Source organism: Brachionichthys hirsutus, chromosome 4 (assembly GCF_040956055.1).
Source record: "Brachionichthys hirsutus isolate HB-005 chromosome 4, CSIRO-AGI_Bhir_v1, whole genome shotgun sequence".
NCBI classification, from domain to species: Eukaryota; Metazoa; Chordata; class Actinopteri; order Lophiiformes; family Brachionichthyidae; genus Brachionichthys; species Brachionichthys hirsutus.
The window spans coordinates 16,164,759-16,227,696 of NC_090900.1; the positions used below are offsets into that span (position 1 = coordinate 16,164,759).

Here is a 62,938-nt window from a genome sequence, read left to right on the forward strand (position 1 = left end):
TGACGCCGGGGCGGCAGCAGTGATGTAACCGGCAGGCTCGGGTGGCGGCGCGGACCGGCGCTGAGCCTCAGGATCAGGTTGCTGCGGTTTGTCCACCGTCCGGACATCGTTTTGGAGCCGCGGGCCGGCTGGTTACCTGCCGACGGTCTGGACATGAGGGAACTGGTCTTTAATGCTGGCACCATCTCTGTGTGGGAGAAGGTAAGGCCAAGCTTGATAGGAGATGCTCTCACAGTGGGACAAGCAGCCAGCCACAGAAACGCGTCGGTGAGTTATGATGAGTGCACCGCTGCATGCAGCTTAGGAAGGGGTTAATCATGTGACTCCCGGTCCAGGAACACCCGGATCTTATCTCTGTCATTATTAGTCCGATAGTTATTCTGCAACAACTAGATTTCTCTGCTGGTGGTTTTCTTCAGGTCCCAGATTAGGAACTTTAGGAGATTAATTTGGCTCCTGAATGAATCCGTTTGAGCTCAGATCTGACCTCAGGTCAGTCCCAGTCTGATCATGATTATCTGATCTCCTGGATCTGGTGGTGATGTCACGGGGTCAGGTGTCATCCAGTAAGTTAGAGAATAAAACCTGAATCCAGATGATGATCCGGATCACCAACGAAACCTGACAGATGGTTCCTCTGGTCATAATTAACTTCCACAGAAGAGTTCAATCGATGCTATCGATGGAAGTAATCATCAAAGATAAGATGCTGGAAAAAGCCGTTTTTGGATCATGTTTGGCTCTAAAAGATGGAATCTAGAGTTCTAATCTGAATTTACTTCAAAAGTATTTGTACTCCTCACGCCCCGTGAGATGCGCTCAGCGCCGTCTTCATTTCAGTAACATGACCGTGATGGAAAGAGGCTCATTGTTGTCCAGGCATTAGCCCCGGCCCCGGTTGCATAACACCGGGATAGAACGCACACTCGCCAGCTGGGGGCCATTTAGCTGCTGGTGGCTCTTAAGCCTATTAAAGAGCAGCATGTTGGTGTTTCTGCTGCTTTGCCTTTGCTCACTGAGACTTAAGGAACGCCTCTCCCTCCTTCCTCTCTCTGCACCGACGATGACTCACTCCAACACACCCTGCAGAAAACTCCTCGTGCACCCGAGAGAGAGGAAGAGGAGACGCTTCTAACGCGCACAATTCCCGATCGGCCTGCTCTGTTCACATACCTGCACTCATCGGTATTACCCATGGTGCCCTGCAGGAGGAGATGCAGCCGCGACGCCATTGAGCGTATCATACATTTATTCTCTGTCCTCCACCGAGGGGCTGCATTTAAATTCATCGTCTGCATGCAGTAGGGAGGACGACGCCCACGCTGGAGGTCATCACTTTAGCAGCGGGAGTTGAGTGTCGGATCACGGCATTAACAAAGATGTAGGAAAGGCGCCGTTTATAGACTGACCTGCAGAGAACGTTTGCAGCGATGCTGAAGTCCGGCCTGCGCGTGCTGCAGCGCCGTAGGGCCGCCGCCCATGAGGCGCCGCTTCTCTGCAATGAGGAAAAGAGCATGGTTAACGGTCACGTATATGTGTAGCCCAAAACGCAACGGGCCCGTCTGCCGCCGTCTCTGAAGCCTGCAGGCTCAGAACGACAGAACAGATCTGTGAAGCTGCTCGGGCCGATTCTTCACCGCTTTCGTTTGCTGGTTGCGTGTTGTTGCGGCCACGTGGCCGTGCGTGACGCATGTCGGGTCAGCTGCCCTACGATGGATCGCTCTCCTCTTATTTACCTCCAGTCCAGACCCGGGGGGGCTCTCTGGAAGGAACGTTAAGTCTCTCTTTCCTTGTGTCGCTCCGGATTTGACTGGCACGCCGCTTTTTCCTGCTAAGAATGTGCTATTTTTAGCGCGGTGTCAAACATGGCCGTCTCATCCTGTGTATGTATGTGCTGCTGAAACCATTCCCCTTCCCCACGAGGCTACAGCGGTCTCTTCAGATGCATGCGGCCCATTACGCAGCCCACCGGGCCAGGATGGCGTCCAATCACTGTCCCTCTTGTCTACCCCCTTTCTCCGTTCTCGTCAGGAGGGAGGACGGGACACGCGGGTCCTCTCGTCAGGAGGGAGGACGGGGACAAGCGGGTCCTCTGTTAGGAGGGAGGACGGGGACACGCGGGTCCTCTGGCAGGAGGGAGGACGGGACATACCCCAAATGATGCAGATTCCCGTCCCTCCTGGCTAGGCTTAGTTAGCTGGCTAGCACGGATGGTTTAAAGGTGCAGATGAAAACAGCTGGATTCTCTGTCTGAGGTCATTTTATTCACCTGAATCTTCTGAGCTAGCGTTAGCAGAAGCTCATCGCTCGCTTTGGAGACGCGGATGTGTTCAGTGATGCAGGAGGACTTGCTCCTAGAGGAGGAATGCTGAGCTAACGTTAGCATCTGCTCGGCTCACGCCAGAAACCTGCCATGCTGGACTCGATAGAAGTGAGCTCTGGCACCAGCAGTGTTGTAAAGCCTCACATCCATCAGGCCGATCTGTACTGCACTGCACAGTGCGCCAGGTGTGCGTGACACAAAGGGGCGCGGTGCTCGTGGCTAACGCTAACCAGTCCTATGAGTGTCGAGGCGCCTCATAATTATCCATATTAGTCTACCGTGACATTTCATAGGTCACTGATTTTGCATCACCGGCGACGTGGGGATAACGCTGGATCAGAACAAATAGGACAGCGTGTAATATTTTGTGTCATAATCAGCTTATCTGGCCGGGGCCAAAGTGTGCAGACAAACATGCAGCCTTGTTTGATGTGAATTAATTTGGTCGCGGCGGGTTTCCGAGATTCTCGTCTCTGGTGGCGCCGAGAGGGGGAGGGGCTCAGACGTGTTGGCTGTAGACACGGAGAGAGCGAGGGTTTCTTCTCATGGATTCTACAGTCCAAACAGAACCATGTTTGCTGTAGAACCTTAAAAGTGGATCAATATTATAGTCGCACATTTTAAATCTAAGCATGGTCTATTATTGAGAAGGAGAGGGAGATGAATGGAAGCTCTGAGCTCCATGTTCAATCATCAGCCAATCATCAATCAGTCAGAGCGGAACGTGTTCTTAGCAGCATGCTAACCTCAGATAGCTGCATGTTCCGGTGTCCCGGGCAAACAAGCAGCGACAGAATGGTTCCAAACGAATTAGCGAGGCTAGCTAAGTAGTTAACGGTACATACGAAGGCGACGCAGCAGAATTGATCGCTGATATCAGCTGATCAGCCTTTTACAGAACCGCCCGACGTACAGCTGGTCCTCACTTAACGACGACGGTCCAGTGGAACCGCGGTTCTCCAACAGAATGCGTTCCCTAACACTGTTTGAAAACGAGAACTCGATGAATCCGTTCCTACGCAGAGATAAACATGAATAAATATAACGCTTTCCATTAATCTACCCGGTAACAGGACAGAAACCCTTGACCTGCTGTGACCTTTACACTGAACTGGTGGAGCAGCATCATAGGGAGGTTTTGCGTGTTATTAAAGCAGCTGAATCAACGTTTGGGCGGAGCTTAATCGGCCAAATGGTGCCAAAACGTGAAAATAAGAGCCGTTTATTCTCACGCAGCATCGGCTCCAGCTCTGTGGGAGGACATGGAGCGGTACCAGAACGCCGCCCAGCCGGTCCGGTGCCGCTGCATGACTCAGTTTATTCCCTGAACTTTTCGTTCTACTCCTCTTCCCTCACAGAGGCTGGATCCTTTCTTGCCTCTGTGACGGCGTTCCTTTGCTCCTTTCTCTCTCCGTTGCCGTCGGTGGTAGACGCTGGCGACGGTGGCCGATTGGTTCCTTATTTAGCTGCACGCCGCTGGTCCCGGCGGGATGATGTTGAAGACGCCTCGCCGATGCCCGGGACAAAACGCTGCAGCGCTGTGGAGTTTAGACGGTAAATCCTGCTGCCATCCCGTTTTTCGTTTGCATTCACGGCTAAGCCTCGCCGTGTTCCGCGCCGCCGCCACCACCACGGCGCCGGCACGCTTTCCTCTTCTCACCCTTTCATTTAGTCTCCGTCATGCATTCTGGTCTCGGTGGGATGAAGGTACGTGTTGACCTCGGGGAGTTGCACGTGTGTTTCTGTCTGCTCGTGATTCAGCGGTCTGCATGCAGAGCAGAGCAGCGTTAGAGTGCACGGCTCCGTGCACACACTTCAGCTGCAGGACTTATGTAACTTACTCTGCCGTCTCAAATGATTTGAACTCGCAACACTCGCTGCGCTGGACTAGATTCCGGCGTCCTCCTGCCACGTTGTGCTAAACGGAACCGCTTCTTTATCAACAGAGCAGGAATTCTCTCCGACATCCCGACGGCGCTCCGCTTGTGCAGGCTTCCCTCCAGACGCCTTAAAGGAGCGGCTCAAATCCACATTCTTTAAAAGAGAATGCACAAAAGCACGGCAATGAGAACCCTTCTCTCTGCCACCTTTTTATTTAGGAAGAACGGCATCACGCCACGAACGGCATCACGCCACGAACGGCATCACGCCACGAACGGCATCACGCCACGAACGGCATCACGCCACGAACGGCATCACGCCACGAACGGCATCACGCCACGAACGGCATCACGTCACGAACGGCATCACGCCACGAACGGCATCACGCCACGAACGGCATCACGCCACGAACGGCATCACGTCACGAACGACATCACGCCACAAACGGCATCACGCCACGAACGACATCACGCCACGAACGACATCACGCCACGAACGACATCACGCCACGAACGACATCACGCCACGAACGACATCACGCCACGAACGACATCACGCCACGAACGACATCACGCCACGAACGACATCACGCCACGAACGGCATCACGCCACGAACGGCATCACGCCACGAACGACATCACGTCACGAACGGCATCACGCCACGAACGACATCACGTCACGAACGACATCACGCCACGAACGACATCACGCCACGAACGACATCACGTCACGAACGACATCACGTCACGAACGACATCACGCCACGAACGACATCACGTCACGAACGACATCACGTCACGAACGACATCACGTCACGAACGACATCACGCCACGAACGGCATCACGCCACGAACGGCATCACGCCACGAACGGCATCACGCCACGAACGGCATCACGTCACGAACGGCATCACGCCACGAACGGCATCACGCCACGAACGGCATCACGTCACGAACGACATCACGCCACGAACGACATCACGCCACGAACGACATCACGCCACGAACGACATCACGCCACGAACGACATCACGCCACGAACGACATCACGCCACGAACGGCATCACGCCACGAACGACATCACGCCACGAACGACATCACGCCACAAACGACATCACGCCACGAACGACATCACGTCACGAACGACATCACGCCACGAACGACATCACGCCACGAACGACATCACGCCACGAACGGCATCACGCCACGAACGGCATCACGCCACGAACGACATCACGCCACGAACGGCATCACGCCACGAACGGCATCACGTCACGAACGACATCACGCCACGAACGACATCACGTCACGAACGACATCACGCCACGAACGACATCACGTCACGAACGACATCACGCCACGAACGACATCACGTCACGAACGACATCACGCCACGAACGACATCACGCCACGAACGACATCACGCCACGAACGGCATCACGCCACGAACGGCATCACGCCACGAACGACATCACGCCACGAACGGCATCACGTCACGAACGACATCACGCCACGAACGGCATCACGCCACGAACGACATCACGCCACCCCGTTGTGGCGGCGTGCCGCTTTAAATGCTGCACTTCCTATAGAATACATTTACATGTAAACGGTGACGGTCCCGGTTCCGTGGCGGTCGGTGTCGTTATCTCCTCGGAGCGCCGGAAGCCCCCAGAACGCCACCGTGCAGCAGCTCAGCTTCTTAAATCTCTTGGCGTGTCGTATCGCCCCGCCCCTGTCCCATCCTGCCGCGTCGCCACACAGGATGTCGATGTGGGACGAGCCCCGACCCTGGTACCAAAGGTCCGGGGACGTTTCTGAAGCTTCACTGACAGACGGCACCGCAGCTTGTCCAGAGGTTCTGAACGCCTCAAATCAATAAAGGATCAATAAAGTATCAATTCATAAAGACTTGAAACTCTTCCGTTTTCAAGTTTGAATCTTCATCAGCTGATGCATCTGGAGAGACCATCTTTGGGATCTTCGGGCTTCCGCTGATGGGAACGAGCCCTCCTGTGGGTCAGGTGATGCTGGGCGTCCAGGTAAAGGCCGCTCCGGCGCAGAACGCCGTTTCACCGCCATGCTGCTGAACTCGCTCGGCGGCATCAAGAGCAGCTGAAGTGAACCGTGCTTGACCCCGCTGCCGTCCCCGGAGAGCTCGCCATGGATGCTGAACCACGCTCAAGGATCCCAGCTGGGGCGCCGCTTTGTTCCCAAACCGTTTAGAACTTGTACATCAAATGGGAGTCGTGTGTTTTATGAAGTTAAATCTGTGTGAGGAAGAGGAGGAGGAATCCTGCACACATCTGTATTCCCAGTGGGAGTTTCTCCAGAGTGTGGGGTGGGTGGTTTTCCCGTGGCAGAAGTTTGAGTTCTGGGTTTAATTACATTTCTGTTAATTGGCTCATTGATTAATCTCCCTTTCTGTTTTTTTCAGAAAACATAAAAAGTCTAATCTAATGAGAATATTTCTATAAATGATGATTGGCCGTAAAACTGTGACGTTCCTGCTGCATCCGACGCTGCATCCAGCCGTGCAGCGTCGGATGCAGCGGATGCATTTACCTTGGAGCCACCGATGCAGCCGGAGGGACGGCAGCAAACGCCTCTCCACTCGTCGCTCGCTCCGGCAGCCATTCGGATCTTTCATCGGAGGGATTTTTAATTGAACATTGGCGACTGCGCTCCAAACAAATGGGCCTCGGGAATCCTGGGGGCTGGATGAGTCAAATGTGTGCGTGTGTGTGTGTGTGTGTGTGTGCGTGTGTGTGTGTGCGTGTTGCAGCCGTCTGGGTCTGATGGCGTAACTGTTAGAAACCAGCCCACAGAGGGCGCCATGGCAGGCCGTCAGCAGAGGAGAAACCAGCCCACAGAGGGCGCCATGGCAGGCCGTCAGCAGAGGAATACATTCACCATGTCGGCAAATAGAGGCGTGGCAAAAACATTTTAAGGATAGGAACGCTAACGCTAACTCACCCGTCCCGTGGAGCAGGATCGCTGGCGGGCCGGCGACGACAGTGAGGGGGCCGCGGCTTGTTCTTCCTCTCTCCCCTCGTCCTCCTCGCTGACCTGCTGATTTTGTAGCTGCACAACTTGAGAAGTTTAGTCACAAATACAAGGAGACAAAGGTGTTGATCCGTTTCATCAAATACCTGCCTGTTTCCAAGGAGGCTGAAAAACGTCCCTAAATTCTGCTGAATAATGAAGCTCCCTCTCCCTCTCTCTCTCTCTCTCTCTCTCCCTCCCCAGGAGACGGAGATCAGCACCAGAAGGAAGGAGTGTGAAGCACTCGGGGCGGAGGTGAAGAAGAAGAATCAAACATGTCAGACCTTGGTGAGCGCTCCAGTAACACACCCTGGCCTCGGAGCGATGGGCGGAGCCTCAAATTGATTTGTTCCCGAGAGCCTCGTCTGCTGCCATCACACACAAATGTCCCCCGAGAGAACGAGTGGGGGCCCCGGCGCGGTGATGGGAGCTGCTCACGTCGACCTGCGGCGTGAAAGGAGAGGAAATCCGTTCCACCCGCACGGATGTGCCCGTGTGTCTGGCACACACGCTAGCGGTAGCATGTTCAGAGTGGTTGCCTGTGTCAAAGGTCAGATTTGTATTTGTTGTCTGGCGCCGTTTGAAGGACGTTTCCTCGCCGCGCCCCAGAAATGTCTTTCTGGCTGATGGAGCAGCGTCGACCCGGGAAGAATCCAAGAACATGTATGCGGCGTAGATGCCCCCTCAGAGGGCAGCTGTGCGTGTGTGTGTGTGTGTGTGTGTGTGTACGTGTGTGTGTGTGTGCGTGTGTGTGTGTGTGTGTGTGTAAACAGTCGGTGTGCGAATGACAGCAAACACTAGCGTAGCCATCTGTCTCCTGCACCTTCCTCGCTATGGCGTGTATAACCTCCCCGAGAACTTAAAGCTTGTTACCATGGCGATGAGGAGCATCCGCTCCTGCGACAGCCTTACCTGAGTGTGCGTTGGTGCTAATCAGGATGGAGCAACAAGCCCAAGGAGGCGGCGGGGTCAGCTTAGCAACTGGAGCCGGGAATCGAACCGCCAACCTCTCACTCATAGGATGACCCTAGGTCCCTAGGTCCTAGCGGCACGGCCCGCTGCCGAGCTGACCCGGTTCTAAAGACGGCTTTCTTTCTGTCCAGGAGAATGAGCTTCAAGATCTCCTCCAGGAGAACAAACACGTGAACCTCCACCTGTTCAGCAGCCAGAAGACGTCTGAGTATGAGAAGGTAAGCGATGGAGGCCTGGGCTCATTCGCTCATTCATTCATTCATTCATTCATTCGCTCATTCATTCATTCATTCGTTCGTTCATTCATTCATTCATTCATTCATTCATTCATTCGGTCATTCATTCATTCATTCATTCATTCGCTCATTCATTCATTCATTCATTCGTTCGTTCATTCATTCATTCATTCATTCATTCATTCATTCATTCATCCATTCGTTCATCCATTCGCTCATTCATTCATTCATTCGGTCATTCATTTGGTCATTCATTCATTCATTCATGAAGCTCCCGTTTGTTCCCAGCGGCGTTCTGGTAGCAGGTAGACAGACACAAAGGAGCGGCGTGAAGATAAATGATCTTAAGATGATCTCATGTTGTTGTGTTTGAGGACCCGCTTTAGCATGAAGCTCAGAATGAGGAGTCCGTGACCTTATCCCGTGAGCGTGTTAGCACGCTCCCAGTAACCAGGCTGCATCCATGTCTGAAGGCTTTCTGGGTCACACTATAAACTGCCCTGGGGGGGGCGGGGGCAGATGAAACTCCCTCCCCTTCCTTTGAGCACTAACACAAAGTCAAAGCAGCAGCAGGTAAGATTCTCCCCCCCCTTCCCCCCCCACCGCCCCCTAAGTAGCGGTGCAGCGTGTCTGTGGGGGAACTAGAACCCGTCACGTAGCGGAGGCGAGGCGAGGCGTGGGGAGGCGAGGCGTGGCAAGGCGTGGCGAGGCGTGGGGAGGCGAGGCGTGGCAAGGCGTGGCAAGGCGTGGCGAGGCGTGGCGAGGCGTGGCGAGGCGAGGCGTGGGGAGGCGTGGGGAGGCGTGGGGAGGCGTGGCGAGGCGAGGCGAGGCGAGGAGAGTAGTGGCGAGGCGTGGCGTGGGGAGGCGTGGCGAGGCGAGGCGAGGCGAGGCGTGGCGAGGCGTGGCGAGGCGAGGCGAGGCGAGGCGTGGGGAGGCGAGGCGTGGCGAGGCGTGGCGTGGGGAGGCGTGGCGAGGCGAGGCGAGGCGAGGCGAGGCGTGGCGAGGCGTGGCGAGGCGAGGCGAGGCGTGGGGAGGCGTGGGGAGGCGTGGCGAGGCGAGGCGAGGCGAGGCGAGGCGAGGCGAGGCGTGGCGAGGCGTGGCGTGGCGAGGCGAGGCGAGGCGAGGCGAGGCGAGGCGAGGCGAGGCGAGGCGAGGCGAGGCGTGGGGAGGCGTGGGGAGGCGTGGGGAGGCGAGGCGTGGCGTGGCGTGGGGAGGCGAGGCGAGGCGTGGCGAGGCGAGGCGAGGCGTGGGGAGGCGAGGCGTGGCAAGGCGTGGCAAGGCGTGGCGAGGCGAGGCGTGGGGAGGCGAGGCGTTCTTCACGCCGCAGAGAAGCAGAAAGGTCGTAAACGGCTGGATGGACGATGCCGTTAACCGTCTGGCAGTGCCTTCCAGCTTTTAGCTGCATCTGCATCTTTCCTGGACCCCCCCCCCCCCGCCCCCCCGCGTGTTTGTTTATGAGATGCCTGTTTATTTACAAGGTAGCTCCACGGGCTAGTCCAGCCAGAAACCGGGTCAGGACTTCACTGGGATCCGGTCCAGCCCGTCGTCCTCATCACTCTGTAAATGCGAGCGTCTTCTCTGGGGAGCTTCGGCTCCTCCCTAAAGGATCACCAGACCGACGCCCAGACGGGCTCCTCCTCTCTGCTCCTTCTGCCGGCCCAGGTGAAGCCCGAGTATGCCCAGCTCAAAGAGACGCTCGGCGCTGTGACGCAGGAGAGAGATTTAGCCCGGTGGGAGAGGAACCAGCTCCAAGACAAGCTGGAGAACCTAGAGCAGGTGCTCAAGGTAAGCAGTGACCCGTATTTGTATGTGGGCGTTTAGGACCTGGACCCTCCGGCGCCGGGTTGCGTTCAGGCGCTCCCCTAATGTCCCCGACGTGTCTGTTGCCTTCCAGCGTCGTGTTGGGAGTTCTGACCAGGAGCTGTGAACGAGTAAACGCTTAGAGCCCCTTTGCTATTCACCTGTCCCACTCTCCTTGCTAGATTATATCACTGCTATGTCTGCTCAGGTAGACGTGAATGCTCACCTGGCTGTACGGCCTCGTCACTGCGGAATGTTTCTCTGCATGAGGCGGGGCCAAGAGTTTGGCTTGGACACGATGACGTCACCGACACTGGCATGTGTTCACACAGACCCCGTTTACACCTGGAACTAAAGGAATACCGTATTGGCCCGAATATAACACGACCCCGGGTATAATACGACCCCCTCTTTTTGAAGACTCAAGTTTGAGAAAATACTTTTTGAACACCAATTTCAATTTTTATACAGAAAATAATTACAGTACATCTGAAACAAATGATTATAACAATAAATTCGAGAGAAAAATCATGTTATTTTGCCACATTCAAATCATGCAAAAACTGTCTCACATCTTAATATCTGAACATTTAAATATGTGAACTAAAGTGCAATCACATTTGTAAATGAATGGCTGAAGCGCAGCAACACAAGATGGATGCCGGCCAGACGTGCTGAATCACTGAAGCTGCTTTATTTTACTTGCACTGTTAAACAAAACTCAGTTTCCTCCTATTGCTCGCATATCTCTGTCTCCTAGTTGCACTCTCTCTCTTTCTCTCTCACAACATATAAATAAGGAAAAACATTGCAATAAAATAATGATAGGCGTTTGCTTTAGCCTGGGGAGTTCAGTTCACCATTCGTTGTAACGATATCTGGCGCCATCTAGCGTTCAGAATGGGTATAATGTCTAGACCCCGAATATAACACGACCCGACTTTTTCAGCCTAATTTCAATGCAAAAAACATCGTGTTATATTCGGGCCAATACGGTATTTCACACAACAATGGCCCGGCTCTTCCTCAGTTACCGCTGGAACGTCAGTAGTCTCTTATTCCATGACGTTTCTCCAGAGTTCTTGTTTTCCAGAACAGATTTACTCCTAGATTAGATTATTTAAACGCGATACAAGCAAACATGAAGATTACTCTCAGAACGAACTCTGTTTGCATCTTTAATTTCAACTTAAACTTTAAGATCTATCAATGTCTGATTGGTTCACTTTTTTCAACAGACCTGCATGAAGATTAAAGGACATTTACGGAGGAGCGACGCTGCTCCGTTTACGTCTCGGCTGCACTGAAACGCTTTCCCCTGAACAACATCACGTGATCTTTATAGATTCCTCTGGTCGAGGTTCTGCTCTAGAACAAAGATTCGATCTGAGGTTCGGTGTGAGGCGGGCTCATTCCTCACATTTAACGTCGCAGCAGGTGTAAACGGGCGAGAACGACGACGACACGCCGGCTTCCAGTCCCTTGTGTCGCATCACTTCCTGTTCACCACAGACCAATGAGCACGCTGAGTTTGCTCACCCATTTCATGTAACGTAACGTTGATCGGGACCAGGACCGGTATCGTGTTACTGAAGGGGGGCAGCTAACCCGACGTGGCCTAATCCCAATCCCTCTTGTGAGCCCTGATCTTTATCTAGGAAGTGTGACGCTAGTCGTCACGCCATCAGTAGGTCAGTTATCCCTTCTCTCCATTTGGAGTCTGGAGGGCGAGTTGACCACTCCCCCCCCCCATCTAGAGAAATGGGACGCTACCTATCAGGTAGAGCCGTGGGGCGGGGCGGGGCGGGGTTGGGATTGGGCTTTCTTCCCTTCCCTCATCCACGAGCACCTTTGTGTAGAAGTTATGTCCTCAGGTGGCGTTTGCTGTGGCTGTGAGAGCAGCCCTCTCTGCACTTCCCCTCTCTCAAACCCCTCCCCCTGACTCTCTGCCCCGCCCCCTGTGGACAGCATATGCGCGAGGCTGCGGAGCGGAGGCAGCAGCTAGAGTTGGAGCATGAGCAGGCCTTGGCTGTACTCAATGCAAAGCAGCAGGAGATCAACCTCCTTCAGAAGGTAAGGGAACACGACGCTCGGAGCTCGGGTCAAAGGTCAGGCGGGACCTGGCGTCCTCCTGAGGGAACCGGAGCTGACTCTAATGTGAAGGCGAGCCCAGCGCCGGCTGAGCTCTCTGAGGGTGTGACAGGAAAGGTGATGACCTCCGCAGGAAGGCGGAGCCGGCGTTCCTCTGTCATTAGCAGAAGCCCGTTAGCGCTTATCTTCCTTCAAACGCCGGAAGCTCTCTGCATTCTCCTAAATTAAGTCCCTGCAAAGTAGGTTCGTGAAATCGTTAAGTCCGCGGATGTTCCCATAGTGACGTGGGACATTTGTAGTTCCCATAAGAGGAATGTCCAACGCTGTGTTGCCACGACAACCAGACCCTTCCTCTCGAATGCAGCCGCCTCCAGATGTTCACATTCTGCTTCTCCGGTATCTTAAACTGATTTAGCCTCCAGCGGTGCGGGTGGGGCGCGCTAGCAGCACGCTAGCAGACGAGCCGTTCTGCATCATCCGTGTGTGTTTCACATCGTGTGTGGCGAGGTTCTAAAAGTCCTGCAGGCTGAGACTTCACGCATTAACGTACCATAAACCACGACATGACCGGCGCTGAAGCGTAACGTTAAAAATGGAAGTACTTTCACTCCTTATTCTAAAGTTTCATTTGGTTTGTGCTGCAATCGTTTATCGGTTCAAAGTATTCGTTGTTTCTGAAAAAGCAAAAGCTGCATGTCTGGTCTGGAGCCTGTTTGAATAGATTTCTGCCGGTAAGTTTCACGCTTCAGCGATGTTTTAAAGCCGCATTAAATGAAGGTGAGCTGGAACTGAAACGCTTCCCTGTGTGTCCCAGGCTCAGGTTGAGGCTAAAAAGGAGCACGAAGGCGCCGTCCATCTGTTAGAGGTGAGCGCCTGCTCTTCTTCTCTTCTTAAGTTTCCTGTTTCACAGCAGAAATCCCGGCTTGAATTTATTAGATGTTGAACTGTTGAAGTGAATTTCAAAGTGTGAACAGAGCCGTGTTCAGAAAAGGTGACTGAATATAAAGCAGATTTCCAGACTTGTGATCCCGTGAGTGACTGTGCTTTATCTCTTTGTCCTGAATGGCTGCGTGTTCATGCTTACACAGAACCACTTGGACAGCATGCAGGTATTTCAGAGCTGTTTTTACTTCCACCTTTCTCAGTGTAGTCGAAAGGAATGCATCCGTTTCAGAGCGCTCTGTGACTTGATCAGAAAGAAATATTCAGCAGCGTTCACTTAACAATTGATGAAAAGATTCCAGCAGCGAAGTCAAGTTTCAAATCAAGCCGACCGCCCGGGGCCTCGCCGATCGACCCCCACATCCAGTCCCTCTAAAGATCTTTAAATGTGCATCGAGTTAGCATCAAACGTTCAAAACGGAAAGGCTTCCTATGCTAGGACCTCCCATTGCAGGCGGACTGTATGGATCGCCGTGCATTAATGGACATCAGGTCATGACTCGCCGTTCCATGTTCAGGGATGAACATGGAACGGCGGTCGGAATACCCGACTGGCCCAGAGGAGAAAGACGCCACGGACAATAGTTGTCATTGTGATTAACTCGGGGTTGGTTTTGGTCTTTTCAAGGCGTTGCCAGACAGTGAGAAGAAAAGTAAAAAGCTGAGAGGCTCAGCCGTTCAGACACCGACTCTGTTGCATGTGATTTATGTTCTTCCCAGGATTTATCCACACATGGCCAGTAAATATAGTCCGTGTCTTATCTGCGTAGAAGGCGAAACAGAAACACTGACCCCGGAGTACGCGCGCTCTCTTTGTCCTACATCTTCTGGTGTCCTCATTTCTCCCTTTTCCTTTCTTCCCCCATCATCTCCCTCCCTGTCTGGCCGTCTCCTGACGACTCGCCTTCCTCGCTATCAGGCCAAAGTTCGTGAGCTGGAGGAGAAATGTCGGTCTCAGAGTGAGCAGTTCAATCTCCTGTCAAAGGAGCTGGAGAAGTTCCGGCTCCAGGCCGGGACGTTCGACATCCTCAGCACAGAACCCATAACTTTATGCGAATCGCCCGGGTCTCCCAACAAATCCCTGTCGCAGCTCCTCAATGGACTGGCTGCCCCCATGGGAAAAGGTAGGACCATGTGTCACCCTCACTGCGGCTGAAGCTCCGGCGGTCTCACCAAAGTCGTGTGTTCGACAGGCAATGAGGCGCCGAAGAGCAGGTCTTTGATATCCGAGTTCATCCGACCGCTCCAGGTCAGCGGAGAAAAACCGGAGCTCCTCTCCGTCAAGCCGACGTTCCTCGCTCGCAGCGGAGCCCGAAGCCCAGGCCGCGCGTTCCTGTCGGAGGTATCTGATCGCGTCCGTCCTTTGCTGCGCGCCTCTCCGTGGCGTCTGTCACACAACCTGAACCTAATTAGTCTCACGCCGACCCAGGCGAGACTCGCCATCCTAAAAGACAACCGGCCCGCGGCAGACGGGATTACTTCCAGTTTATGCGAATGAAATCCGGTCGTCGCGTACATGTTAAAGGTTCTGTACCGACTTGCACGTGTGCAGCGTTTGTCACCAGAAAGGTTTCAGGCTGTTGCTTCACAAGTCTGCGGTCTGATTTGAAACACGTCAGGCACACAACATGCAAGCAAAGTGAAATAGTTACCGACTCGGTAGCGAAACGTCTGTAGAAATGTAGAAAATCCGTCGCAGCAGGCGTTTCCTTTGGCTCTGCCGTTCTCGTCTTGTTCCATGAATCCGGCACGATCAATCTGTTGTTTGCGTTTTAACGGCAGACTCACGCCGAGTCTCTCGCAGCCAACTTCATAGCATCGAGCTCCAGGAGAAACGGAGAGCGAGAACACAGACACAAAGAGACGAGTCAGCCACACAAAGGCGCCACAAACTAGACAACACGGCCAGTTCAATAAATAGTTTGGTTTCGCTGCACTCGGGCCGAGCTAACCACAGCTAGCCACAGCTAACCACAGCTAATCACAAATCAACATGTTCGCTGCACCGCCCCGAAAAAAACAACTGTTTAGCTTTTACATGTGAATCTCATGACCAACATACAAGATTTAGCCCTAAATATTATGCAAGTATATTCATTATATGCACATTTTCTATCTTATATTTAATGCAGCATCATGGTTGTCTCGTGACCCCACTTTGAAAACATCGTCGTCCCACATCAGCTGTTACAGCTTTCAAATGTTTTTTTGCACTTTGTTGGTTTTGTGGGAAAGTGCATCTTAATTTTAGTCTAATAAGTAAACTAAAATAAGACTTGTTTTTGCCGAACAGGCACCCGGATTGAAAGTAATTTGCTTTTACTAAACGTTTGCATCAGCTTCCCTTTCTGCGCATGAAAGGCTGAATCACGGACACTGAGGTGGAAGACTAAACTCTGGTCATGTCCTGCTTCCAGATGGACAAGGAGCTGAGCTCGACTCCCAGGTCTAAGCTGAGGTTTACAGGGAAGGTCCGTCTGTGTGTCGCTCGCTACAGGTACGTCCACAATGAATCAACGAACCATTGCTGTTCCCCTTCATAAATAGTTTTAGTGCATGTTGTGCCCACAATAAAGAAGCACGTAACCCAAAGAGGTGAACGCCTCAGGGCGATTACGAACAGAGGTGGCCTGAAATCCTTTCCACGCCTCTTCACAGGAGCTCAGGGACAAAATGTTGAGCTGAGATTATTTGCTTTCTCTCACGGAGCTTTAGGCTGCGGCCCGAAAGATGATTCAGTGTTTCTACCTCAAAAGAAAATTACTTGTCAGCACAAAAAACAATTGGAATCCTCAGAGCACGTATGTGGAAAGCACTGAAGCCTCCAGAGCAACCCCCCCCCCCCCAAGTTAAAAGAAATAAGAAATACAAGCAGAACACAAACTGCTCCGGCCTTGATGGAAAGTAAATGTAAAAACACAATCATGTAAATATATTCATTTGTGTTTTTCACTCTAGTTACAATCCTTATGACGGACCGAATGAGCATCCTGAGGCAGAGCTCCCTCTGGTGGCGGGGAAGTACCTCTACGTTTACGGTACCATGGACGAGGACGGCTTCTACGAAGGTCCGACTTGTTCCTTTGATGTTTGTAGGTTGTGGATCAGGATTTTTATTTCCTTCATGTAGAAGGATGTTAAAAAGAAATTCCCAATTAAGCACATAAAACGTTATCTAGTAACTTTTCGTTATTTCGAGGAAACTTTAATTTATCAGACCACGACTCTTTTGATATAATTTTTCAGTCACGCAGGACTATGCAGAGATGTTTGTTCTACACTCACCACAAAGCCAACCGTCTGCTTCCTGTTCCCCAGGAGAGCTGCTCGATGGACAGCGGGGACTCGTCCCATCCAATTTTGTGGATTTTGTCCAAGATGAGGAGACATCCTCTGTCCAACACGGGGACACAGTAGCTAAAGAACCTGGCTACCTCAACCACAGTGGCCTGGGGCCTCAGAGATCGGGCGTAAGCGGCCTGTTGTCTGACACCAGCAGCTTGGGGATGGACCTCCTGGGCTCCTCCAGCAACGGGACAGGAACCTTGGATGTCAGCATTGATGAGGTCGGTGAAGACATTGTGCCTTATCCCCGCCGCATCAACCTGATTAAACAACTTGCCAAGAGTGTGATTGTTGGCTGGGACCCTCCTGTGGTCCCACTGGGCTGGGGCTCCATCCGTGGCTACCACGTCTTGGTGGATAAGGAGTTACGCATGAGTGTCCCCTACGGGGGCAGGACGAAAACGCTCATTGAAAAGCTCAATCTGGCCACCAACACCTACCGGATCTCGGTGCAGAGCGTCACCGACTGCGGCCCGTCCGACGAGCTCCGGTGCACCATCCTGGTGGGAAAGGGCGTGGTGGTGGCGCCGTACTACCTGCGGGTGGACAGCATCACGCAGGTCTCCGCTGAGCTCTCCTGGATGGCCAGCAACAGCAACTACAGCCACAGCATCTTCCTCAACGGCACCGAGTACGACGTGGTGAAGGCCGGCGGCTACAAGTACACGCTGTTCAACCTGAAGGCCATGACGGCGTACAAGGTGAAGGTGGTGGCGCAGCCGCATCAGGTGCCGTGGCAGCTTCAGATGGACCAACGGGAGAAGAGGGAGATCTCCGTGGAGTTCTGCACTCAGCCTGCAGGTCAGCCACTGGGATGTTGTTAGCCGTGCTAGCATGCTAGCACTGCTTCCTGACAGCCCTCGTTCCCCGAGCACGCAAACTCTCGACCTATCAGATAGAGCCCTGGTTACGGGGGGGTGGGGGGGGATGAAGCATCAGTTCAAGATGCTTCATCATCTCGAACTGATGAAGACGTCCATGTGTTTCATTTACTGCGACTCGGGAGTCGTTAGGGTCACCTGTGTGCCGTTGACCCTCCTGACCCTGTTGTGGATCGTTGGTGTCGTTAACCTATCTGACCTCCGTGTGACATTTAACGTCCCTCCCCAGGAAGCTTTACCGATATCCATACTTGAATCACAAGTCGGGAAGGAAGGAAACGACCGTCTGCTGAAGCCGCGTTGGTGGAAATGGCGGCCTGTTGGCGCCGGCGGCGCTGACTCGGCTCCGTCTCGCTAATGAGAGTGAATTCGTCCACCGCGGTTCACTTTGGAGGCGGAGACGAGTCAGACGTCATCAGAGGTTGAGATTATTTTCACTTTGTTCAACATGAGAAGGAAACACCAGAATAAACCGCAAGCGTTCCCTTAATGATGGACGACGTGAAGCGAGGACGGAGAGGAAGAAACGGGGCGCCGAGGCTTCAGCTGATTTTCTTCTGGCAGCTAACGTGCGTTCATTCAATGATCTTCCTATTGGAGGTCATTAAAGCGTCATCCATGAAGGGGTGGCGCCGCTCTCTGCTCTGTTCGTTCGTACCGACTGAGCGCTGGACTGAGGCACACACAGGTGTATCAGCAATGATGCCAAAAACACACTTTGATCCTGGAACTCAGATTCGTGTTCTTGGAGTAGTTTTCAACCGAAATATTATGTTCCAGCTACGGGTCCAGACTGATGCATAAATCCACTGGATCTGCGTTATCTCAGCTACCTGTAGGGGGCAGTGGCACGCCTCTACCCCTCTCTGGACAGTACATACTGACCCCCACCCCCCCAGATCTGGATCCAAAGATTCATAGAAGTGGAACATAATAATTGGTTCTATTTATTTTCATTGGTTTATTATTATTTTTAGAATATTTGTAAAGTGTTTTCAATTAAAAGCACAACGTCTTATCATTCTTTAACAAACGATTGACTCGGGTGAGCGTACCTGTGCAAGGTAAAACTAGCTGCTTCTGTTTATTCTAATCTCAAGATTCAGGATTAACACGATAAATATCTGCAGCTAATTCAGGGGAGACGTCTGGAAACCAGTGCATTCCTCTCACGGGGGAGAAAGAGGTATTTATATTTAGCAAACAAGCAAATCTCTGCTCCACTTGAGAGTCTTCACCTGACTTAGATTTGAGAGTCTTCACCTGATTTAGATTTGAGAGTCTTCACCTGATTTAGATTTGAGAGTCTTCACCTGATTTAGATTTGAGAGTCTTCACCTGATTTAGATTTGAGAGTCTTCACCTGATTTAGATTTGAGAGTCTTCACCTGATTTAGATTTGAGATTCTTCATCTGATTTACATTTGAGAGTCTTCACCTGATTTAGATTTGAGATTCTTCACCTCACTTAGATTTGAGATTCTTCACCTGATTTAGATTTGAGATTCTTCACCTGACTTAGATTTGAGATTCTTTACCTGATTTAGATTTGAGATTCTTCACCTGATTTAGATTTGAGATTCTTTACCTGATTTAGATTTGAGATTCTTCACCTGATTTAGATTTGAGATTCTTCACCTCACTTAGATTTGAGATTCTTCACCTGATTTAGATTTGAGATTCTTCACCTGACTTAGATTTGAGATTCTTTACCTGATTTAGATTTGAGATTCTTCACCTGATTTAGATTTGAGATTCTTCACCTGACTTAGATTTGAGAGTTTGCAGTATATTTTTAGAAGCTCTAATCCCCTCGCTGGATTTCTGCTGTTTGGGCTCAGGACGAATGAAAACGTCTCCAATCATATATGAATTTGAATTCGCTCTTGTTTATGACAGGTTAAAACGAGCAGTGTGTGTGTGTGTGTGTGTGTGTGTGTGTGTGTGTGTGTGTGTCGGCACACAGTAGAAATCTGATTGTGTTAATGTCGACTCTGACGGCGTCTGGTCGTTCTCAGTTCTCAGCCCTGGTTGGATGTCCCATACCACCCCCCCCCCCCCCCCCCGCCCCCCCAAGGTTAGGGTACATCCAGCACTTCAGACGTGACACATCCAAATATCCTTGTTTCGTTCTGAACATAAGAACCCGCTGAGCTCAGCCAGAAATCGTTCAGCCGCCTCTCACCTCCTCCTCACCTGGTGTCTGTGTTGTCCCCCCCCCCCCCCCAGGACCTCCTCTGCCTCCCCAGGAGGTGCAGGTCCAGTGCTGTCAGACGCCCGGGGTCCTGCAGGTCAGATGGAAGCCCCCGTCGCTCACGTCTTCAGGAACCTCCAACGGGGCCAGTGTGATCGGCTACGCCGTGTGCACGAAGGGACAGAAGGTACCCAGCCCTCGGGAACGGCTGAAAGAATCTTCTTCTGTGGTTGTGCTCTGCTGCCCTCTGCTGGACAAATCATACAACGCTGCCATTCGCCCTCCAGGGTGACTCGTGGTTTAAATACACAGCTTGATTTGGCCGGGAAGCAGCTCCAGTCCCGCTTCCTGGGGACACGTCTGCACAGATTAAGGTGCTAGAATTACAGAAACGGGAAACGGGGGAGGGGGGCTACGTGAAACGCACCCAGCCTGATTCTGTTCAGTCTGAACCCGTTTGTATTGATGGGGTCTGTGTGCCGGAGGGTGACGGGGTCTGCTTCTGGTTCCTCTGGTGCAGATCGCGGAGGTGTTGTTCCCCACAGCCGACTACGTGACCGTGGAGTTGAACCGGATTCAGTGTCTGGAGGCCAGAGAGGTCATCGTGAGGACGTTATCGACGCAAGGAGAGTCCCAGGACTCGCCCGTGGCCGTCATCCCGCACAATCTCCTGGGCTCTCCGCACCTCTCTCGCCGGACCGCCGCGCCCCCGCAGCCCGCCCCCCATACTCCCTACCCGTCAACGTACCCCCCGAATCACCCGCAGCCTCAAGTGCAGCCTCTGCCTCGAGCCCAGCCCCACACGCTGCCCCATGCTCAGCCGCACCCGCCTCCCCATCCCGCGCCGCAGCCTCAGATCCAGCGCCAGCCCGTACCCAAATCCAAACCGTTAGTAAGTGCCAGAGAGGCCAAAACCAAAGAGCACGAGGCGGGCCTGCGATCGGCCCAGCCCTGGGAGCGCTCCCCCTCTCCGCTGCCACCGATGCGTGGGCCCAACCTGGAGCCCCCGCCCTTCCAGCCGCGGCGATCGCCATCTCCTCAGAGGATCCTCCCGCAGCCTCAGGGAGTCCCCATCCCCAACACCATCGCCAAGGCCATGGCCCGGGAAGCGGCCCAGAGGGTGTTCGCCGAGGGCAACCGGGTGGGTGTTCCCGATCCGAATAATAAATCATTCAGCTTTCACCCTAAAAAACTCACCTCTGCCTCCTCAGGCTGAGAAGAGGAACATCTTCAGCGAGCGAGGGAACGCCTCGCACCACCTCAACTCTGACGAGGAGGAGGATGGATACGACTCCCCTCACGCGAGGAGGAGAGGAGCGTCGGTGGACGAATTCCTCCGAGGCTCGGAGCTGGGCAGACAGGTAGCACACGTCCCAGTAGGCAATGCTACAAGCTAGCACACGTCCCTATAGGCAAAGCTACAAGCTAGCACACGTCCCAGTAGGCAAAGCTACAAGCTAGCACACGTCCCTGTAGGCAAAGCTACAAGCTAGCACACGTCCCAGTAGGCAAAGCTACAAGCTAGCACACGTCCCAATAGGCAAAGCTACAAGCTAGCACACGTCCCAATAGGCAAAGCTACAAGCTAGCACACGTCCCAGTAGGCAAAGCTACAAGCTAGCACACGTCCCTGTAGGCAAAGCTACAAGCTAGCACACGTCCCAGTAGGCAACGCTACAAGCTAGCTCTTATCCCAGTAGGCAGCGCTACAAGCTAGCTCGTATCCCAATAGGCAACGCTACAAGCTAGCTCGTATCCCAATAGGCAACGCTACACGCTACCTCTATCCCAATAGGCAACGCTGCAGGCTAGCTCGTATCCCAATAGGCAAAGCTACACGCTAGCTGGTCGCTACCTGACGTGCTTGTTTTGTTCTCCGTTTCCAGCAGCATCACTACAGCCACAGCGAGGAGTATTACACCGAGAGCAGCCGGGGGTCGGACCTGTCCGACATCATGGAGGAGGACGAGGAGGAGGACCTTTACTCTGAGATGCAGCTGGAGGAAGGCCGCAGGCGCAGCATCAACTCTCACAACACTCTCAAGGTACGTAGCGCTAGTGACGACCTGGGAGGGGGGCGTCTCCCTTCACAGGCTCCACCCCCAGGCTGAGCTGCCCTCCCCCGCTTCATGCATCCAAGGCTGTGTGTTCATCACTAGACCGCTGTTAGGAATGTTTCCTCACGTCTCGCTTTGCATCGTGAAGCTCTGAGTGCTTCACCGAAGGCGTGTACCAGAGGGTCATGACCTATGACCTGCAGATGGGAATCTCATTTAAGTGACTACTTAAATGGAAATATTCACTTTCCTTTACGTCTGCCATGTCCCGATGTTTCGTTCTTGGATTGTGGCAGTCGAACGCCGTCGGTAAGCGAGGATGAGGATGCGTGGATGGAGAGGAAGACGTGATGCTGCGGCGGATTCAGAATCAGCGCTTCCTTGTTATTGGTCTGGTTTCCTGTCCAGTCTGTGAATGAGGGGAGTCCATCCCCGCTTGTCCTTCCCGTCATCGCCATCGATGTTAGAATGTAGTTCTCCCATTTAGGACTCTATGAGAGGCGACAGTCCAAGCGTAGCCATTATCGTAGAACGTCCTGCTGGGATTAATAAAGTCTTCTGATTACCTCCTCACCCGACTCTGACACGGTAAAATCTTCACATTGAAATGGTGTCGTAGCGTTCTCTAAATCCGTAAAGATTGTATTTACAGCTAAAGCCTCTGAAGCTAGCCGCTAGCTGCATTAGCACGCAGCTAATTCAGGGGCGGTGTCCTCCAAAGGCTACATACGGTGGCGCCGCCGGCTGTCCCAATCAGGATGTCCTGCAGAATTAGCCCGGGAATGCATCCACCGAGTGAAGGATGGGCATGTTGCCCGGCAACAGCCCAGCGTCTCGTAACGTAAGGACGAGCGGCTGACGGCTCATTAACGGGACTTCACTGAGAGCCTTGGATTATGCAGATTAGGTTTCATTATCGGGATTGAGGAGATCATTTACTCACAATTTAAACGGCTCCAACCAGCAGATAATCCGGGCTGACCATCGGCCCGGCCGTCTGATTTAGAAGGAAGTCGTTGTTTACGTTCTGGATTGTTTCTTTATTTTCGTCCATCTTGAGCTGATCTTTTCTGCTGACTCAGCTTTAACTCACGGCTACTTTAAGCTCTATTATTAACGTCTTCCTTCCTTCATCACCGGGAGCATTAAGGGATCAGTCGTTGGCCTTCCTCCTCCTCCTCCTCCTCCTCCTCCTCCTCCCCCTCCTCCGCTCCGTCCCCCCCCCGTTCCGGCGCCGTCACTGATTCCTGCTGCTGCATGTCGTTTTCTTGCATGTTTTTAGACATTACATAAATAACTAACTCTCTTTATTTTGTCTTCCCTCCCCATTTGTTCTATTCACATTCTGTGTTGTTTCCTGCCTGTTCTAAAACCTTTGAACCCCCCCCCCCCCCTCGCAATAATCTAATCGAACCTTTTGAACTGGCCTGTGGCGCTGCGGGGCTTTGCCTCCTGCTGGCCACTGAAGGCGTATTACAAGCGTCAGGACTTGGGGGAGGAGACGGACTCCTGGGACCTCCAGAGGGAGGTGGTGAAGCAGAAGTCGCTTCGCAGCAAGCGCCTCCACAGCATCCCCGAGGTGGCGGAGGAAGAGCTGGACGGCGTGGACGGGATGGGGCGGGGGATGCGCTTCGAAGACGGCGGGCGGCCGGGAGCGCCGCACACCCAGCGGAGGATGTTCCCTCAGGACCCGCACGACCACGCCGTCCCCAGTAAGACGTCCCGCCACCTCCGGCGCCAGCGCTCCTCCCCTCGCTTCACCGACAGCCGTTACTGCTACGCTCTGGAACGGACCAACCGCCAGAACACCAAGAGTCCGGATAGCGGCCTGGACTGCGGCAGTGAGGAAGAAGGCTCGCTAGGCCACGCCCATCGGGCATACTACGCCCATGGGGGCGTCGCGCGGGGGCCCGTGCACATCATCCACTGCGAAGGCCCGGTGGAAAGGCGGGCACTGGCTATGGGCCGTAAGAGAACGCTGACCCGGCAGTGCAGCGTGGAGGAGGACTTCTCCGACGCCCCGGTCACCGTGGCAACGCTGGTTCACACGGGCGACTTTAGGAACAGGGACCACTTTGGGCCTGGTCGGGACGCCAGGACGCCAAACTGCTGCAGGGACGGGGCCTTGAGCGAGGGCAGGCTGAGCCCCCGCGGGGAGGCCCGGGCCCGGGCCCAGTCTCTGTCCAGACTGAGCCGGGACCCGCCGCTGGTGTGTGATTCAGACTTTCTGCTGCCGCCATTAACGTCTTTCTTTTTCTTTTTCTTTGTGGTTGCTCCTCCCCTCCCGCTTCTGTTGCCTTGGTTACCGTCTTGTGACTCGTTCATGGTCGGTCTGACTTGATGTTTTATTTATAACGTCGGGTGGATTTCCACAAAATCTTTTCAACCACCTAAAGGCCATTTAACCACGTTTTGACTTCTCATGTCTGCGAGAGGAAAGGGCAGCTTTGGGGGTCCACTGCCCCGTCCTCATCTGTTGCCCCCCATGTGGCCCCCCCCCCCCCCCCCCAGGGCTACATCTCCTTCACCTCTTGTTTTCTCTTCTTCTGTTTGTTTCTCTCATTTTCTCATCTTCAGTTCTCATGGTGACGATGGAAACGCTCCAGGCTGAAGCTGCGATGGCTTCGCTCATCGAAGCACGTATTCATCCATCTGATCGGATCCCAGAGGGGGGGCGCGGCCCCCTCCTCTGGGATGCAGCCGCTGACATGCACAGAACAAAACAAATGGTCTTTAGCTCCACCCGTCCACCCCGGTCCATGTTGTCGTGTTGGGGCTGGTGCTGCGTGTCTTTATTTCATTTGTCCCGTCCGCATTGTCTCCTAAAGGACAAACGGACGTCCCGTCATGGCTCTCGTCTTTTGTTTTTAGCTGTGTTGACAGGATGGGGGGGGGGGTTCCGTCGCGGTTCTGACCTCTCACCTCTTGTTTTCTGACTCTAAAGATCATCGGGAACTCGCCATCGCACGGGAGCGCCGATCACCTGGACCACTCAGGGAGGAGGCTGGTCCGCATCGGCACGCCCCCTCAGCAACGGCCAATCCCATCCATTGGTTAGTAAGGTCGCCACACGAGGGGACGCCCGCCCCCACTTGCAGGGCCACTGGTGTTTGTGCTGTTTATACCGTGTGCTAGCCCAGCTAACCCTGGACCCACACTGGGCAGGGGGGGGGACCTGTTGCCCTTCATCCTACTGTCTCAGCATGAGTGAATGGGCATGGGGTGGGGGGGGGGCTGTCTGACCGTAACGCTGTGTCTTCTGTAGAGATCACCGTGGACAGTAACAGTGAGGGGAACCTGTCCCCCGTCTATGGCAGTGTAGCTCGGCGCAGGACGTGGCGGTCTTTGTCCTCAGAGGATCGTTATGGTATGTGGTGCGGCTTCTCTCCCAGATCACCTTGACACGGTCACAAAAGGCAAAGAATGGCTCCTGAACACATGATGTCGTACAGGTCTGTGCTGGGCGGCCTTTAGCCTAGCGTAGCCTAGCGTAGCTTAGCTGAAAGCTGACGGGGCCTTGAGATAACCTGTTGTCATGATCTGGCGCTATCCCTGTATGTCCTCCCACCCCCCCAGTCCCGATAGCCCCCCCTCATCAGCCACTCCTCAGAGATCCACGCATGAGGAGTTGATATCAGGTCCACCCCTCCCTCTGTCCCTGATATCAGCGTTTCCCGGGCCTGCTGGGACATTTGGTGTTTTGTCCTCCTTTGTCCTTTTTGGCTGCTCTTTGTTTCTGGCTAGCCTTCATGCATGTTTGTGAGCCTCTGAGGGAAGGCAGTGAAACAGCAATGGCCGCTAACGCAGCGCTGACTTGTGGCAACGTCCATTTGCACCCCAACAACCGCCAGCGAGCAGCGATGTGTGAACGAAGGACCCGCTAGCAACCCTGCTAACCCGTTAGCAGCTCTGTCAACCCGCTAGCAGCTCTGCTAACCCGCTAGCAGCCCTGCCAACCCGCTAGTAGCTCTGTCAACCCGCTAGCAGCCCTGCTAACCCGTTAGCAGCTCTGTCAACCCGCTAGCAGCCCTGCTAACCCGCTAGCAGCCCTGCCAACCCGCTAGCAGCTCTGTCAACCCGCTAGCAGCCCTGCTAACCTGCTAGCAGCCCTGCTAACCTGCTAGCAGCCCTGCCAACCCGCTAGCAGCCCTGCCAACCCGCTATCAGCTCTGTCAACCCGCTAGCAGCCCTGCTAACCCGCTAGCAGCTCTGTATACGAGGACCTGACCTCTTCCGGGTCATGTCCTCCTGGTTGACCTTCAGCCTGCAGCTCTTTGTTGTTGTTGAGCGGACAGCGAATCCTCGCCGCGTCCCGGCCCGGTTCCGCGGCTGTTCTTTCACACACGCATCATGGCCTCTCCCCGCCCCCGTCAGCCGGAACCGAGGGCGCGGCTGTCCGATGCCGCCAGTAGCAGCGGAGGCCTCTTCTGTGTTTCAGACGGCTGCGGCGGGCGAAGACCCCGACGCGGCCGGGGGCGGGGGCGGCGAGCCCCGGATGTCTACGGCGAGTCCGAGCCGGAGGAGCTGACCCGCGTGTTTGTGGCGTTGTTCGACTACGACCCCATGTCCATGTCGCCCAACCCCGACGCCGCGGATGAGGAGCTGCCGTTCAAGGAGGGCCAGATCATCAAGGTGGGGGGGGGCGGGGGCGGGGCGGGTACGGACTGGCGTCCGTCCTTCGCCTCTCTCTGCAGGACGCCTCGTAATATTTTCTCGCTTTAGGTGTTGGGGAATAAAGACACGGACGGCTTCTACCGGGCGGAGGTCCGGGACCGGGGGGGGCTGATCCCGTGCAACATGGTGTCCGAGATCCAAGCGGAGGACGAGGAGATGATGGCCCAGCTCCTGGAGCAGGGCTTCCTGCCACTCAACACCCCGGTGGAGAAGTTAGGTGAGTTAGCCTCGCTCTGGTTGTGAGGCGCTCGGATTTCCCGGGAACCCCCGAATGCACCATCGGCTTCCCGCTTCTCGCCACACTTTACTCTGTTTCTCTTCTTTCCTGTAAAGTGAACTGCGATCGTTTCAAAGATGGACGCTTGATAAACCGCAGGTCCAGAAAGTCGAAGAGAGGTCTGTTGTCCGGCAAGATGCTCTCCTGCCTCGCTTCTCACCACCATCATCATCGCCTTCATCCGTCTACTGCTTTTAGCTCATTTCCAAGCTAACTATGAGCCTCCTCATCGTCACATCCTTCAGCTTTCCACAGCCCCCGTGCCGACTGGACCTTCATTCATCTCTCCTGACCTTCTCCCCGCAGAGAGGAACAGGCGGAGCGGCCGCCAACAGCCGATGTCGACGCGACGAATGGTGGCGCTGTACGACTACGACCCTCGAGAGAGCTCCCCCAACGTTGACGTGGAGGTACTGTCCTCCTCTGACCTCCATCCTGTTGATGATGTGAGATGAAGATGATCCGTTTTAGTTCAGCCTGTTCACAATTTAAAGGAATAGTTTGAAATATTCTCATTTAAAGGCAAAGCTTGATGCCAGGGGACTGTTAGCTTAGCACAAAGACTAGAAGCAGGTGTAAACGGGTCGGGCTTCACAGGGAACTAGCCTGTAGATGCTAACAGCTAGCTCGGCTGCGTGTGAAGCTAACAGTCTCCTCGCGTTGCGTGGCGTCAACTTCAGGATGTTGAACTGCTAGCGTCGCCTGGAGGGTAAAATTAGAACTTGAAACCATTGAATTATTTTCCCGTGACGTTTTTCTTTTGCCCCCCCCCTCCTATTGGCACTGCCACCGACAGTATGAGGGCCACAGACAGAATGAGGAGGTGAGTGAGGGTGACGTCTCCCCCCGTGTGTGTTTCCTCCCACCATTTGTTGGCGTGCTAACGAGGAGGCGGGCTTCCGATGATAGGCCCCTCCCTCCTCGGTCTGGTCTCTGGTGTTGCCGTGCCATGTTTGGTTTGCGTGTTTCAGCCCGTCTGCAGAGACCGGGCTGCGTTTCAGATGCATCCAAGCCCAGTAGAGTCTCTGACAGGAAGTGGGCGGCAGGAAGGCGTGTCTCACGCCTCTCTCTTCTCCCATAGGCTGAGCTGACTTTCTGCGCCGGAGACGTCATCATGGTTTTTGGCGAAATAGATGAAGATGGCTTTTACTACGTGAGTACTGAGCGACTTCTTTGAGTTAGCAGCTAACTGCTACTTTGAGTTAGCAGCTAACTGCTAGCTGCTAGCTGCTACTGTCATCGCATCCACAGGTTTCCTCAGCTCTTCTTGGGGCTTCAGTTTCAAACATCCCGCCTCTGAACGTGGGCCGGATCTAATCTCTCATCTAATCCCCGCCCCCTCCTCCGCAGGGCGAGCTCAACGGAGACAAGGGACTCGTTCCCTCCAACTTTCTAGAAGAAGTGCCTGACGACGTGGAGGTTTTTCTCACCGACTCGCCATCCCGCTACGCCCAGGACACCCCAGCACGGATAAAGACCAAAAGGGTACATGCTCCTTCGCAGTACTAGCCCCCCCGTCATCCCTCTAGCTCCTCCCTCCTCCTGTTTCGTCTGTGTGTGCGTCTCCAACTGAAGTGTGACAATGACCCTGTAAATAAACCCATCGGTGTGTAAAAGAACTCAACAGAGGTACTTTTATTTTCCTTGTTTACTGCTGTGGAGGTGGAGGCGGAGTCTGGACTGTAAACCACCTGGATATTCATAAAGCTTTCTCAATGGGGGGGGAGGTCCTGTGACTCTCAGCTCGAGAACAGCGGTTTAAACTATCCCTCCAGATGCTTGATGAACATCTGTCTGATTAGTTTCTAACAGTTTTGCTGTGCTAAACGATGAACTCTGTAGTCTGTCGCATGTTCTCGTCCCCGATGCATGAAGGCAACATTTTATATCGATTTAATCTCGTCCAGTCCAACTTTTGTACCTGCTCCTGAACGCCTCGTCCTGTAAAGTAGCACGCGGAGGAATCCTTTCGGAACTAATTATTTACTAAATGTAGATCTGTGATGCTATTTTCGTGTTGAACTATTATTGGTGTCATCAGACGTCTCTTCTGTTTTTGCCATTGTCATAGTGCAAACTATTGAAATGCCATCACCATATATCTTTTTTATTTCCTTTTCTCACCTGCTTGGCTAAACAGAAGAAGAGTGTTCATTTCACACCTTAAAGGCTCTGTTTCCGGCACGTAAGTGAGCAACCGACGATACCGAGATTACGCTGCCGTCGTCTAACGCATCTGGCGGGGGGACCGCTAGTCTCTGTTAGCGTAGCGCTGCTCTGCCTTCAGGTCGCCAGAGAACCCAAACAGTGCTGTCTATTATGGGATAGAACCCCTCGCCAATGCATTAGACCAGAAGTATGGTATCTTCAGTTGTTTCTCTGAGTGTTGTTCATGACAATGTCCGTCTCCTGCAATAATTCTCCTGCTGTAACTCATGGGAAGCTAAAAGGCCTCGACTGCCCTCAATTCAGATGAAACGTCACAAATCTTTATTTACACAAATCAAAACGTATTTATTTTGGACTGATTTTTAACTGCAGACTAAATTTTCATCCATTTAAAGTGAGACTGTGCGACTTTTGCTTTAGCGCTAAACCACTAGAATAGGGTTCAGTAGCAAAGCTAAAGCTAACGATGACAGCTAAGCTGCTATGCTACTTTTTAGCGCTCAGCTAACTTTTATGTTATAGTAGTGGTAATGAACATTGTGACGCTAAGCTAATGTACAGTAAAACAACCATTTGCTAATAGTTTGCTAGCATTAGCCATAATAAGATATTGGATTAGCCTGGAAGGCTTCAGAAGTCTCATTTTAAACACTGAATAATTGATATACATTTCATTTCACTCGAGGGATTTAAAAACACGCCGCTGCGTCATCTGCTGCTTTTAAGTATTTGTGTCATTTGATAATTTAATTTAATCAGCTCCAAAAATGAATATTTAACTTCCTAAACGTCTCAGGTGACACATTTTACACCTTAAAGGTGGGACTGGGACAAAGACAAGCGGCGCGTCTCTAAACCCCCGAGTGAAGGCGGAGTCCGTCCACCGCAGCCTTTTAGCTCATGATTACAGAACCAGACGAGTCGTCTCTGTGACCCGCGTGTTTCAGTACATGTATGTAGAACCGGCCGCGTGGATGTGACCCGTGACCCAAAACATTCCTGTCCAGGCCTTGTCTTTGATATTGTTGAGAATCCTTACATTGATGTGGAAGTCAGTCCCGCTATGTGTGTGTGTGTGTGTGTGTGGGGGGGGGTCTATACCTGAGAGGCGGGACAGCATCCAGGGAGGTAGACGTCAGTTGTGGTGGCCCACGGCTTTTTAACAACCCTCAACTGTCCCTTACGGGTCTCCCATTAGGTTCCGCTGGAAAACTCAGCTCCGCCCAGAAGCGCAGCCCCTCCCACAGTGCGTCCACACGTCCTTGGCTCCGGCCTGGCCTCCGTGGGGCCCGGCAGCCCCATCGGGGCCCCACCTGACATGAACTGCTCTGAAAAGAAAAAGGGACTGCTCTCCAAAGGGAAGACTATATTGCAAAGACTCGGCGCTGTAAAATAAGAGGCGCCGCCCACTCTGAAAACGAGCCCGCGGAGGGGCGGAGCTTCATTCTTGTACATCTGTTGTATAATAGATTATTTTGTTAGACACATTTCAGAGCATGTGTGATGTCATGGTCTCCATGTGGACCTGGAGCATGCAGTAGATGGGCGTGGCTGACCTGAGGAGCAGCATCCGGACGAATCATCAGCATTAACTCCTCCTCTTCTGTCCAATGACGACTGTGATTGAGCCAGGCCCCGCCCCACGAGCAAGCACATGCTGCAGACCAGCAGCCTGAACGGAAACGCCTCCTCGTCCAACCTCCATGTATTTGCCTTACAATTGCACAAGTTTGCATTTTACCCAGTAGAGGGCGCACTTCCATGCCTACGCTTCATCTTACTAACCCCGCCCTGTGAATCCCATTGGTCCAGAGCTCCATAGTTCACCCACCAACGACCGTTTTAGTCCAAACACTTTTCTGGAGCTTTTCGCCTGGAGATGGAGGCCCCGCCCCCACAATACATGCAACATTCGGTTTAACGTACGCGCTGGAAAACTAACCTTTTGGGGGCCACACCCAACAGCAAACTGTCGTCATGGCGATGCAAAGAAAGACAAATTGTCCCGCCTGGCCTGACATCTGTCTGAAACTGGTCTCCATGTTTTCAGTCGTTGAGAAGATCCAGAAAAGTTCTGCGGAGTAAACGACGACTCCGATCGACACCGTTTAGGGCTTCGGACGTAAATAATGAACATACATTTAAACAGATTGGAGCCTTTGATCTGTGACTGAGCCGATTCGGGTCGGGACCGTTTATCCCCAGTATTGATCAGTGACACACAAGGCTACCTCGGCGCCGCTGCTCCACCCCACATCTATCAGACCCGGCGTTTATTCCAGCCAATCAGTCATCAATGACTCAGCTTCCCGGGTTGGGTCGGTGCAGAAACACGTACTGTATATCTATAAATATCTCTATCGCCACCTTCATGCAGGGAAGTGAATGTACCGCCAGCTGAACGCCGACGTCTTCTCAAAGCTCGTTTGTGAAATGAAACGGTTCACTTCTTCTCACCTCTCTGTTCTCATCTCATCCTCATGCATAATAAATAATAAAATAAAGCCTATTTTTTCTAAACTGAACTGAAACTGCCAAAAGAAAAGAATGTATGCGGAAACATTCTGAGCGAGAAGCTCGACGGACGAGCGAGCATCCGTCCCCGTCCCCGTCTCTTCATCTCCACCGACTGTTGCTCTTTTTGTACTTCGTCCATTTGTAGAAATTGTTTCTAAATGTTTATACTTGATTTTCGAACTGCCTTTTTTGTACATTTAACTTTATAATCAGAGTTCAAGCTTTTCTCCGTGGTGTCTTGAAGACCATATTGTTTTACAAGTCTGCAGTCGTGTGCTCGATTTATGACGAGTTATCAGCCTATATTGATTAAATCCTATCCTGTGGGTGTGCATGTGCAATCTTTTCTAAAAGCATCTAAATAAATTTAATATTTTCTAACAGTTGTAGTTTCTTCTGAGAGGAGTTTGGTGCCAACATTTCCCACACAATAAATATTAGCGAGCCTTTGATGCATGAGGAACTCAGTTTATTTGTGTCTGAGATCAAACGCAGCATCAGCAGGTAGGAACCCGACGCTCACCTGCCTAACAGAAACAAACACCTTCCATCGCAGCTGCTTTAGCTCGGGTTGAATCAAGCTAATTCTAATTGAACAGCTCTCAGGACAAACCAGGCCTGAAGCCTGTAAATCTGAAACAGCCATGAAAACAGGATTGGAACTCAGAACGAAGCCGGACGAGCAAACAGAGGAAACATCGGTCGAGATCAGAAACAGAAACAGAAACAGAAACAGAACCAGAACCAACGCGGACCAACTTAGTCTCGCCGTGCTCAGAGGTAGAACAGGAGGTCGTCCAGCCTGATGTTGGGCTCCTTGTGGAGGCTCTGGCCCACCAGGAACGCCAGCTTGTGGGCGTACTGGCAGGGCGCCGGCACCCGGATGATTCCCTAGAGCACCAGAGGGGGAGCACTTCAGAAACCTCGGCTTGGGGGGGGTCAGGTTAGGACCCACGTTTGATTTGGTCGGCTGGACTTACCTGCCAGTTGTAGTACATGTGACACAGCTTGTAGGTGAGGCGCTGCATGTAGTCCGGCTTCAGCCCGTTGGAGTCGTACACCACGTTGTAGTGGGTCGGGGAGACGCTCCCGCTGCGGACCGCCTGGCTCACGATGTAGAAGTCGTACCTGTGAACGCGGGGGCAGCGGGGGCAGCGAGCGCTTAGCGGTTAGCCGCCAGCAGCTAGCCGACGGTTCTAGTCCGGTTCTACCCGTCAGTATTTCTACACCGACGGAATTAAATCCAGATTGTATGACCCTTTACCTGAGCCCGCCCCCTCCTGCCCACCCCCCTTAGGTTGATGATGACGCTAAACGCACCACTCTGGACGGGTGACCGCCGTGTCCACGACGGTGCCTGGGGGGGGGTTGGACACCTTTCCACGCGCGTGGTCAAAGAACCTGGTGCTGATGCGCTTCTTCACCACCACCACACTCAGCTTGGGCCTGAAAAGAGGCGGAGCTCCGTCAGGTGAGCGACCGTAGCACCTGGGGGGTCGGCAACCTTTTTCATGACGCGTTCCACGTTACAATGAACTCGAGCTCATTTAATGAAACGGTACCGGTCCACGAGGCGTTTGTTACCGGGCCGCACAGAAAGAAGAACTCGTTTATATAACTTCTGTTGCATCAATTATTAGAGTCTAAAAGGCGTTTTATTTTGAAAAACGAGCGGCTTGCGCAAACTAGCCGAAGACAAGAACTTGGAATTTATGAAAGAAAGAAAAATGAAGGACGGAAGCACGGTGTCCCGATGTGACACGCCCGTCTTAGGTTGCCGACCCCCGAGGTCGATGGGGATAAGGACAGGTGGTCGCCATGGAAACAGACACTCACATGTAGCTCTGCCCCATGAACTTGAGGGAGTCCTGGATCTGGGCCACCTCATAGTTGACCACGCTGCTCAGCTGGCCGTCCCCGACGCCGTCCCGGTACACGATGATGCGTGACGGCAGAGAGCCGTTGTACCTCAGGTAGTCCTCCAGCGCACCTGGAGCAGACAGTCAGTAATGCTGATAGGCTCCTCCCACTCGTTTCAGAGTGAATATTAACACAGGTCCCAACAGTTCACCTGTTAACGCTATCTTCAGCCCATCCATGATCTCTTGGCCTTTGTGCTGCAGCACACACTTGGAGTACCACCTGGAGGAGAACGTAGAACCTAGCTTAGCATAGCTAGCACGCTAACGCATCACAGGCCAGCCGTTGCACATTTTAAACCGTTTCTTTGTCCTGATTTTTCGTTTGCAGACAGAGATCCGCTCTGACCCCCCCTCGACCCCCCCAGACCGGCGCTAACCTGCTCATGTTTGGGTTCAGGCTCGCCACCAGAGCGCCGATCGACCTCTTCCCAGCCATTTTGTCATGGTAGCAGTCGATGCCGACGATCATCAGGTCTTTGAGCTGTGCAGGCGAATTGAAACATCAGAACCCGGACCTTGACCCGCCTCAAGAGGAACTGGCCCCGCCCTCATTCAGTATAACGCTTACGGGGATCTCCACGCTCCACAGCTCTCCCCCGATCTTGCAGGCCATCTGCAGCATGATCTTGGTGGCGATGGTCATCAGATTCGCGGGGCGGCTCAGAGTCCGGGACAGGACGCACTGGCTGGGGACGGGCGAGTCCACGCACAGGTACTTCTTGACGGCGTCGTACTTGTCCTTCCTGTTGTTTGGGAGGACAATCACCACCTGAAAAACACAAGCGGCCGGTTTCATACACGTAACCGAGGCAACAGGCTGACGAAGCAGCGAGGAGCACGGACCATCTGAGTCTGGGGTCTGACGTGATGCTGCAGGCATCTGAGGAGCGCCTCCTGGTGGTCCTCGTACTCGACCCTGGATCAGGAGGGGAGTCAGAGCAACATCTGGAATCAGCCTCTTCCATTGGTCCAGCTGTTCAGGATCTACTGGATCACTCATCACACATCACGACTCACAGGACGGGCCTGTTGAGGCGGATCCCCATCGGGCCCGCCACCTTGGGGAGCGTCTGCAGCAGGGCGGTGGCTTCGTTGCTGTTGCGCCGGGTGTGAAACATGAGCCAGTCGTCCAGCGGGGGGGGGTTGAGCAGGGCCAGCCCCCTCATCTCTCTGGACCAATCGGCTGCCCTCGGATCGTAGTTGTACTGCGGAAACAAAGGGCGACTTGAACCTCCTACCACCCCCGAATTCATTTGATCACACGAGCAGAAGGATCTCGAACCGATCTGGGTCCCTGGACGATCTTCTCTGGTGGGAGGACCCGCCCCCTCAGACTGAGGAGCTCCTTGTCAAAGCTCAGCCCCCACTTGTCCAACTCCGCGTTGGCGTCGGCGTCCCTGCGAACACACCCAGGATGTAAAGCCCAGCCGGGGACGAGCCGCCGGGGACGAGCCGCCGGGGACGAGCAGCGTCTCATACCGATGGATGTTGGTGACGAATCTGTTGAGGCGCCCCTCCCGCTGGTCCGGGGTCAGCCTGGTGTGGACGGCCAGGTCCTTCATCACGTTGAAGTCGCTCCTCATCTTGTCCGTCAGGCCTGTCACAAACAAGCGGGGCTCACTTAGAGCCGGACCCAGATGAAGAGGACCCGACTCAGAGGACCACCAGTCACCTGTCAAGTAGCACAGCTCTGGGACCAGCATGGCCGGCCCGGGAGGCGGGGCTCCAGCGGGACCGAGCTTCTTCAGCTGGCTGACCAGCAGCACCTGGTTGGTTTCAGCGATGTCCAGGCCGTAGCGCTGGGGGGGGGGGGGGGGAGCGGACGAGATCGTCAGTGAGTTCCAGTGTGGGAACGTCGGGTTCCGTTTGACCCTCAGAACGCGTGACCCCTACGCTCTTGTAGTAGTCCTTGAAGGTCACGTCCTTGTCTCCCTTCTTGAACGTGTTGTTGGGGGTGTGGTCCCAGGCGATGTCATCGATTCTGTACGTTTTGTTGTTGTACCTGAATAATTGAGGAGTGTGAATATCCGACAGGCCGTGCGGTCCACGCGCCGGGGCCCGTGGGCCGCCAGGCGGGGCGTTGTGGGCGGGTCTTACTTGGTGAGGACGCTCAGGCCGACCAGCTCCTTGGTGCAGATGTCGGGGAAGCGCTGGCTTCCACACTGCTGCCTCAGGTTGCTCATGAAGTCCAGGACCGTCTCGTTACGCAGGATCCTGTGGCTGATGTCGGTGGACATCATGATGGCGGACTCGTACTGCAGGATGGTGGTGCTGTAGCCCGGCCAAATGGTCAGCCTGGAACGGACGGACCAGCAGAACGGCGCCGCTGCAGCTTTTCATAGAACTACAGGCGATAAACAGCTCAAAAAGGCAGAGACCGCATCAAGACACGCCATCGCCAGGCTTCCGTGAGGGAACCTTCAGGTTCACGCCGCTTCACTCCATCCCAGCTGACGGGAACACGGGGGCGGGGCAAATGAACCTACTTGTGCTGCGGGATGACCAGCGGGTCCGTGGGGTTGTAGTAGTTGCGTCCGACCGGCTGCATGTTGAGAATCCTCAGGATCCTGCAGAGGCGAACAAACAGAAACTCATAATAGCTTCGGTCGGTTTCCGTCCATCAGGCTGACTCCGCCCACTTCATCATGTGACCCAGGACCAGAAAACGCACCTTTTTAAGACGATATTGTAAAACTGGATGCACATCGGCGAGGACGGGGGGAGTTCGGCCACCAGGGTGATGGTTATCTGGACCGCTTCTCCTTGCCTCGTCTGGGTGTGGAGAACCGTCTCCTGAAGCCCAGGAAGGAGAACATCAAAGCCGCTTCAGGGATCCAGAACGGTTCACCTTACCTTGTTCTGGAGCCGTCGGGGCAGAAAAAGAATGGCTCCATCGAAGCTCCGTGCCGAGCCGAGTAACTCGTCGTGCTGGAACAGGAGGGCGGTTCTCAGGGCAAGAGACTCCTTCATTGGACTGTAGGCCACGTGGTACTGGTACAGAACCCACTGCGGGCGGGACAGGATGCGGAAGAAGTTGGCGGTCAGCTGAATCGCCTGGCCACTCGTTCCTGGGGGGGTTCACGTAGAATCAGAGATGAATAATCCCCCCCCCACTCGTTACCGTGCGTGTTGGGAATAGGTCCGGAAGCGAGACGGACCGGTCTTTGAGTCCATCACATGCGTCATCGTCCGTCTGGTGAAGACCCCCCCGTCACTGAAATCCCGGTGGCGTCCTCCTCGCTCTCCCAGCTTCACCTTCTGGAATCCGGCCGAGATCTCCATCAGAGCTGAGAAACGAGACCGAGGTTACGTTCCTGCTCAGGTGAAGCGGGGCAACGAGGCGGAACCGGGTCAGACTGCACCTTCTGCGGCGAAGGGTCCTGGGGCAGCTTTCTGCCGCCCTCTACCGACCCGCACCGCGTCTTTCTCCACCCCGGTGCCAGCTGCTGATGGAGTCTCTTGGGATTGGCTCTGGTGGGAATAAGGTGGCGAGAGTAAAAGTGTTGCCGACCCATTCTTCGGTTCACACCAGAACTCTCAGATCTCCTAGCGGCACAAACGGAAATGTTTCTCCACCAATTTCAATTCGATTTAACATCGCAGTGAAAACCGAGTTGCTCGAGAACCGAGGTTCCACCGTCAGAACTCGATAATGATCTGCGGTCATGGACAAAGCTGCATTTTTTTAATCCATCATAAACCACTGATGCTAAACATATAATCCCAAAAATCATCACATGAGAATAGAAGAGAAACAAAACGCTAAAACGCCACAGAAGAGTAAGCGGAAGTCCTCACCGCCCCGGGGGCCGCCGGCTCTTGACCGCGAGCCCGGCCTCTCGCTCTGGCTCGTGCACGACCAGTCATTTTCCCCCCAGGTGGATAGTTTCAGTTCTGCTAAAAAAATAATAATCATGTTTTATTCCTCATTAAATATGACAAACAATGAAGATGTAATCAGGAACAAAATGTGACCGACTGCCTTCCTACACAAGAGGGACAGGCTGAAACCGTTCCTGATTATATGACAAAAGTCTAGCAAAGTAGATTTTAATAGAACTTATCAAATATATATTTACAGTTTCACAATATGGTCCAAAGATCAATAACCACGTGACGCAGACCCGGTCGTCGTCCGGCCCTTTGGGTGACTCTGACCGGCCTGTGGAAGGTTACCCGATAAACTGGGAGCCTGATGCTAATTAGCTAATTAGCCATTCCACGCGACGCAATAATGCAGAGTTGTCCCCACGGAGGCTCGAGTTAACATCGGCGTCATTCGTGGATGATTATTTAAGTGATAAAAAGTTAACAAAATGACGCACGTCTGAGATTAGACTTCTCCTAGCGGACAAAATGGCGACTGCAAATTAAGGGTGTGGTCGTGCTACACTAAAGCTAGCCAGCGAACCAATATTAGCACTAAAATAAGTTGTGTTAAATGAATACATTGAAGACGCAACTAAAGTAGAAAGAGACAAATAATATTTTAATTTAGGCCATCGGTTAAATTACGCTCCTTCGCGGTATTCCTTAAACTGAGCGAGCTATTTCAAACCTTTTACTTAGCATTAGCATTAGCGGGCAAACTCAAGACGATTATTTCCACCAACTAAAACATCGTAAATGAAACACATTTGCATAATCAAACAGTCTTAAAGGCGACCGTAACATACCTTATGATTTAAATAAACACACTCACTTGAAACGAACGGGCTTGTTAAGCTCGTTAAACGCAGACGGTCCGCTCGCAGGTGCTTCTATAATGAGCATCAAACTCAGCGGAAAAGTAGTTATAGGCCTTTTCACCGAGCGAATTAATGCGCTTCCTGTATCTCACGAAACCCTTGAGTCCGCTTCATTCAGGCTTAGTTATTTACTGTAAGAGCTGGATGTTCATGGTTAATTCAATAAAGACGCTCTTCAGCGGTTTATGGAGGACTCTACCGGAAAAGAGGCAGATCTACTTTTCAGAGCGTAGTGATCCACGTGCTGTGGTGTCATTTTCTAAATGTGCAACCTCCACGACGGCCACTAGGTGTAGGCAGCGCCCCTCCATAAATAAACAGACAGGCGCGGTGACTGGTGGTATTTTAATAACCAGCAGCCTATTCCAGAGGTAAAATTAAAAGGTTTACTGATGACTTTGAGTTTGCGATTAACTTAAAATAAATCACCAATGCAGATTAGATTATTTATATAAACCATAAATGTACTTTAACTGATGATTGCAGAGTCTCAAAGTGACCCAACCATGCAGCGTCTCTCCCGTAGAGATGCTGCAAACCTTCTACAGTGCTCCTGAGGGGTCGCAGCCCATTCCTGAAGGACAAAGACCACCTGTTACGGAATATTCCTGTTTTATTCTGAAACTAATCTCCGCAGGACTCTGAGGTGTGGCTTTAAGGCTTCGTGCATCAAGTACATCACCCTACATATTGACGTTATGACATTGAGAGATTAATGATTCAGAATGCAAATCACAAAGTGTAAACTTCCTCTTATCGACTCCTTTTAATGACACAAGCGATCATTTCTTCCCTAACTTTTCCTCTCTTCTCCACATCCTCCCTTTTGAAACAGAAGTTGGCACCTCAGAGGACATTTTAAAGAAGACGTGTATACGCGAGTCTTTCATGTCTGAGATCTAAGAGTGATTACAGATTCAGACCCGAGGGACTCGTCTGAGAGGACCTGCTGGAGGAGGATGGAGGTGAGACCAAGAAGGCGTTTGGGACATCGCAGCTCATTGTGGGGCAGGAAGGCAAAAAAATCACCCGGACGACACACGGTAACGTCACTCTGTCAAACGCTAACCGTCCAGCTATGAGCGCCTTGATCAATAAAAGTACGTCTCTCTGACTGGAAACGTTGCCTGGGCGGGGGCTGCAGGCGGAGGAAGGTGCACCCTGCCAGGGATGGGCGGGGGCTGCAGGCTGAGGAAGGTGCACCCTGCCAGGGATGGGCGGGGGCTGCAGGCTGAGGAAGGTGCACCCTGCCAGGGACGCTGATGAAGGCCCTGCAGCCCCCCCAGCGGCGTGGATCCACACTAATCACGTGAGATAGCCCAGAGCCGATGAAAGGAGGAGGCGCCATTCTCACAGACACACATTCATTCTCAGCACCACAGGAACACGGTTCTGGTCCCGCTTCGGACCGCATGCTTGGACCTTAAAATGAAAGCTTTCATCACAGCGGGGCCGTTAAGCTCCGAGGAGGAGATTCTGAATAAAAAGCAGCTCGTGAGCAACGATATGGAAGCTAATCTGATCCGCATCAATGTGCCCCCCCCCCCCCCCCCACACACACACACACACACACACACACATTACTAATCCCAGAACGAGGAGCCAAATGAAGCACAGTTCGTTAGATCTTTGTCTCTATGGTCAAAATCTGAAAACGGATGAAACGTTTAAGCATCTCCCACCAAATATTCATCCATCCTTCCATCCCTTGATCCATCCCTCCATCCCTCCATCCCTCGATCCATCCCTCCATCCCTCCATCCATCCATCCCTCCATCCCTCGATCCATCCCTCCATCCCTCCATCCATCCATCCATCCCTCCATTGATCCATCCATCCCTCCCTCCATCCCTCGATCCATCCCTCCATCCATCCCTCCATCTCTCCATCCATCCTTCCATCCCTCCATCCCTCGATCCATCCCTCCATCCCTCCATCCATCCATCCCTCCATCCATCCCTCCATCCTTCCATCCCTCCATCCCTCGATCCATCCCTCCATCCATCCCTCCATCCCTCCATCCATCCATCCCTCCATCCATCCCTCCATCCATCCCTCCATCCTTCCATCCTTCCATCCCTCGATCCATCCCTCCATCCATCCCTCCATCCCTCCATCCATCCATCCCTCCATCCATCCCTCCATCCCTCCATCCCTCGATCCATCCCTCCATCCCTCGATCCATCCCTCCATCCCTCCATCCATATGTTCAATACGACATAAATAGTTTTTTATAAGATACTCCTCTAAATCTGATGAAGATGGAGAAGACGACTGAAGTCAAAAGCAAAGTGACTTCTTGAGGTCACAGAGGTCATTTAAACCCAAACTCAGGTTCTGCTGGTCGGTCCGGGTTAGACGGAGCCCCGTGAGTCCTGTATCCGCTAAGCTAACAGCGCTAACGGGCTCATGGATGACATCGTCTCGCTGAACCCGTTTCCTCCTAAACCTCACGCTTTATTTCTTATAGCTTTGCTGCGTATTGAATCAAAACAAATCGCATTCTGGAGCATTCTAGAGGACAACGAACTCATGACCCCCCCACCCCCCACCCCCCCAGCTGCAGTTTCAGTAAATGAGGAATGACTTGAACTCGGTTCCAGCTGCTGTTACACCACAAACCTTCGTCACGTGCGATCGGGACCGACCGGTCCGTCTTTGTCTTCCCACGCTTTCAGAAACACGGAACTGAAGAGACAAACACAAAGCGTGTCTCTGCTCAAACATCAAAGTGTCTCTTATCTGCGCTTCCTGTGAGCCCGAGCGCCAAGGACACGTCCCGTTCTGGGTTTCCTGCTCACGCGATAACAAACCCTGAGGCTGACGAAGACTCTCTGTGAACACGGACACAGGAAGCTTGTGCAGAGACGGAAATAATTGATCAGGAATGCATTGCAAGAGTTTAAAATAAAAACTGGTCAGGAGGAAGAGGAGGAGGAGGAGGAGGAGGAGGCCCGTGCTGACCATAGAGCCCCCCCCCCCAGTGAGGATGCCATGTGATCTCAGAAAAGTCAACAAGAGTTGGTCCACATCTGCAGACACGTAGCAACACCCTCCTGCTGGGAGGGGACGGCGGGGAGGACCCCCCCCCCCCCCCCCCCCCGAGTTTGGTCTGCATCATTGCAAACACGACTTTTCTTTTACCTCTGATTTGAGTTTACGACGGATTCCTGCATTTTCAACAGGCGCTCGTCCCCCCCAGAGACCTCGCCCCCCCCCCAGAGAACTCGCCCCCCGTGTGCCCTGGACAGCACAATGTGAGCGTTGGAGGATTAAGTTGCTTCTGCATCGCTGCAACTTTCTGGAGGTTTGAAGTTGAGATCCCGGCGTTATGCCCCCCCCCTTTGTCCTGAACAAAGGTGCAGCGAAGAATCTAATAAGCACAATGTGGGAATAAAGCAGGGGGGGGGCAAGCATCAAAGGCAGCCAGGCACAGCATGACTGGCATCGCTCTGAACTCCCAACCGGGACGCTCAGCATGCTCTTCAGCACCCCCCCCCCCCCCCCCCAACCGGTCCAGGGCAGTAATTAAAACCATCGTCCCCCCCCCCCGTATCTCATTAGCCACAGGATCCTCGGCTTTCATCCCAGCTCCGACCAAAACGATCCACAGCAGTCCGAACCCGGACGGGGCAGCCCCCGGGGGGGCTTCACGGAGTCGTGCGGTACAAATACTACAGGTATTGTAGTATTTGTAGTATTTGTAGTATACTGAATTCAGGGTGAGCCACGACTAACTGCTCTGAAGTCAGCTGAAGGCGTCGCCGTGTGTCCCGCAGTGTGATTGGATCTTCCCAGAGGGGGCGGGGCTTGAGTCAGAGGATCGCTGACACGCTTAGAGATGTCTGAAGTTTAAGATGAGACGCGAGCCGTTCCACGGACCAGGACTTTCCCCTTCCCGGACCTTTGTGCCTGGATCTGACCCAGATCAGGGAGACCAAAGAGATCCTCTGAGGAGGAGGAGATGTGTGTGTGCGTGTGTGAGTGTGTGTGTGTGTGCGTGTGTGTGTGTGTGCGTGCGTGTGCGTGTGTGTATGTGTGTGTGCGTGCGTGCGTGTGTGTGTGTGTGTGTGTGTGCGTGCGTGTGTGTGCGTGCGTGTGTGTGTGTGTGTGTGTGTGTGTGTGTGTGTGCGTGCGTGTGTGTGTGTGTGTGTGTGTGTGTGTGTGTGTGTGCGTGTGTGTGCGTGTGTGTGTGTGTGTGTGTGTGTGTGTGTGTGCGTGCGTGTGTGTGTGTGTGTGTGTGTGTGTGTGTGTGTGTGCGTGCGTGCGTGTGTGTGTGTGTGTGTGTGTGTGTGTGTGTGTGTGCGTGTGTGTGCGTGTGTGTGTGTGTGTGTGCGTGTAACGGACTCTCTGATGAGGATGAGCTCTCGACCTTCATCTTCCGATCTGAACCTCTTTGGATCTGGATTCCACGAAGACTGTCACTAACCGGGTCACTAACCGGGTCAATAACCGGGTCACAAACCGGGTCACTAACCAGGACACTAACCGGGTCACAAACTGGGTCACTAACCGGGTCACAAACCGCGTCGCTAACCGGGTTGCTAACCGGGTCGCTAACCGGGTCGCTAACCGCGTCGCTAACCGGGTCACTAACCGGGTCACTAACCGGGTCACAAACCGGGTCACTAACCGGGTCGCTAACCGGGTCGCTAACCGGGTCGCTAACCGGGTCACTAACCGGGTGGCGTTTGCTGCTCGGAGCCGTTTGGAGTCGGTGTAAATTAAAACCCAACCAGCGGCTGGTTCTGAGCCCCCCCCCCCCCCCCCCCCCCCGTTTCTTGGAGAAGCCTTTGAAGTTGGCGGGGGGGATGCTAACGAATGATACTTAGAGCGCTTTTCTCTTTTTGCATCTGGAGAGCTTAATGAAAGATTAACGGCTTTGATGTTTCCCTTGTTGATATTTTATTCAGAGTCCTTGGAACCCGTTAAAAGGTTCCGCACCTGCGTGGGGGCGGAGCTTCCGTTCTTTATCTTTACCTGACGAATGGTGACCTTGAATGACGTCATCGTCTGACAGGAAGACTCTCACTTCCAACGAGTCCAAGGATGGTTCTGACCCGGTGAACACGTGGGAGACGCAAACCTGCTGGGAGAACAGCTGACTGTTGGCTCCACCCCTCCCTACTGACATCATCTTTCCTATCTGAAATGAAGTGACCTCTTTGCCCCGCCCACACACACACCTGAGCTGTCACCTTTCAGCGGGCTTTTGATAAACGCCGTCTTTCCTCCTCCTCCTCCGCAGAGACGGTGCCGTGCATTCTGAGTCTGTGTGTGTGTGTGGGGGGGGGGGGGGGGGGGGGGGGCTCCAGAAGCCCCCACGCTGAAGATAGAAAGTCAAAGGGAGACAGGAAGAGAGAGAGAATGTGACCACATGAGTGTAACATGGCGGTGCCAGACTGATTTGCTCACCATGGCAACGGTGCAGACGGGAGGCGGGGGCCGGGGGGGCGGGGACCGGGGGAACCAATGGCTTCTGGGCCCGACACAATGCCCCGAGGCACGGCTGCCTTAACCTCGGTGCCTCCCCCGTTGTCATCGGGTCAAATCCTTGAATATCAATGAACTGACTCGGCGCCCCTCGCCGTGCTCCTCAAAAGTGTCCGAATCCCACGAGGAGCCGCGGCTGTCCCCGGCGACCCCCGCCGACCCCCGCCGACCCCCGCCGACCTCCGCCGACCCGCGTCCAGCCTCTCGCACCAGATAGAGCGACTCCGCGGGGTTAAACGGCACCGGATTTGCATTTCCAGGTCCGGTGGAAAGGCTCCGATCAGGGCCCGCTTGCTTCGGACCGCGCTGAAGGTCCGGCCGGGACGAGGCGCCACGTCTGCGTCACGCCGCGTGTTTCCCAGCGGCCGGCAGCGCGGCTTCGTTCCGGCCTTTGGAGCGTAAGAACAGAGGCGTGTCTCCGTTGTCCTGGGAACCCGGCCGCGTCGGTCCAAAGCGTTGTCCGTGACCCGAGGCCCGGATCAAGCAGGGAGCCACATTTAGCGCTTTGCTTCCTGGTCATGTGAACCCGGATCGGCTCACATCGGTTCTGAAAGGCTTCAACTAACGGGCCTCAAGTTGCCTCCAGCCTCGCATGAAACCATCGAGTTCTGGCGGTCAGATCGGGTCGGATCAGCGGGTCCCGACCCCCCCTCCTCTGTGTTATTATCAGGACCAGACAATCTAGGCCGCCACCAGAGTCCAGGAAACCGAGGCCGAGGAACGAAGTCACTTATCACCCCCCAACCGAACCGAATCCAGTCCCGTCACTTCACGAAGCGGACCGGGAGCAAATGGCCGTTGATCTGGACCGCTGTGGAGACCCGTGTTCTGTGTTGGGTCTGCCCATTTATATCAGCTTCACGCCCAAAGACCAAAAACACGGCTAACCCTGCGTTAGCATCGCAGAAACGATGACATCACAGATCCAGCACTCATCAGAGTCTCCGATGGATCCGGGTCCGAGTCTGGACCCGGATCCATCTGGTGAAACCAAATAACTACCAGACTAATATTGAGATTCAGGTTCTAGGGGCGGGGTTTCCTGGTGCAGGGCCGGCCTATCAGGGGCTGACGGTTCGGGATTAGAATCAGGTCGGCGGGATCATCGCAGCTCAAGGATCTCGAGGGAAACCGGAGGTTCTGGTCATCCAGGCCGGACCTTCAGAGGAAACATGAACCCAAACGGCTGAATATTACTGTTTACGCCTGGAAGTTAAGGATATAAATACCATTTCACGTCTAAATAGAAGGACTTTAGCTATTAGCGTAACCTGGATGTGAGTTTTGGTTCGGCTTTTTAGCCGCCCTGAGCCGCTGAAGCTCGGGGCGGCGTTCCGACCGTTTGTTTTGGTCTGGCGGCTTCAGTTTATGTAGAAATAGACGAGCGCCGGCCTCCAGCAGGCCGGGCGTTTCCTCAAAGCCTCCTTTCATGCCCCCCCCCCACCGCGCCATCTTTCTTTGTTACGTTTTGCCGGGAGTGTCTTTGAACCGCGGGCGTTTCCTCCCAGCGGTGGTCGCTAGCTCCGCCAGATCCATCGTCATCCTCGCCGTCTGTAGCTCCGATGCCGGTTCTGCACTCACAACACGTGTCGCCAGGCGTGGATGAAAACCGAGGTTTGTGATCAGAGCTCTGAGCAGGGTGGATTAGCACGGGGGCAGATTAGCACAGGGGCAGATTAGCACGGGGGCAGATTAGCATCGGCTGCTAAGCGGCAAGAAGAATCAGTCTGTTGGATGGGGGGGGGGGGGGCGTGAAGATGACGCAGCTTTAGCTCAAACGTTAGCGTCTCTGGCTGCTACATGACGACCACTGCCACCTGCTGGCCTGGTGAAGATGACGCAGCTGTCTGCACAGGTCTGTCTGATCTCCACATGCAAATAAACAATAAACATACTCAGGCGTCTTTCAAAGCGATGAAGGGCCCGCGAGGCGCTTCATTAAGCGACACAACAAGCTCCGTGCTGCCGCCCTGCAGGTGATTACGCTCACCTGCAGCCGCCGGGTTGGGTGAACGTGCTCTCACGTGGCCCCCGGTTCTTCGCTGCATGGGTCGACACGTTCCGTACGAGTCCGTGACGCTGCCGTGCTCGCAGACAGGCCTGAACGGGTAAATGAAGACGATGAAGACGAGCCGGATCAAAGAGGAGCCGCCAGCCATTCAGAAAGTCACGACGAAGGCTCCTCCTCTGCCTCGCACTACGAACACTGCAGAGAGGAACCAGAACCAAGACTCGATTTTGTGTTGCTGATTATTGTTTCCTCTTTATCTCCTTTTTTAAATTGTATTTAGACTTTCATTCTCTCCCTCCCTTCGAGTATCTTTTCCCTGCTGGGATCAATAAAGTTTTAACACTTTGAGCCACATACGAACTGAAACAATTCAAATATACTCGTTAAACTGTTGGTTCTTATCAAGGTCCCTTGTCTGACTCCCCCCCCCCCCCCCCCCCGGACACGCCCCTGGACACGCCCTTGAGTCATGCGTGTCTGAGGTTCGTCATCTTGAGTCACGTGAGGCGGGAGACGTCACAAAGAATGATCAGCAGCGTCCCGCCTCAAGATGTCTGACGCTGCTCAGAGCGCCTGTGATCCGCTTCAAAAGCTCGCCGCTGAGCGGGATGGAGGAAGGAGGAGAAGAAGGAGGAGAAGAGGAAGGAGAAGAAGGAGGAGGAGAAGAGGAAGGAGGAGAAGGAGAAGAGGAAGGAGGAGAAGAGGAAGGAGGAGAAGAAGAAGAGGAAGGAGGAGAAGAAGAAGAGGAAGGAGGAGAAGAGGAAGAAGAAGGAGGAGAAGAGGAAGAACCTTCTTACTTTGCCCTTGCTCTGAGCCGGATCTTTCTCTTTGAAGACTGAGGAAGAGGAGTGCCTGCTGAAGGAGGCCCGGGGGGGTAACTGTCATTTATATTTACAGCCTTCCCAGACCGCTGCGGGGCTGTTATCCAGGTGGCCTCTGCTCACGCACGCCTTTGATTCAGCCACATGAAGGCCGTGACTCACGCGCTTTGGACCGCTGAAACGGGCCGGCGAGACGCTGGGACTCGAACGCCCCCGGGAAGGAAAGCATTACTCCACTTCTGGAACTTTGTTAGACCAGACGGAACTCTCACAGCCTCAGAGCCGGCAGGTAAATGAGAACTTCCTGCCCCCCCCCCGTCGCGCTGACGGTGCGGCCGGGACAACGGGACGCTGCCGCCCGGACTCAAGACGAGACCTGCTGGCGGTGCCTCCCACCCCAGGACGCCGCACAACGGCTGCGCTTCGCTCCAGCCTGGATCTACCTCAAACCCGGGCCAGATGTGGCTTTAGAACCGTCGGCACGGCCCGCCGACAAGAGACGACAGATGTTTAGTGGAGCCCCTCAAACGGTCTAATCCTGTCCCGAATGAGAGCGGGATTATTGTCTAATGCCTTCATTGATACCACCGACACACCGGGGGGGGGGGAGGGGGAGGGGGGCGGACCCGTCGATCACAAGCATCTCGATGTTAGTCCAACCTTTAATCGGAATGTCGTGTTTCTCATTCTTTCATTGCAGATAAAGCTAAACAATAAAAAGCCCCCAGAGAGCACAGACCTCCCCCAAGCAGCTCGTTCCCCCTCCTAACTGGATCGACACCGTCCACACGGTGATCTGGATCAGCACCAGAAGACGTGTTTCATGACGGTTCAGATCGGACCCCTTTATGACTGGGAGTGAATTTAATCCGGATTAATTACAAGATTATTTTTTTTAACCCTCCATTATAAGTAAATTGGAAAATTAACAATTTTCAATGACATTTAAAACCGTAATAAAGAAGTTTAGTCTCGTTGACAGATCAATCTCTTTCAGATAAACAGCGTGTAAAACATTTAAGCCCGTCTGAGGGTTCATTAAACATTAAACCGAAGAAGAACAACAAGCGTCCGTCGCAGACGTTTAAAACTAGAACGTTTTATTCATCGTTCTATAAAATCTGACGCGTTAAGAAATATACACAAACGTTCCCTCGCGCTATGAAACAGCGAAGGCAACACAAAAAGAACTCGACTGTGTACAAATACGGTTTTTCTTGATGAATTCGTGGCGTGGCTTCGCCGCTGGCAGTCGCTCCGGTTCATCAGGACCCTCGTCTTCGTCTCGTTGTCCGTCCCCAACGGGACGAGGGTCTCTTCCTGCCACATATTGCACATCAGTCGAGTAACCCCGCCCACATCCAAACGGTTTATTCCACTTTGTGTCCTGGGATCAATAACACCTCTCCCGATCCCGTTCCCGGATCGGAAGCCGGGATGAAGATCCCGAGAGTCGATTGTCGTGACCGAGGGTCGGCGGCTCACACACACGCTGGGGGGGGGCGCGTTGGCGCGTACGTGGCGCCGTGCCCTTTGAGGTGGGGGTGAGGCTTGATGTAAGGCCTGCTGCTGGTGAACACGCTGGCGGCCTTCCTCCTCGTCCTCTTCTTCAGCTTCCTGCTGAACACGTTCTGCCACGACTGCAGCGTCTTTGAGGTCCAGATCCACACGCCGCTGGTGATGCCCACCACCAGCAGCATGAAGACCTTCAGCATGAAGACCTCCACGGCGGGGATGGACGCCTTCATCACGCACTCGTCCGACTCCGGCCCCCTGCCGTCCACGCACTTCTGCCCCCCCGCCAGGACGCGCCAGTAGTCCATGTTGAGCCGCTCGTAGAAGTAGCAGGCGATGACGCAGGTGGCGGGGACGGTGTAGAGGACGGAGAAGACCCCGATGCGAACCATCAGCTTCTCCAGCTTGTCCGTGTTCTCGCCCTCGGTTTTCATCACCTTCCGGATGTGGAAGAGCGCCACGAAGCCGGAGAGCAGGAAGGAAGTGCCGATGATCAGGTAGCAGGAGAGCGGGATGAGCACGAAGCCGGTGAGCGCCTTGACGTCCATGCTGCCCACGTAGCACACGCCCGTCAGCTCGTCCCCCGCCACCTTCCTCATCACCAGGATGGTGATGGTCTTCACGGCCGGGATGGCCCACGCCGCCAGGTGGAAGTAGCTGCTGTTGGCTTCGATGGCCTCGTGGCCCCACTTCTTCCCTGCGGCCAGGAACCAGGTGAGGGTCAGGATGACCCACCAGAGGGAGCTGGCCATGCCGAAATAATAGAGGATGAGGAACACGATGGTGCAGCCGGTGCTCTCCAGACCCTCCTGGATCACGTACTGGACCCCGTTGTCTCGGTCGCAGGCTATTCTGTCGGCGCCCACGAAGAGCCTGACGAGGTAGCCCACAGAGTAGACGCAGTAGGACATGGACAGGAAGATGATGGGCCTCTCGGGGTACCTGAACCTCTGCGGGTCGATGAGGAAGGTGAGGACGGTGAAGGCGCTGGAGACGAAGCAGAGGATGGACCAGACGGCCATCCACACCAGAGAGAACTGCTTGTCCCCCTGGCTCCAGTACACGTCCACCTTGGGGTAACATTTAGGGGCGCAGGACTCGCTCTTCTCCACAAAGTGGAACTTGCCTGGGTTGCCGCAGGCCTGCTTGGTGCCGGTGTCCTTCAGGAGCAGGTCCTGTCCGCCCAGGGGCCGCCTGTAGTCCGGGGGCTGAGTGTGGGACACCTTGGGGGGCTCGTCCGAGCCGTTGTTGGGCGCCTCCATGCAGAGGTTGTTGGGGTCGTTCTTGGTCGGCAGGCGGGAGCAGTCCAGGGACTCGGGCCAGGGGAACTTGAACTGCTCCAGGATCGGGGAGCACTTCACCTTGACCTGCTCACACATGACGCGACACGCCGGGATGGGGTTGGACACTTGCTCCGTGCACATGGGGGCGTAGAGGGAGCACAGGAAGAACTTGAGGTGGTTGTGGCATCCGAACTGGATCAGCGTGGCGAACTCCTGCAGCTCCATGGCCGCCTCCTTCTGGTCGTCGTGTCCCATGAGGTTCGGCATTCGGGTCATGTTGTAGCCGATGTCTCTGCACTGGGGGATGCTGATCTGCTGACACCGGCCCTCCCCGGACCAGTCCGGGTCCACGGAGCCGATGGCCGCGCCCCCGCTCCACAGGACCAGCAGCACAGAGGCGAGGCTCGGGACAGGGGGACACATTCTCCCGTCCGGACTCAGGTCTCTTTCATGAGCGGATGAAGGGCTGGTGAACAAGTCGCGCACCTGCGCGCGCGCGCGCGGCCTCGTTTAGTTCAGTGAAAGCAGGAATCCAGCACTGGTGAGAAAGCGTTTCCACGCGCGCTCGGGTCCATGCTGTCGTGCGCTCGCAAGTGTTGGCGCGACCTGTTCAGTGTCCGGCTGCGCGCGTCTCAGCCCGCCGTGCGTAAAACACAAGGCTGAGATGTTCCGCTCCGCTCCTAACGGGTCTCCAGGTCTCCGATCCCCGCGCCCACGTTCCACGACACTTTCCGTCCGTGAATCTGCGCGATTTCAGTCCCCGCTCAAGTTGGAAAAACCAGAAAACAAACGTCTTTACGCGGCGGCGCGCCCGGTACCGAGGCGACCGGGAGAATAAAGCACATAAATGTCCTCTGCGAACGCTCCTCCCGCAGGCGGTGGCGCGTTCGGTGGCGGCGCTCGACTGAGCCGCTCGGAGCGCCGACCCGGTCTAACCTGCTCAGAGACCCGCCTTCAAAGGCAGCTCATTTGCATAAGAAAGGCGACACGGACGCGCGGATTCCTTTCAAGCAGCGGCAGCGAACTTCTCTGCTATTTGGGCTCGAACGCAAAGTTGGACAAACAGAAGCGCAGAAACGCGCTAAAGGACATTTATAAAAACGCGTCACGGAGGCGCGCCCGAACCCGAACCGTTAAAGGAGAGTTTACATAAGCTGGATCAATAATGTGATAAAACAGAGACAGGACACTTCCCAGGTTTCTGATAAAAGCTGGTTCATTCAATCCTTTTAATGGATCCGGACCAGAAACAGATCCAGATTCAAGTCCCGATGACGCCACCTGATTGGAGGAGGAGGCAAACCAATCAGGTGCCATTACTTTGACGTCATCAGTGTTAAAAAGTTTCTGTAGACACGAAAGTGTTTACCTCATCAATTCAAACAAATGACTTTGACTGATTGGTGATTGATTAAACCTGCCCTGAAGTCTGTCATGGTCACTGACGACTTCCTGTACGCCAAAATAAGGCCACGCCCTCCGGCAGCACGCCTAAAGAACAAAGAGGAAATGATTGCAGGCTTGGATTAACAAGCCTGCAATCATTCGTACAATTAGTTTTTATTAATCGTGTTTTCTGAACATTTCTAATCATAACGTTTTCAAACGATCATTTGACGGTTCCCCTGCTTGTTTGCCCTTTAAGCTGGAAAACGTTAGCTTCCCGTTAGCTTCCCGCTAGCTTCCCGCTGGAATCTGACATCAGAGCAGAACGACCTCGGCCCTGCAGGTTTCCACGTTTAAAGTCGCTTCGAGTCACATTTCCTGACGACATGGAAACGACGTCCCTCCTTTTTTTTAAAAAGGCCCGGGTGCAGCAGCGGCGTGAATTGAGTCTTGACCCTCCCACAGACGAGGACGGCGGCTGACATGGCCGCCCCGTCCCGCCCCGTCCCTCCCTGTCCACCACACTTTCATTATGGAGCTGAAGAGGAACATAAAAGACGGCATCTCTAATGTAGATAAGAATATAGTAACATCGACGCGGTCCCAGACCCGGAGCCGGTTCCGCTCTCCATTACAGAAGCCCGTTTGAAATGTCCGCCCTCATCATTGCTGCCTTTGGAGTAATGAGGCCGACACGATGACCCCGCTAATGAGAAGGCAGTCGGCTGGTGGCGTTTGTTCTGACCCGGCTCGCTGTCGTGGCTGTTCTGCCCGTCCTCTTTGAAACGCTTCAGAACAGACGCGTGTTCAGTCTTTAGCATCGTTAGCATCTGTAGCCTCCGCGGCGACCACTCTCCCTTTTATCGCTTATTTTATCGCCCCCCCCCCCCCCCTCACACGGCTCGCCTCTATTCGCACATGTGTTTGACGTGCACACACACACACACACACACAAACTTTGTCTCATCTCTGTAACCGCAGCCGCGTGACGGAGGAAAGCAGCGCCGCTCCCTCTCGGACTGTGAGATAATTCTGTAACTAATAAAGGCCGGCCTTTTGATGGCGAGCCTGAAAAGACATTTGATTTTGTGTGTGTGGGATTTGCGGCGTGTGATTCTATGGATCGAGCTCGCTCCCCTGCTGCTCGGCTCTGGCAGGAAGCTGGCCCCCCCTCCGGCTAATGCTATGGAGAATCGGAGGAATTTTATGGCTGTCTTTTCCCTCGGCCCCCTTTTTTCTTTTGTTCCCCTTTGAAGAATGACTTTAGACGTTTTATTTACATATTTAACCACAGATGAAAGGAACGCAGGGCGAGAAAGCAAAGCTCTTTGGGCTCTTAAGGGAATTCTGATCAGTGAAACTGAGTCGAAGCTGAAGCATTTTTGTTTGCGTGGCTCTAAATTAGCGGCGAACGCTAGCGTGATGGGGGGGACTTGTGAGAACGTGACGCCATCGGTTCTGTCATGGGAAATATGCAGCAGCAATCGTAGCATCTCTGCTAATTGCTGCGGTTAGCCGAGGCAGGCTGTCCCGACATGTGCGGTATGCTACGGGAGAAACGGGGGACGCTTCAGACATGTTGGGCATTGTTGCCGGCGCTGAAGGGGCATGTTGATTAAACGCACGGGAGGGGCAGGGCTATAATCTTCTTACCCAAGGCCCTCCTCTTCCCTTTCAGAGCGCACAATGAGAAGAAACAACACACTCAGCTGGAGGTGAGACTATTTGTCCACATGCCCGGCACATTGTCCCGGATCCTGTCCGAGCTGCTTCCCGATCGCGCCCCCGCCTGCCGTTCAGCGCTGGACGACCCGATTTATCAGCGCCATCTGAAACGTGCGACGCCGTCGGCGCCAAGAAAACCATCTGAGCCGGAAGTCAAGTTATAAAGAAATACATTTAAAGGAAATGAAATATTGACTTCAGGTGTTTCCCCGATGGAAAAACACACCAGTGAGTGATTGATTGATTGATTATAGGTTATCAGCTTAGATCAAACGCTCCTCTGTTCTTTAAACACAAAGAGATGAAAAGAATAAACCTGCATTCAGAACCAAACGAGTCCAAACAAGTAAACCTGGTTGGACAAAAACTAGCAACAGATTTCCGGTTATTGGTGTCAGATGAGTAAAAGTAACTTATTACTTTGCCAGGATTACTTTTATGATCCATCCTTGCTTATAGCTAAAACTTATCGGTCATAACTTCCCTGTTCTGGTTTTTTCTCGCGGTTTGAAAGCGATAGCGCCGGTTATGCTACACGATAGCTACGGTTATGCTACACGATAGCTACGGTTATGCTACACAATAGCGCTGGTTATGCTACACGATAGCTCCGGTTATGCTACACGATAGCGCCGGTTATGCTACACGATAGCTCCGGTTATGCTACACGATAGCGCGGGTTATGCTACACGATAGCTCCGGTTATGCTACACGATAGCTACGGTTATGCTACACGATAGCGCCGGTTATGCTACACGATAGCTCCGGTTATGCTACACGATAGCGCCGGTTATGCTACACGATAGCTCCGGTTATGCTACACGATAGCGCGGGTTATGCTACACGTGGTGTTTTTCTATTCCGTTTGAAGAGCTTTAATAGGAGCAGCAGATCTGCACCGGGTCGAGCAATTAATTATTGAAGAGGCGCGTCGACATCAAAGTCGGCGATATTCTCCGCTCATTCGGCCGAAGCGGTTCAACAAAGCAGCTTATTAATGAGGACTAATTCCAGTCCTCGTCCCACTTTGTCTCGCTGCCGTTATCATGAGCCCATTAGCTGAAGGTTACCCTCCGACCTGGCTCATTGTGCGCGCTGGTTGATAAGAGGGCGTCGCCGCCTCGCTGCCCCCTTTCAAGTGTTTGGAGAGTCGATTAGCGGACGTGGAGGCACTAAACAGCGCCGTGGTGCATTTTGCACGCCAACATCTGGGCCGAGGCTGCTTTGAAACAGAAATATTAGCGTTCTTACATCATGCTCTCTCTCGTGGTGGTCTTCAACTGTAAAGAGAAGGGGAGGAAGAGGAGGAAGAGAAGGAAGAGGAGGAGGAGCTCAGTAGCCGGAAACGAACCAAAACAGTTTAATCTCGGATTTTTGTTTCGGTTTTCAGAAACATGAGAGCGATCGCTAGAAACCTTTTATTGTCCACGTCGGTGAAGGACGCTGATAGGAATGTGGTTACCCCCGTCCTCGGGGGGGCGCTCCAGCCTGAGTCGCTATACCCCCGTCCTCCTGGGGACGCTCCAGCTTGAGTCGCTATACCCCCGTCCTCGGGGGGACGCTCCAGCCTGAGTCGCTCTGCCCCCGTCCTCCTGGGGACGCTCCAGCCTGAGTCGCTATACCCCCGTCCTCGGGGGGACGCTCCAGCCTGAGTCGCTATACCCCCGTCCTCGGGGGGACGCTCCAGCCTGAGACGCTCTACCCCCGTCCTCGGGGGGACGCTCCAGCCTGAGTCGCTCTACCCCCGTCCTCCTGGGGACGCTCCAGCCTGAGTCGCTCTACCCCCGTCCTCGGGGGGACGCTCCAGCCTGAGTCGCTATACCCCCGTCCTCCTGGGGACGCTCCAGCCTGAGTCGCTCTACCCCCGTCCTCCTGGGGACGCTCCAGCCTGAGTCGCTATACCCCCGTCCTCCTGGGGACGCTCCAGCCTGAGTCGCTCTACCCCCGTCCTCCTGGGGACGCTCCAGCCTGAGTCGCTCTACCCCCGTCCTCGGGGGGACGCTCCAGCCTGAGTCGCTCTACCCCCGTCCTCGGGGGGACGCTCCAGCCTGAGTCGCTATACCCCCGTCCTCCTGGGGACGCTCCAGCCTGAGTCGCTCTACCCCCGTCCTCGGGGGGACGCTCCAGCCTGAGTCGCTATACCCCCGTCCTCCTGGGGACGCTCCAGCCTGAGTCGCTCTACCCCCGTCCTCCTGGGGACGCTCCAGCCTGAGTCGCTATACCCCCGTCCTCCTGGGGACGCTCCAGCCTGAGTCGCTCTACCCCCGTCCTCCTGGGGACGCTCCAGCCTGAGTCGCTCTACCCCTGTCCTCCTGGGGACGCTCCAGCCTGAGTCGCTATACCCCCGTCCTCGGGGGGACGCTCCAGCCTGAGTCGCTCTACCCCCGTCCTCCTGGGGACGCTCCAGCCTGAGTCGCTCTACCCCCGTCCTCCTGGGGACGCTCCAGCCTGAGTCGCTCTACCCCTGTCCTCCTGGGGACGCTCCAGCCTGAGTCGCTATACCCCCGTCCTCCTGGGGACGCTCCAGCCTGAGTCGCTCTACCCCCGTCCTCCTGGGGACGCTCCAGCCTGAGTCGCTCTACCCCCGTCCTCCTGGGGACGCTCCAGCCTGAGTCGCTATACCCCCGTCCTCGGGGGGACGCTCCAGCCTGAGTCGCTCTACCCCCGTCCTCCTGGGGACGCTCCAGCCTGAGTCGCTCTACCCCCGTCCTCGGGGGGATGCTCCAGCCTGAGTCGCTCTACCCCCGTCCTCGGGGGGACGCTCCAGCCTGAGTCGCTCTACCCCCGTCCTCGGGGGGACGCTCCAGCCTGAGTCGCTCTACCCCCGTCCTCCTGGGGATGCTCCAGCTTGAGTCGCTCTACCCCCGTCCTCGGGGGGACGCTCCAGCCTGAGTCGCTCTACCCCCGCCCTCCTGGGGACGCTCCAGCCTGAGTCGCTCTACCCCCGTCCTCGGGGGGACGCTCCAGCCTGAGTCGCTCTACCCCCGTCCTCCTGGGGATGCTCCAGCCTGAGTCGCTCTACCCCTGTCCTCCTGGGGACGCTCCAGCCTGAGTCGCTATACCCCCGTCCTCGGGGGGACGCTCCAGCCTGAGTCGCTCTACCCCCGTCCTCCTGGGGACGCTCCAGCCTGAGTCGCTCTACCCCCGTCCTCGGGGGGATGCTCCAGCCTGAGTCGCTCTACCCTCGTCCTCGGGGGGACACTCCAGCCTGAGTCGCTCTACCCCCGTCCTCGGGGAGACGCTCCAGCCTGAGTCGCTCTACCCCCGTCCTCGGGGGGACGCTCCAGCCTGAGTCGCTCTACCCCCGTCCTCGGGGGGACGCTCCAGCCTGAGTCGCTCTACCCCCGTCCTCCTGGGGATGCTCCAGCTTGAGTCGCTCTACCCCCGTCCTCGGGGGGACGCTCCAGCCTGAGTCGCTCTACCCCCGTCCTCCTGGGGACGCTCCAGCCTGAGTCGCTCTACCCCCGTCCTCGGGGGGACGCTCCAGCCTGAGTCGCTCTACCCCCGTCCTCGGGGAGACGCTCCAGCCTGAGTCGCTCTACCCCCGTCCTCGGGGGGACGCTCCAGCCTGAGTCGCTCTACCCCCGTCCTCGGGGAGACGCTCCAGCCTGAGTCGCTCTACCCCCGTCCTCGGGGGGACGCTCCAGCCTGAGTCGCTCTACCCCCGTCCTCGGGGGGACGCTCCAGCCTGAGTCGCTCTACCCCCGTCCTCGGGGGGACGCTCCAGCCTGAGCTAATCAGGGAGGCCTCCTCTGGTCTAATCCCTCTCTGAGTGGCCGGCCTGGAACCCGTCCGTCTGGGGAGACTCCCCACTGCTTCTGGCTCCGGAGGCTCCATTCAGCTCCATTCCCATTCCCACAGTCCCCTCACACTGTGCACCACAGCCGTGCATGTGCTCAGGACGTGCACGCGCACACACACACACTCTTAGCCTGACCAAATTAGATTAGCGCCTTCCCTTTCTGCCCAGCACGGCGCTGGTCTTTTCTCTGCCCGCTCATTTATCCCGTCCCTCTTTTGTCTCTCCTTTAGAAAGGAGAAACAAATTCCCAAACATCTCCCCTCCTCGGAGCGGCCCGGAGAAGGATGAGGCGTAGGTGATGCCATAATGTCGCCGTCCCGTTGGTGTGTCAGCGCTAACGATGTGTGAGCAGTGAGATCGGCGCCAGCTGTGCGTCATGTCGACCCGTTAGAACAACACTGAGCCGGTCCCGACACCGCGGATCAGGACCTACGTCTTCGCGGCCCCTGACTAGCGTCGTCCAACATTTGCTCTGCGTGGCTGTGGATCGTCCCCGACTGGAAGCCATAACGGGTGAAACGAGTACGAGTACGAGTACGAGTACGAGTACGGCGTTCTGCAAGTTCGTCGTTTAGCTAGTACATTGTTCAGCGAGTACGTCTTTAGGTGAGGACCTGCTGTCTTGTGACCTCTGACCCCGTGGCACAAAGCAGAAGAAAGGAAATGATCTGATAACTACGGCCTTAAAAGCGACATGAGGAGCAGGAAGTCCTTTTTGGCTTCAGATTCCTCCGAGTCTTTCTCTCAGATGTTCCGAAGGGTTCCGCCTCCTTCAAGCGGAACCCTTCTATAGAACCGGTGCTGGCGTGCGGCGCCGTCCTGCAGCATCTGTTGTCCTCGTAACGGACGCCGAGGCGCATCGCCTCTGCTGGAAGCGTTCCCCTCTCGGTTGAATGTGCAGCCAAACGATCCCAAAAGCAGCAAATTGAGATCAAAGCTAAATTAAAGCTGACTCGTTCAAAGCGAGATAAAACTGTGTGCGCCTGTAGCAGTATTTCCCCCATTGATTTCCTCCTTCGCCTGCGCTCGGCGCCGGAGACGCCGGCTGCTGCAGGGAGAACGGAAGCGACTATCGATACGGACAGGAACGCTGTCAAAACGATCAGGGATAAATGCCTTTCAGAGAGATCCGAGTGATCGGCTAACGTCCCATCGCCATCCAACTCCGCTTTACATTCGGACACGGGTGAGGGTAACGATGGCGAGGACGAGCGGGGATGAAGGGCCAGCATGGGAACGCCGTTGATAGAAGCCGACACACGGATCTCTTCAAGAACCTGGATCTGTGGTGGAACCACGCCCTCAAAGAAAGAACCCGCTTCCTCAGCTGCAGGTTGAAAGGACGTCGGCTTTAACTAAAGTCAGCCCGAAGTGTCGCTCCGATAAAAACACGGCAGCTAACGAGGCGTCTCCGTTAGGCCGGCCTCAGATCATCGTGATTGTGTGTAACGTGCAGCCGTCGGCGAGCTGTGGAGGGATGAGTGAAGGTGCAGGCGAAGGATTCGCCGCTGCGTTTGAAGCCTCGCAGTGAAACCTGAGCAGCTACGGAGCCTCGCTGGAAGCATCCGACGGCGCAGTGGAAGCATCCGACGGCGCAGACCTGGGAGCGCTCGTCTCTTCCTGACGCAACTCCTCTGGCGTTGGATCTTTGGCACATCAACCCTCATCTACAGCCGAATGACGTGGAAGAGATGTCGATGAGGAACCCGACACGGTGTCTGCCAGTCCCCGGAGCTTCCTTTGATTTCCACCTCGCCCAAACAGGCGCAGGAATGCACGTCTTTAATGGCGCCTTCACCTTTCTGTTGTGAGGCGCAGCACCTGGGCGAGATGAAAGGAGCGTGAATGGAGCGGAGGAAAATGCCTTTTAATCTGTTTCAGATACCGTTTCATAGCTGTGAGCAGTCTTACCTCATCGGTGAGGGAGCGGCGCATCTGGAGGCGTTCCCGAGGCTCAAATATCAAAACAGCACTAAACAACTTGTCACCCCCCCCCCCCGCCAGCCGCTGCTGCACCATCCTGCTCGTGGAAGAACTGCCCCTCGGTGGGGTAACCGCCGGGTGTCGGAGGGATCCAGGAACGAGACAAAGACGCTAGCATCGCTAGCATCATCACAGAGCTAGCTGGATGGGCGGTACAACGCGGTTATCTTAAAGCTCATTGGTTACCTGAACAAGCGCTAACGATGATGAGTGCTAACGCTAACAGCAAGCACTCGGCTCTGTCTGCTGTTTGTACAGGTGTGTCCTCAGGTGAGACGTGTCCTCCTGGGCGGACCTTAATGACAGATTTAGTTTTACATTGAGATAGATAAAGTGCACACCGTCTCTCTCTCTCTCTCCATACTTAAGGATGCTCTCTCGCCCACGTTCACTCTTGTTTCACAGATTGGTTTTAAAGGTCAACGACCTTTCACGACAGGAAGTTGAGCCGTTGTTTTATTTATCGTCTGTAACGCTTCGACGCGCCGCTGCTAACCCGGTTCTGGAATGAGCCTGGGGGGCTTTTCCCCTCCGTTGCCTGAGCAAGTGCAGTGGCTGTTTGACTCCGACGCGTTTGGTGCTCACGGGGCGTCCCAGGCACCGATATCAAACTAACCACCCAGCGATTTCACAACGAACGCCATCACGGACCTGTCAGAAAGACGCCGCCGCTACCCGTCTGTAAAAAGTGTCCCTTTCCGAGCCGTTTGATGTGCGAGTTTCACACATCCTGTTTGATACGCTTCGGTTTTATCTCCAAAGGAGAGGGGACGGCGTCTTTGGGGAAGGGCTGTTTTTCCTACGATTAAACAACGCATGAAACAATATGCATTCATGACATGCCTGCGAACACGCCGTGCTTCCTGCAGACCGCTGCTGCCTCCGGCCGCGGGGAAGGATGTTGATGTGGAGGCTTTATAATAAAGGGTTTTATTGGTGCGGGCTCTGATAAGAAGCCAACGAGGAGGGCGTCGTTAGACGGGGAAAGGCTGCTTCAGACTGGCTGTGACAAAGTTTAAGCTCTTAAGCTCAGAGACATCTGTGGCCTCGAGCGCAGAGCAGTTCTTTGTTTGCGTTTTAAAGTCGTTATGATGTCATTCAAACAAACGACTCATCGCAAGCAGCCGAAAAGAATGTGTGTCGACTAGAAGAGTGTTTGAAGGCCAGAACGTTTAACTCTGGCGATCCATTCATTGGATAATAAAAGAATTAAATAATTGTTCGATATTTACTTTCTTGATGAGCCTCGGGTGTCTTTTCTTCTTTATTTTTCAACACAATATGTAATTAAAAAAACTTCCTGCATAACGTAAACCACTTCCTGTGTAAAGTAAACCACATCCTGTTTAAAGTAAACAACTTCCTGTGTAAAGTAAACAACTTCCTGTGTAAAGTAAACCACTTCCTGTATAAAGTAAACTACTTCCTGTGTAAAGTAAACCACTTCCTGTATAAAGTAAACTACTTCCTGTGTAAAGTAAACCACATCCTGTGTAAAGTAAACCACTTCCTGTATAAAGTAAACCACTTCCTGTGTAAAGTAAACCACTTCCTGTATAAAGTAAACCACTTCCTGTGTAAAGTAAACCACTTCCTGTATAAAGTAAACCACTTCCGGTATAAAGTAAACCACCTCCTGTGTAAAGTAAACTACTTCCGGTATACAGTAAACCACTTCCTGTATAAAGTAAACTACTTCCGGTGTAAAGTAAACCACATCCTGTGTAAAGTAATCCACTTCCTGTATAAAGTAAACCACTTCCTGTGTAAAGTAAACCACTTCCTGTGTAAAGTAAACCACTTCCACCCCGGTTCTGACAGTGTGGCCGGTGTTTTCGGGTTGAGGACGTTCCCATCATCGCCGTTGGGTAAACCAACGATCTACAGCCGGGCGGTGAAGCCGGCGTCGCCGTGGCAACGCTGGTGATTCTCGCCCTGCCAGACGAGTCATCTCCCCTCGCGGGCATCCGATAAACCAAACCGCTCAAACGATGAATCGGGTTCTGGTGGAGAACCCAGGGGAACGGGGACTGGCGTTCATTTGAAGTGATTACGCCGGCTTGTTCCCGCCGGCCTCGTGGGAGGAAGCGGTGCAGATGCCGTTTGTCAGAAGTCGGGACGTGAAGCGGCGAGCCAGCACGCAACAAGAGAACCGAAATAGAACAATGGCTCCTCCGAGCCCGGATGCGATTTCACAGGGAACAACGCTCAGTTTGTGGCACCTCCACACACGGAACACGAGTGGAGCTTCCACGGCGACGCCGGGAGCCTCTGCGTGGCGCCGACGGCTTTAACCCTTTGTTTTTAACGGTTCCATCGTGTATTCAGGACCCGGACGGTTCCAGCAGCTGCAGGAAACGTTCTCCGGCTGTTTTTTGTTTTTTACAGTTCGCTCCTACAGACTTTTGTGGGAATGAATAGAAATGAGTCAGCAGCTGGAAGGTTTAGACCCCCCCCCCCTCCCCCCCCCACGCCACCCTGGCTCCTCCTCCGCTGACTTGATTGTTTGTTGTCATTGTGTCGCTGTCCCGGTTTGATGTGGGTTTATGGCACCCAGATGTTGGCGGAGGGGGGGCGGTCCCACGAGGGAAGACACTTCAGGGCCTCGTCCAATACTCTCCTAAAACAGCAAACAAGCGCTCCTCCTCCAGCAAACCGGGGCCACGGGAGGAGAGGAGAGGAGAGGAGAGGAGAGGAGGAGCGCTCCTCTGTAATTACAACAGGGTCTTAAAAAGCAAATACCGATCCCTAGCAACCTCAGCCGGGAGACACAGAAAAGGGAGCCGGGGGTAGGAGAGGAACGGAATTAGGCAAGGGGAGTTAAGAAGCGCCACAGAGAGCGACCCTCCAATGACCTCGGCCCTCCAACAATCGTCCCCTGCCAGCTGGAGCCAGGGTTCGGGGCGAGAGCGGGGGGGGGGCAGGCAGGATCCCCTCCGATTTATGACTGACTATGAGGCGCCTGAAAGAAACCCAATCACCCAGGATTCCTGCGCAGCGTGACTCTGGCTGCAGAGAATAGATAGCCCAGGAGAGTGTGGGACCGGGGGCGGGGGCGGGGGCCGCGGCGGCCGCTTCACCGATGGGAGGGCACCGACGCCATTATGTGCACGATATCATCAAGCTAACGCCATCCGGACACGCTCATCCTCTCTGCGGCTACCTGGTTAGCACGTAGCCGCTAATTGCTCTATCTGTCTAATTAGCAGGTATTTAATGGTTATTACGTTTCAACCCGCCGCCGACGCAGAGCGGTGAAGAGAGCGGCGCCACAGAAACCCAAAGGAGGCAGCTGCCTGCTAACGCGGGGAGCGCTACCCGCTGCTCCATTAGCATATCTGAATGATCGTGTTCCTGCACAGCCGCCGCCACGCTGCAAGGTGGCACATCTGAAGGGCGCGCCCGCGAGCCGGGAAACTCGCATTCTTCAACCCGTTTGAACATCCGGAGACAACAATACGGCGAGGGGAGAGGGGATGAAGACGTTCGAGATCGTTTCTTTTTTGGGGGTTTTCCACGCTTTCTGAAGGCGGATTCTCAATAATTCACTTGATGCTACGAGCGGCGGCGCGGAAACGCGTTGCTGCGTGACGACTGCTTCCACGCGGCGTCAACAGGAAGTGTGTCGCCAACCAAAACAAATCGCATTTCAGGAAACACAATTAGACCTCGTCTGTAAAAAGCAATATTTTTACAACACTAGCTTAAATTCTTTGATAATATTTGGCAGCGTCGTCGCCGCCGGCGACACCATTCCTCCCGCTCTTTCAAGATGCGGCTCCCCGCCTGAAGCACAATCGCCGAGCGTTCACGCCACAAGCTGCGCCGACAGACACGCCCGCTATCTGTTGCTCGTCGGGGTTTCTGAATGCATAATTTATCCGTGTTTTGATCCTGATCTTATTTGGTAAATGTGTCAGAGCTTCTCTTTTTTTGAAGTTAGTCTCCCCTCAGCCACAAAGCGGCTTCTATTGACTGGTTCCAGGGAGCGCATTGATGGCCGACCCCCCGCTGGGCTCAGCACGACAGCCCAGTCAGCAGGGAGGCTCGCATTTATTAGCCTGGGAGAGGAGCTCCTGCAGAATTAAAGCACATTCAGACACCCATTGATCTCTGTCATGAAAACAATGGCGGCCTCCCTCCCCGGCAGCGAGCGAGGCCGGGAGAAAGCGGGGCGGCCCACGCCCTCGGGCTCCGAGCAAACTATTTGAAAAGTGAGAGGAATGGGATTAAAAAAACCCGGAGCCATATTAGATTATCAATCCACCTGTCCAATTGTGTTACGGCACGAACCAGAGTGGATGCTGGATGAGGGTGAACGCAGCCGAGGGTGAATGCTGCTGAGGGTGAACGCAGCCGAGGGTGAACGCAGCCGAGGGTGAACGCAGCCGAGGGTGAACGCTGCTTTTAGGGCCCGTTGGACTTCTCAGCGCTCGCTGGACTCGCCTTTTCCCTTTGGCCGGTCCGATGAGAGGATGTGATCGGCAGGCCAGACAGACGTGGGCGGGATTAGAGCAGCGCGGTCCAACCCAGCAGCACCTCCTCCTCTTCATCGCCTGCATGGACCCGAGCTGCTGCACCTGAAGGAGCAGATCCAGATCCTAATCTGAGCGCCCTCTAGTGTTGAGCTGAACTTTTGGCGTTCACACGGCAACCGAAAATGCAAACTTTTGAAAGCACTTCCAGAGCCTCGTCTAACGCTGCTGCTGCCGTTGCCATGGCGATGACGATACAGCCTCAGGTCACGTTGCTCATCCCACCTGCTTTGATGACTCTGTGTGAAGTAGGATCCTGTGATCTTTTGTTTCCTTTAATCCAAAGGTCAAACTTTATACGCAGACCGTTA

The 62,938-nt window shown here is 54.2% G+C and overlaps 3 protein-coding genes across 4 annotated transcripts; 1 reads left to right on the top strand and 2 right to left on the bottom strand.

Annotated features, from left to right (window-relative positions):
* The first annotated feature begins 7,458 nt into the window (after positions 1-7,458).
* Positions 7,459-30,282, top strand: rimbp2b (RIMS binding protein 2b). The gene is made up of 26 exons (XM_068761031.1): positions 7,459-7,536; positions 8,352-8,438; positions 10,119-10,241; positions 12,225-12,329; positions 13,162-13,212; positions 13,436-13,456; positions 14,209-14,413; positions 14,483-14,631; positions 15,707-15,786; positions 16,248-16,357; positions 16,608-17,435; positions 19,745-19,896; positions 20,230-20,850; positions 20,921-21,079; positions 21,599-21,754; positions 23,235-23,975; positions 24,711-24,819; positions 25,032-25,133; positions 26,205-26,398; positions 26,489-26,657; positions 26,774-26,836; positions 27,024-27,127; positions 27,514-27,540; positions 27,799-27,870; positions 28,068-28,202; positions 30,085-30,282. The coding sequence occupies exons 4-26, from the start codon at positions 12,228-12,230 to the stop codon at positions 30,280-30,282; spliced, it is 4,548 nt and encodes a 1,515-aa protein (XP_068617132.1). The 5' UTR covers positions 7,459-7,536; positions 8,352-8,438; positions 10,119-10,241; positions 12,225-12,227.
* Positions 30,283-32,177: 1,895 nt separating this feature from the next.
* piwil1 (piwi-like RNA-mediated gene silencing 1) lies at positions 32,178-37,192 on the bottom strand. 2 transcript variants are annotated; one of them, XM_068760663.1, is made up of 20 exons: positions 37,124-37,192; positions 36,688-36,796; positions 36,484-36,612; positions 36,179-36,393; positions 35,997-36,118; positions 35,812-35,892; positions 35,423-35,620; positions 35,219-35,327; positions 34,998-35,124; positions 34,805-34,922; positions 34,608-34,722; positions 34,343-34,530; positions 34,169-34,241; positions 33,894-34,094; positions 33,703-33,806; positions 33,475-33,545; positions 33,240-33,393; positions 32,724-32,849; positions 32,384-32,531; positions 32,178-32,294 (listed from the first exon to the last, which is right to left on the bottom strand). In XM_068760663.1, exons 1-20 carry the CDS (start codon positions 37,190-37,192, stop codon positions 32,178-32,180), a joined length of 2,574 nt encoding a protein of 857 aa, XP_068616764.1. The 2 variants fall into 2 exon arrangements, with proteins under 2 accessions (XP_068616764.1, XP_068616765.1); XM_068760664.1 differs by having other exon boundaries at positions 36,688-36,751; positions 37,100-37,192.
* A 10,289-nt stretch (positions 37,193-47,481) lies between these two features.
* fzd10 (frizzled class receptor 10) lies at positions 47,482-49,619 on the bottom strand. The gene has a single exon (XM_068760801.1). It carries the CDS (start codon positions 49,617-49,619, stop codon positions 47,880-47,882), a length of 1,740 nt encoding a protein of 579 aa, XP_068616902.1. The 3' UTR covers positions 47,482-47,879.
* Between the last annotated feature and the right edge of the window lie 13,319 nt (positions 49,620-62,938).

What these genes read in the sequence shown, in the direction of transcription:
- fzd10 (XM_068760801.1), bottom strand. Translation starts at nt 49,619, where the DNA reads ATGTGTCCCCCTGTCCCGAGCCTCGCCTCTGTGCTGCTGGTCCTGTGG.
- piwil1 (XM_068760663.1), bottom strand. Translation starts at nt 37,192, where the DNA reads ATGACTGGTCGTGCACGAGCCAGAGCGAGAGGCCGGGCTCGCGGTCAA. An exon ending in AGGACCCTTCGCCGCAGAAG is followed by an intron (nt 36,613 to 36,687) that starts GTGCAGTCTGAC and finishes CTCGTTTCTCAG; the next exon opens with CTCTGATGGAGATCTCGGCC. An exon ending in CCCGACGGCTCCAGAACAAG is followed by an intron (nt 36,119 to 36,178) that starts GTAAGGTGAACC and finishes CCTGGGCTTCAG; the next exon opens with GAGACGGTTCTCCACACCCA.
- rimbp2b (XM_068761031.1), top strand. Translation starts at nt 12,228, where the DNA reads ATGCGCGAGGCTGCGGAGCGGAGGCAGCAGCTAGAGTTGGAGCATGAG. An exon ending in GCCGCGCGTTCCTGTCGGAG is followed by an intron (nt 14,632 to 15,706) that starts GTATCTGATCGC and finishes TCCTGCTTCCAG; the next exon opens with ATGGACAAGGAGCTGAGCTC. An exon ending in ACTCTCACAACACTCTCAAG is followed by an intron (nt 21,755 to 23,234) that starts GTACGTAGCGCT and finishes TGGCCACTGAAG; the next exon opens with GCGTATTACAAGCGTCAGGA.